Source organism: Vicia villosa, linkage group LG1 (assembly GCF_029867415.1).
Source record: "Vicia villosa cultivar HV-30 ecotype Madison, WI linkage group LG1, Vvil1.0, whole genome shotgun sequence".
NCBI lineage: Eukaryota > Viridiplantae > Streptophyta > Magnoliopsida > Fabales > Fabaceae > Vicia > Vicia villosa.
In genome coordinates this window covers 143,131,947-143,204,035 of record NC_081180.1, presented here as the reverse complement: position 1 = coordinate 143,204,035, position 72,089 = coordinate 143,131,947, and the positions used below count along the sequence as shown (strand labels likewise).

Below are 72,089 nucleotides of genomic sequence, written 5' to 3'. Positions count from 1 at the left end.
ATTCTATATATTTATTTTGTTTTCATTTTTAATTGGTTGATGCTAGTAAGAACAAGATTAAAAGAAGAAAAAAAATTAATTTAATTTACTTTACTTTTGTATCCCTTTATATATAAAATATCAATAATAATAAAAAAATTATAGTGTTATTATGCCAGCATAGTCACATGCATGCACTTGTTTATAACTGCACCATATATTATTTCAAGTTTATTTAAAAATGCAATTTCATGTATATCGTCCTTTAGACATATGATAAAATTGTAAATTGTAATTCATATTTATGCATCAATTTATAAACGTATTTTGACAATTATAAACTTATTTATGATAACTAGTAGGAAACCCGTGCTGTCGCACGGGTCTGGTCGGAATTTCACATTACATGTATTTAATTATAACTTGTAAAATTCCTTTATATATATCAAAAATATATATGTTTAACCAAAATGCAACCAAAATTTAGTCTATGTTAATCCGAAAAACATAATAGTTAACCATGAAAGAGCTAATAATACATTAAATTTTTAGCTCTTTAAGTAAAACAATAAATATATAGATGGTACAAATTTCAAATGTTATCTTGTTAAATGATCGGAATCAGCCAGTAACTAAACCTGCATCATATACCTGCATTGTGAAATGTATAAAATAAGATATCGATTTTGCAAAACTTTGAAAAAATAAGTAAAGTGTGTGACATTACAGATACAAAGATAGGCTGAAAAAAATTACCATCTATAACAAAATGCTTGAAAAACCTTCTTTTATACAACATTTGTAGTGGTCGAACACGGGACATTCCCCTTGTCATGTATTAGACCACTTTTGGTAGTAACTTTTGAAATTGCAACATACAATTGTCCATGACTAAAAACAGGAGAAGACAAAATTGTTAAATATGTCACATGTTTTCAGTTGGATAATATTAATATAGTTATAATTTATAATAATTTATAAAATTTTAATTAAATGTGTTTGGAATATCTAACATAATATAACTTATTTTACGGTGAATATCACGTAGTTTCAATCATATACTAATAATATGTACAAACTTTTAACATTGATTCTATTTATAATAAATCGTACAATTATTTTTATAACTTCGATTTTATAAAACAACAACAACAAAAATAGTTAAAAGATAGACATTAAAATGATTAGTCATTAGCTGGTATCTCATAGATACGTTCACATCTACCCGTCAATTCATATGAGTTAACAAACCCCAGTTGAATCCAAATTAGTTAATTCTAAAAATTTATTAAACCTATTTGAGATATTAGCTCATTTTCTTAAACCTAAAATGTATGACAACTTATGTCAAATGCTTAAAAGCTCTTACATTTAACGTATATTATTAAAATATAAAAAATATAATTTTATAAGTTTAAAAAATATATAATTATAATTAAGAAATTAAACATAGTTAGAGAATAAAATTTATTAAACCTACTTGAGATATTAGTTCATTTATTCCAAACCTGAAATGTATGACAACCCCGTCAAATGCTTAAAAGTTTCTACGTTTAATATATATTATTATAATAATTAAAATTATTACAATTAAAGTTGATATATTTTTTACGTTTTTATAAAGAGGCCAAAACTTATTTTTGATGTGGTGATAAAACTTTATGTTATGTGTACTAATTAAATAAAATGATAATATATAATTGTAGAAATGTATACATTCAATGTATATTATTATAATATAAAAAATAATTTTATAATTAAAAAAAATTTAATTAAGAAATTAAACATAGTTAGAGAATAAAATCTATCAAACCTATTTGAGATATCAACTCATTTTTTTCAAACCTAAAATGTATGACATCTCCCGTCAAATACTTAAAAGCTTCTATGTTTAATATATATCTATTATAATAATTAAAAGTATTACAATTAATGTATTATTTTTTATGTTTTTATAAAGAGGCAAAACTTACTTTTTATGTGATGATAAAACTTTATGTTATGTGTACTAATTAAATAAAATGTTAATATATAATTGTAAAAATGTATACATTTAATGTATACTAGATTGTGACCCGCGCGTTGCGCGGCTTCTAATCATAAAATATTTTTGTATTTAATTTTTTTATTTTAAATTTTAGTTTTTGTGAAATAAAAGTTAAAGAAATTAATTATTAAAAAATTTAATATATTATTTCAAATAAAATATAAAATAATAATCTAAGTACACATTATAAGTTATTTATTTTAAATAGTGTTGATGGTAGAAATTTTTCCAAAAAAAAGTAAATGGTAAAATTTCTTACTACATCGAGAGATAATCATGATCTTTCTTGCAATTATAAATGGTTGATAAAAAAAAGAGACATTTTAAGGAGAGAGAAAAATTTGTCTGCCTTTGATACTCTTGATTTTAGTTGTTATACTCATATTTCATTTAAGCCAATTTTCTTGTCACAACAACTATCTTCATTTCAGTTTAAAAATCTGCAAAACATGTGAATCTTTAACAAACATTCAAAGTTGTACGTGAACATCAACATATGATTAAAATAGAAAATTATAAAAAATAGATCAATTCTAAGTACAGAAACATTTGGCAATTCACTTTCTTCAACTTTTATGGCATTTATTTGCCTGTGATATTCGTTCTTGTCATAAGATCTATCTTCATTTTATTTTACAAATCTGCAAAATATATCCAACTAACAAAATTTTAAAATTAGGATTGAAATAGAAAATTATAAAAAATAAGGAGATAGAAACATTTGACAATTTACTTTCTTCAATTTTTATGGCATTCATTTTTCTGTGATACTCCTGATATTAGTTGTTATACTCATATTTCACTTTAGCTAATTGTTCTTGCCATAAGAACTACCTTCATCTCATTTTACAAATCTGCAAAACATATAAATCATTAACAAAAATTAAAAATTAGGATTGAAATACTAAATTATAAAAAAATAGATCAATCATATGGTTGAAATATAAAATTATAGTAAACAGAAAGTAAAAATTGAAATTAATAAAAAACGATAACATTATCATACACACCTCTCATATTTTCCTAAATGACTTGTGTTTTTTTTGACAATGGAGAAGATGACTTTTTTCATGTCCTTGATTAGAGTATTGCTTTTTGCTGCCATGAATATCTTCCTTTAAATGGGGAGCAATACAATACCATGATTTGATTGAGATATATAAATTGAGAGATAAATGAAGGTTATTATGATTTAGTAACCGAAAATTAATGACTAATTACTATATATTAAAAATAATAATTTTTTTTCATTGAACGCGTTATTTACTTTTTAACGTAAAAATTTAGACCTTAAATAAAAAATGATTTGATTGAATACTAATAATTGGTGATTACTAATTTTAATTTATTGTTATTATAAAACCGACTTTGAAAATGTGAGGAGTTATCGAATTTAATCTATATATGAATATGAATATATGAATTCTCATTCTTAAATTTTTTTGTTTATAGAAAATTTTATTTATAACATAAAACAATTACATTTTATATGAAACATATAGGAATATGGAAATGTATATGGAAATCTAACCAATAAAAAAATTTCGTAGTATTTGTATCCATTAAATAAGTAAAAACCATGTCTTTTTAAAAGTTAAAAATATATATATTTTTAATTTATTTTATTTCTTATTAATTTAATTTATAAAAAATATTATTTAAGAAATATTTATGTAAATTATTATTATATATTATTTATATTATTATTATTAGTGGCTGCTTAATTTAATATTATTAATTATTAATAATTAAAAAAGTGTCAATATAATGTATTTGATAATTATATATATATATATATATATATATATATATAATTTTATTTTCTTTAATTATTATTATGACCTAAATATTATATTATTGAGTTTAATTGATATACACTGTCAGTGTAAAAAATTTTACACCATCATTACATCATGAACATTCAATTGTATTACTTTAAAAAATTTTAAAATAAGAGTCAAACCTTTTATACTTATCAATGGTTGTGATTCACTGACAGTGTAAAAAATCTTTACACTGACAGTGTATTTCAATTAAATTCTATATTATTTATATTATTATCATTAGTGGCTGCTTAATATTATATTATTATTATTATATATTTATTATTATTTATTTATTATTATTATTTATTTATTTTTAATGTGGGGTCAAATTAGTAAATGACATATTATGATTTTTACCAAGATTTGCTATCATGATGACACGTGTCTAGGGTTGCCATCATGACAACCTTGGATTTATATATATTAAGATTATTATAATATAAAAAAAATTATAATTTAAAAAAAAGTAATTTTAATTAAAAAATTAAACATAGTTAAATAATAAAATTTATTAAATCTACTTGAGATATTAGCTCATTTTTTTCCAAACTTAAAATGTATGACAACTCCTGTCAAATGCTTAAAAGTTTTTACGTTTAATATATATTATTATAATAATTAAAATTTACAATTATAAATTTATCATTCTTTTTACGTTTTTATAAAGAGGCAAAATTTATTTTTGATGTGGTGATAGAACTTTATGTTATGTGTATTAATTAAATAAAATAATAATATATAATTTTAGAAATATAAAAGGAATGATAAATTTATATTTTTCATAACAAATTTATGTATATTTCTATCATAATTGTCTCATGTTCTTTTATCATATACAAATATTTATAATATTTTTTTAATATAAATGATACAATTTTATCATAAAAAAACACTAACATTTTTTTATAAATTGAAATTTTAGTATAATTTATTGTATTTTAATATTAGTTTTAATTATAGTTAATATATTACTAAACTTTAAAAAGAAAAACATCATAAAATATTTATTATTAAAGTAGTATAGTTAATGTAATTTATTATATTTTAATAATAGTTTTGATTATAGTTAATATATTAATTAGTCTTAATAAAATATTTAATTTATTAATAAAGTCTAGGTACAAACATCATAAATTGATTGATTTGCATAAAAAAAACATAATGTGTGAAATTATCATAATATGATATAGTTTCCAAATCAATAATAATGATTTAATACAATTTTTTAAAAAGAGGCACAATAAAAAATTATCACATGCATACTAAAAAATTATTGAAATTTTATTTATGTTATTTATTTATTTATATTCTTATCTGTTATATTAACACATTTGAAACATCATTTTTTACTATTTGTTGGGTAAATATTCATTCTAATTAAATGTTCCATATATTTTTCAATTTAAGAAATAAATTGTTTTTAAAATTTAGTATGTAGTTCCAAGAGAAACATTCCATTCTTTTTTTTATTGAGAATGTGTTTGTAGTTTCAAGAGAAACGTTTCATTCTTTTTTTTATTTAATAAATATCTTTCCATTGATCATAATAATTCAAATTTTAAAGTCAAACTTAAAATGCGGTTATTTAATATTGGCGTTTACTAATATTTAGGTTTATAAAATAGATGAATAAAAAAACCATTAAAAAATGTTTACTAATATTTAGGTTTATAAAATAGATGAATAAAAAAACCATTAAAAAAACCATGAATCGATACAATGCATCTATTAATATGGGCTGTTACCCCTGTAATTATTGAATATCAAATTATTCAATAAAAAATAAAATAAATAACTAAATAACAAACTAGAGGTTACCATCTTCATGATTTCCATTATAGGATCATCTTCATCGATTAATTTTTTATCATCATCATCAATTAATTTTTTTTCATACTCTACTATATTTTATCTTTTATCCACTTCTACATTTTTAATTTCAAATACTGAATATTAAACTTCTACATTTTTAATTTTAAATACTGAATATTAATACAAAGATTTTTTTCTCTCGCTGAATATTACTACATTGATTAAAAAATAGTCAATACTTAACTAAAAAATGGTTTGTATAATCCAAAATCCTTTGACCAAAAGATTTGTAATTTTAAATTCAAACAATATAAATATTTCATAATGATAAGTTCCACCATTAAAAGATCAAATAGGAAAACTGTATATTAGTCCTATTATATTACTGATTTAAAATAAAAATAGAGTTAAAACACCACTAAATTATATATTAGTCATGTTAAAATTATTTATCAAGAAGTAATTATTTTATATAGTATATTAAAAACTTTATATATCAAGAAGTAATTATTTTATATAGTATATTAATCTCAATATTCAACCGATGCCAAAAAACTTCAAAGAGGAAGTGAAAACTTGTCGTTTAAACATCCATTATTAAAAAAATTTGTACATACAAACAATTCTATAAAACAAATTCAAACTAAATTCAAACCAAGATCACCACTTTCCTCGTCAATCTCACAACTCAAATCATAAATCAAACATAATTTCAATAACAATTATCACATAACAACAGAATTTAACTTTATCGCTACCACTGTGACAACAAATATCTCAAATGCACCGCTGTTTCTTCTTTTCAGAAATTATCTCGATTTTGTAGTTCTTGATTCCAATTACCGCTGTTTCTATCACAAACAGTACAATTAACTTACTAACCAAAACATTGGAATGTCAGGAAGATATGTTTTCTTAACAGAAGTTGATCCATAAAAAACCAATTTGTAAGAATGATTTGTCGATTTAAAAGAGAAATTATTGTTTGAAACTTTGTAATTCTGCATTATATTATATAAGAACTTCCAGCTGCAAGTTAGGACTTGAATTTTGAAACCAAATAAGTAGGTACAATAGCTTGAATAATATCACGCTTCAAAAAAATAGAAAGAATAATTATTTGTTAATCATAAGGCAGAAAATAATATTTAGGATCCAGACAATTGAACTTGGCAACAAAATACTACCTTCAAATCAACAAAAACCATAAAACCATCTCTATGTGTTCTTTGTTTGAAGAACTTACACTGCTTACACCTAACTGTTATCTTCCACAAATTCTTCGATTTATTGATGTCTTTCACATAATCGATTAGGCCATCCATGACAATGCTTAAAAGGCGTCAAGAACACAAACATATTTCACTTGATTTGGCCAATTAAAATCGAAGTAAAAAAGAGACCGAAGATATATGAAGTAAATAAACAGAGTTGGAGAAGAAGTGAGAACGTGAAAAAGATAAATTGAAGAGTGGAATTTCATTGATTCAGTAGATATATAACCTAAGAAACCGTATAGAAATCTGGAAGGCCAAGAGTAAATGTATTTTTCGGTAGTGGAGGGTTTTGTGTTTTCAAAAATTACCGATCCAAATTATGGAATAACTCTGTATTTAACATTAGCATTTAATAGGAGCTATTAGGGTTTTGTAATTTGTGTAAATAAATAAATAAAAATAAATATAAATATAAAATAACAACAAAAATTAAGAGAGCGACACATCAGCAGCAATAAATGCCAAATCAATATGGTTGAGTTATTTTTGCTAAAAGTCATTTGTATCCATGGAATTAGAAAAGTTTTAGTACTTTTAGCAAAGGGATTTAAATGGTATTTCCAACTACTTTTGCTTTTATATATTAATAATAATAGATGTATGAACGACTAAACACAAAATTATGTTGTGCTCTATATGTGTATGTATGACTCAATAAAAATCTTGTAAAAAGTAAACCAAGTGAATCAACCCAAACCACATTAGTTTGATTTGACTTGGTTCTGTTTTATTTCTAAAAGTCAACCAAACCAAATTGAACCACATATTTTTTTTCTGTTACGATTCAGATAACCTTTAGCATCATAACCTTCCAAACCGCACCGCGAACACCCTTGGATTTCGCCATAACCCCCTTTTGTAGGTGTTTCAAGAAATTTCCATACATTTATGATGGTGTAGGAGTAATGGGAGGAGTTCCACTTTATAAGGTATTCATTAATAGAAATGGCGACGGGACGGGGCGATGAAGATTTTTACCTTCCCCAAACTAAAACCAAAATTCCTAATAAATACTCACTACCCTCCCCGATCCCCGCCAGGGATGAAAAATTGAACCCCAAACTCGTCCTTAATGGGTTTTGGTTGGGTTCCTGTATCTCGACCTCACTCTCATCTCTCTGGTGTAATAAAATTTTTTGAATAGAAATAATATTTTTCCTTAATATTAAATTACTCCAGACAAAAAAGTAAAATAATACCAAAAATTTCCAAACATACTTTTCAAATAATAAAGTAAAAATCAAAATATAAAATTATTGACGATACAACTAATATTCTAAATTATCAAAACAAAATAATAAAGTAGAAACTAATATAAACTGGGCGGTTTGCAGTTTGTCATTGCAGCAACTCCTTCATGATTTCCTTACCGCGAAGTAGGGGTACATTTCTTCTTGTTGTTGCTACTCCATTGTGATCTGACTTTGGTTCAAATGAGATTTGGTTGTGGAATTTCGCGGGAATTGGAAGTCGTTTTCCACAGACCACGTCAATATTTTGTGGTGGAACAAGAGTTGTGTTTGATTGATGATGATTGACTTCAAATGCAGTGGAATTGATATTCGATCTAGAGGTGTGGGAGTGGACCTTCTAAATTAGCACTTCAACACCTAAGTTAGTTACAAAGTCCAAGATGAATGAAGTGAAATTATGAGATCGGAAAAGTGTATCTTGAATCTCATGTGTCCTAGTTATATACGTTGGATAACTTTTATTGGGCTTTGTGTGGTTGGGCTGAACATATTGATCATCCCATATTGAGCCTTTGGTCGATCCAAAACAGGTATGTTGAATATCAGAATCATAAATGATGCCTTTTAATTCTAAAGGTTAGAATATTTATAGTCACGATACATGAGTCAAGTTGTGGATGAAGAATCGAATCCAACCCAACTATTTAAAGACTCGTTCTTCTTTAAAAATAGAAGAAATTGTTTCTTTCTTAATTAGGAAATGACATTAACCACTCCTTTGGGATCGGACACCCATAATCCGTCATGTTACACGCGTGTGATTAATTTTTTTTTACTCTTATAGATCTTTCTCTTTTCAATCCCAATTAAAATTATTGTAGTCTAATATGTATAAAAAAAATACAGGAACAGTATAGTGTAGGGGTGGCAAAATGGGTCGTGCCCCGCCGGGCCGGCCCGCGCACCCGCCAAAAAATGGCGTGTTGGGTTGGGATTTTAGGCCCGCCGCTCGCCAAAGCCCGCCCCGCCAAAACCCGCCGCCCTCCATAGCCCGCCCCGCCAATGCCCGCCACCCGCCAAAGCCCGCGTCTCCTCTAAAATTCCCTCTTCTTTAGTTAATTCTAGTAATTCCAATTCTTGATGGTTTATTTTATATATTTATTTGTAAGTATATGTAATATTTTTTTAGTAAAATTTGTTAAAAAATTGGTTTTATAAAAAATTGTTTTAAAAATTAAGTGAAAAATTTAATTAAAAGGTAAAAAAAAACCTATTAATCTATTAAAAAAATGAAAAAAAAAATATAAATAAAACTAGGCGGGCAAGCCCGCCGCCCACCAACCCGCCATCTTGGCGGGACGGGCATGATTTTTATGCCCATTTCACTTGGCGGGCATGCCCACCCCGCTCGTTTTTTGGCCGGGCGGGCGGCCCGTTTTGCCACCCCTAGTGTAGTGCGAACCAAACTAATCGTCGTTGTTCTGATCTTCTAACATTGTGTTGGTTGTTTGGCACTACCGACCAAATATAAGCTAAACCTCGTTTTATTCGGAAAACAATAATGATGATAATAACACCACTTGCAAAGTACTACTAGTTTATGATGTAACAATGTGGTATGACAAATTTGTAAAGTTTTCTTCTAGTTTCTTACCCAAGACACCACTTCAAATGGAATTTGTGAACCAAATACAATAAAAGTAGCCATCATTCTTACTGTAATCCACCATCTTAGATCTTATTCAATGTTCTTTTGGGGGCTTAATGTATTCTTTCTTTTTATACTAGACATTAGGGGTGGACAAGATAAATGTAACCGATGCTAACCGTCCGACCCCTTGCAAACCGAATGGATTCGGTCGGGTTAACTTCGGGTTTCGGGTCCAGCGGGTGGTCTGTTCGGCTTTTATTGGATAATAGCGGTTCGGTTCGGTTCGGCCAAATCAACCCAACGAAAACCGAATCCGACCGCAAATGATTTATTTCTGTTGTTAATACTGGGCTGGACTGGGTAAAATTTGAAGCCCAGTATACATTAACCTAGCTATATATATCACCCTTAGTAAGATTAGTGAGCAAACCCTAGCCGTTTCCAAATACAATTATTTGTCTCTGTTTTTCTCTCTGATTCAGAAACTCAACAAGGTAGTATTGGTAGTATTTCTCCGTGGTTCCTTTCTTCTCTACCTCATATCTGATGATTAATTTTGAATGTGTTTTTACTATCTTTCTCTCCTATATTATGCGTTTTGTATCTTTTCCACAGCCTAACCAAGATTTCATTTTCAATCTTGAAGATTCAGTATTCAGAAGAACTAAATACTTATTCTGAGATGAAGAATATGAAGTTAATTTCAAAATGAAGAGGTTGTTAGAAAGAAACCCCTATAACCTTTAACCAAGGTGATTATATGACTCTAGTTTTTTATTCTTGAATCTGAAATATTAAAATGATATTCTCTAATATGTGTGATATTAGTTTCATAAGTATTATTTCTGTAGATCTGTGATTTCTTAATGTAGATCTGTGATATTAAAATGATATTAAAATGTTTCATTAATTGATTTTAATTAAAAATAATACTTTTTTAATCTGTTAGTTTGTAAGCAAATAAGCTTTTCAAAAGGTTTCACAATAATTTTGAATTTTAATCTTTTCATAAAAAATAATACAGATGGTATAATACAGATGGTTTCTCTGTTCAGATTTATACTATTTTTTAATTTTCCTTATAATTAAAAGCTGTTACTTGAGTATTGATTTCTTTCTCTTTCTCTTTGAAACTATTCTTCAGATTGAAGAAATTGTCAACAAGATTGCTGCTGGTTTTTTGCTCTCCATCAGAGAAGCAATTTGGGAATGTTGGGAATATCTGGCCTTTGAATGAAATTACAGACTCTGAATTTTTATGGAATTTTTATGATATAACCATGGACAGTGTGAAATTCCTTTGACATGAACAGTGTGAAATACATCCTCAAAATAGAATTATTAAAATGTTAAAAATGAATTAAAAATGTTATAAATAGATTAATATATATGAGCCATTTAGTTATATATTTTTTGATTTATCTAATTTTGATAATTAACCTATTAGTAATAAAATTGAAAAATTAAAAAAATCTCAATTTATTATGGACGAATAAGAAATATATAAATTAACTGTTAATATGTTATAATGGACCATGTAGGGCCCAATTTGAAAGTTCTAAAGAAAAACTATTTAATATCCAATCAAATTAAGTCCGAAATTAACTTGTTGTGTTCTTAAGCGGTAAACTTGTGTTTATTTATTTTTTTTTAATATTCTTGGCAATGGATTTTGGATTATTTTCCATGTTAACACTTGCTATATGATGGCCATATGCAGTTTTAAAAATTTGTAACAACTGATATATTGTGGTGGAAAGGCCTTACTCGAATTTTGGAAGCTAAAGGATATATCAGAGAATGAGATAACAAGGTATACTTGCTTCAACAAAAAAATTAAGTTATCCTTACCTTTTGATATTAAAATAGCATGTTCATAACTTTAATTGTTGAAATTGTTGATGATAACATTATAATGCTGGATATCTTGTGACTTGAGTTTTTTATACGAAGATATATTCCTATCTAGTGGAATAAATGAGTACTAAAGCTAAACATGAAATAATTTCATTAGAAATAATGTCTGGATCCGCCTTTTGGAAAAATATTTAATGTCAATTGTAGGCGTCATAATAATTTAAATCTGTATGCATTACTTTTGAAACATAGGTATGAATTGTAGTTGGATAAGAGCTAATTGATTAAATGCTGAGTACGAGCATGGAGTGATGAAATTTCTACAGTTTGCTGAAAGTAATGCTAAAAAAGATCTTCCTCCTCCTAAAAGTAATGCTGAAGATAGTCACCATACGCTTTTTCTCTGTCCATGTGTTCGTTGTGCAAATCAAGAACCAAAACTTAGTAAGAAAGAAATCATGGATCATCTAATTTGTGAAGGGATTTGTCAAAGTTATACACAATGGATATGGCACGGTGAAGTAATAGGAAAGTCAAATGTGTCCCAAAGAGATAATGTTAGTGTAGAAATGGATGATCGTCTGGAAGACATGATGTGTGATATTGGACAAGATTTGTTTAAGATGGCACATGCGTATGATAGTTTATGCAAGGACAAGGATAAACCTTTGTAACCAGGATGCACAAATTTTACACGTTTGTCAGTCGTGTTAAAATTGTTTAATCTGAAGGCAATTAACGGGTGGACTGACAAAAGTTTTACCGAATTCCTTAAATTATTGACACAAATGCTTCCAGAAGGTACGTACTACCAAGTCGATATTACAAGGCGAAGAAAATATTTTGTCCGATGGGTTTGGAATATGAAAAGATACATGCATGCCCTAATGATTGCATATTATACAGAAAAGAGTAAGTAAACTATAATCATTGTCCGAAGTGCAAGGCATCACGCTACATTTTCAAGTCTAGATTTACTCCAACCAGAGCATATATCTACATTTTCAAGTCAATCTCACTAAATTTGCCATTGAATTCGTCTTACCATGATCATCAGGTAATGGCGCCATAAATACTTACCAGTTCCTCCGCTCTACGACATGTCGAAGCTTCCACTGGCACTACAAGAACCCGCCCTATGTCTACTTCTCTTGCTCCACATCTAAACCTTATGTAGTCACATACCATCCAAGGAACTTATCAACCTCCCTCAGCACAGTGAATTCCCCACAATTCTACATAGACGGAACTTCCATCAGATCAGATACACCTCCAGTAGTTACTAGACGCGAAACACTCCCTGTGTTCCAGCTCTTGGAAGCCAATTTAAGACGAAAGCAACTCATAAGTTGTTAAATGGAATGTTTTGAATGATCCAACTACAAAACTCCTAATCCATCATGGATAAACTCGCTCGAATAGAAGAGAGGCTAAAAAATGTCACACTAAAGAACCACACCACCCAAGAAGCATCTTCATAGAAATTCATGAGACTTGAGAAGGATCGAGAGGAGCTCCAGAAGTCTACAATATGTCGGGAACACAAGCATTCCATGCATTTTCCTGATTTTGAATGGAAAAAGGGCAACCACACACCTCTAAAAGCCTGTATATCAGCAAGAAAGGAAGGGAAGAAAGAAGCCACTTCAGCTCTACCTAAGAAAAATAATCCTCTGAGAGCTTGCATCTTACATGGAAAGATTCCATGATCCCTAGAAAAAACCACAAAACTACATGATTACAACGATAACTGAGACCTCAAATAGCATGTTAAACATGTAGACGGGCGTCTAGACTATTACCATCGGGCAAAGAATTAAACTGCAAACTGTTCAAACTTACTTTGACAACATTCGCTCAAGACTCATACAAATCCTTGCCCGGTGGAAGCATAAATCCATGGTCTGAGTTCTACGAAACTTGTACGATCCATTTTACTTCTAGAAAAATACTACAAGTAAGTATGGTTTCCCTCAACAGAGTGAATCAAGGCAAGAAAGAAACTCTACACACATATATTGATTGACTCACCAAGGTAGCGGTAGTTATTAGAGGAACAAATGAAATTCTCAAGTGGTGGATCTTCGAAAAAGAACTCTAACCTGAAGCACATTCAAAGAAAAATAGGCCGCAAAGAATCCCATAGTCTGAAAGAACTACCAAGTAGAGCTCAACCCAACGTAAAGTATGAGGAGAAATGTTTGTTGATGGAGGAGGTCGAGGACTACGTATCCGCGGATTGAGCCAAATGATAGAAAAATAATATGATAAATCTAGAGAAAAGCACGAGAGAAGACCTCGCTCGAAATTTGACTACTACACCCCCATTAAACACTTCATGCAAAAGGATCCTTATAGAGTGCGCTAACACATAATTTAAGGAAGTTAGGATAAGAAACCAGTATACAGTCAGAGGATCCTTCTAAAATAATAGATCAAAATTCTATTGTTTCCATAAAAGCTATAACCACAATACCAACTATTGCATTCAACTCAAGGACGCAATCAAAGGACTTATCAAGAAAGGACGACTATATGACTATTTCAAAGATGATAAGAGGACTAGGGAAGAAATTCCAAAGAAAAGACAATTTCCTAAAAGACAATTTAGGCTGGAGTCAATGGAAAAGGTAAAGAAAGCTGCAGTAAAGAAAGTGAAAAACACAAAGGCAAGTGTCATTATATTGCCTCTATAATCGGGAGAAGTTTAGTCTCATTATTTTTGTCATGTGTTAATTTGTTAATTACAATAATGGATCTTGCATAGTGTAATTTTATTTTAACAAAAGAGTAAATTTGGCAATACATCTATATTATTTGTTCTTAGATATATAGTTGATTGGTCCAAAAATTAATCCCCAAGCAATACAATATTTCATTCAAAAAAGGGTTAAATATGTTTTTAGTCGCTATAAAATATTAAATTTTGTTTTTTGTCCCTATAAAAAAAAGACATGTTTTGGTCCTTACAAAATTATTATGCACGTAGTTTTAGTCCCTAGTGTTAAATCAATGTATATTTTTGAATGATTATTTTGCAGATATGTTTAGAACGTTTTAAAAAGTTTCTTGGAATAAAAGGAACTCAAAATTTAATTTCTAAATCAAGATTTTCATTACTTTTATCGTTATCTTTTGAAATTTAAAAAATCCATATTTAATTCTTCTCATTTTAAGAAATTCTAAAGTTGGGTATGCGGACCTTATAGCTTATGCCTTAATCTCTGCAAGTGAGGTTCTAGACGAAGAACCTAGAAACTATAAGGAAGTTATGAGGAGTCTAGATAAGACTGAATGGATGAAGGCCATGAATGATGAGATGAAATCTCTTCATGATAATCACACTTGGGAACTGATCAAGAAACCTGTTACTGTAATCCACCATCTTAGATCTTATTCAATGTTCTTTTGGGGGCTTAATGTATTCTTTCTTTTTATACTAGACATCATTCTTACGCATTGAAATTATCTAGTTAATTTTGCGAGATGATACGTGATATTAAAATATAGATGAGGTCACTTCAATTATATAATAAATTATTGATGAAGTCACTATTTATCTAGAGTACTCGCTATCCATATATAGGGAAACAAATAGATTGATTTGAAGGAGACTTTGTCAAATTTAAATTTACATCATTCAGTCTCATTTATAGTAATAAAAATTACTTTTACGATTATTAAAGTTCAATTATGTGTAGTTAATTTTTTAGACTTTGCATAAAAACATTGATTAAATTTACTATAATTTTTTTATTTAATTTAATGAAATGTTGGAAAATAAAATAGAAGAGTGTATTAGAAATTATAATATTAAATAATTTATTAATAATTAACTTTTGTTTATAATAGTGATCAAAAGTTAAAATATTTGTGTTGTTTATAAATTTTTTATTAAATTTAATGAAATGTTGGAAAATAAAACAGAAGAGTATATTAGAAATTATAATATTAAATAATTTATTAATAATTAACTTTTACTTATAATAGTGATCAAAAATTAAAATATTTGTGTTGTTTATAAATGTGACCGGATGATATACCTTGTTAAGATATTAAAGTTTAAATCTAGCATACACTCTCTTATGCTTATTCTTAAATATGAGTATGATAATTTCGAATTTTTTATTGATCCACTACTACAAATAACACATTTCAGAAAAAGTCTTTACATCTGGTATAAAAACATATGATGTAAGAAATATTTGTAAAATGATTTTATATCAGGTATTTATTTGCAATGATATAAAAAATATTTGATTTTGGGATTTTACAGCACACATATTTTCAATGATATAAAAAATAACACGGTGGCAGTTTTGTAATTAAATTAAAAAATTGTTATAATTGATTTCACATCAGGCCAATATATGCAACGATGAGAAAAATCCAATAGGTGAAAACCAAGGAGGCCTTTACATTGGTCATAATTTCCACAGATGTAAAAGGTATACACGTGGCAGTTTTATAAATTTTTTACGCGTGACTTTTACATCGGTTCTAGTGTCCACCGATGTAATAGGGTTTTTACACTTTCACAAAACCCTATTTTCACTTTCACTATTCACTATCACTTTTCACCTATCCAGCCGCCGCTCTGCTGCGATCGTGCGACCACCACGCCAACGTCTACCACGCAGACCTCCTTCTGATGCGAACCACCACGCCACGCCGTAAAGGACTTCCAACTCGCGACTCCTCCAACCCGCGACTCCTCCAACCTGCGATTCCACCACCGCCGCTCCAACCCGCCATTCCTCCGCTGCTGCAACTCGTCGTCACGGTGAGTTTCCTTCTTCTTTTGATTCTCCTTCTTCTTCCTTCCACTTATTTAGGTTTTTTAAGCTTTTTTTTCTTATCCACTTTTTTAGTTTTTTGTTTATAATATAATGGCAACACTAGTAATCATAGGAATCTTATATTTTGTTTGGATATAATAACAATGGTGGTGTTGTGATTCTAGTAAACATGGAAATTTTATACTTTGTTGGACTCTATATTTGATAGTAGTATGAAGTAACAACAATGGTAGTTTTTTTTTGTTTATAATATAATGGCAATACTAGTTTCCATTATTTGGGCGCTATTGATTGGATATAATAACAATGGTGGTGTTGTGATTCTAGTAATCATAGGGATCTTATGGAGTTGAGCCTATGATTAAGAGCAATGAATTGATAAAAGGGAAAATGGGTTTGTCAGTAGTTATATTTTTGGTGCTAAGTGTTTCAATATTTGGGATACAGTTTTTGTTTACAAAGGTTGTTGTGGGAGGTTGGTGGTTGAGTTTGGTTTGGTTGGGTTTTGTTGGTACTTTTAATAGATTAAGCTTGAATAGAAGCACTTAAGTCAAACACTTTGTGAACTATAAATTAATTATATCATAGAAACAACTCTCTGGTTGCCTTACTATGTATGAGTTATGCATAGGTTAGTTTTGTTTATCTTAGTCAAATACCATATTTAGAAGTGTAAGAATAAGTGAAGTTTGATATAAAACTTGTTGTGTTCTTAAGCGGTAAACTTGTGTTTATTTATTTTTTTTTAATATTCTTGGCAATGGATTTTGGATTATTTTCCATGTTAACACTTGCTATATGATGGCCATATGCAGTTTTAAAAATTTGTAACAACTGATATATTGTGGTGGAAAGGCCTTACTCGAATTTTGGAAGCTAAAGGATATATCAGAGAATGAGATAACAAGGTATACTTGCTTCAACAAAAAAATTAAGTTATCCTTACCTTTTGATATTAAAATAGCATGTTCATAACTTTAATTGTTGAAATTGTTGATGATAACATTATAATGCTGGATATCTTGTGACTTGAGTTTTTTATACGAAGATATATTCCTATCTAGTGGAATAAATGAGTACTAAAGCTAAACATGAAATAATTTCATTAGAAATAATGTCTGGATCCGCCTTTTGGAAAAATATTTAATGTCAATTGTAGGCGTCATAATAATTTAAATCTGTATGCATTACTTTTGAAACATAGGTATGAATTGTAGTTGGATAAGAGCTAATTGATTAAATGCTGAGTACGAGCATGGAGTGATGAAATTTCTACAGTTTGCTGAAAGTAATGCTAAAAAAGATCTTCCTCCTCCTAAAAGTAATGCTGAAGATAGTCACCATACGCTTTTTCTCTGTCCATGTGTTCGTTGTGCAAATCAAGAACCAAAACTTAGTAAGAAAGAAATCATGGATCATCTAATTTGTGAAGGGATTTGTCAAAGTTATACACAATGGATATGGCACGGTGAAGTAATAGGAAAGTCAAATGTGTCCCAAAGAGATAATGTTAGTGTAGAAATGGATGATCGTCTGGAAGACATGATGTGTGATATTGGACAAGATTTGTTTAAGATGGCACATGCGTATGATAGTTTATGCAAGGACAAGGATAAACCTTTGTAACCAGGATGCACAAATTTTACACGTTTGTCAGTCGTGTTAAAATTGTTTAATCTGAAGGCAATTAACGGGTGGACTGACAAAAGTTTTACCGAATTCCTTAAATTATTGACACAAATGCTTCCAGAAGGTACGTACTACCAAGTCGATATTACAAGGCGAAGAAAATATTTTGTCCGATGGGTTTGGAATATGAAAAGATACATGCATGCCCTAATGATTGCATATTATACAGAAAAGAGTAAGTAAACTATAATCATTGTCCGAAGTGCAAGGCATCACGCTACATTTTCAAGTCTAGATTTACTCCAACCAGAGCATATATCTACATTTTCAAGTCAATCTCACTAAATTTGCCATTGAATTCGTCTTACCATGATCATCAGGTAATGGCGCCATAAATACTTACCAGTTCCTCCGCTCTACGACATGTCGAAGCTTCCACTGGCACTACAAGAACCCGCCCTATGTCTACTTCTCTTGCTCCACATCTAAACCTTATGTAGTCACATACCATCCAAGGAACTTATCAACCTCCCTCAGCACAGTGAATTCCCCACAATTCTACATAGACGGAACTTCCATCAGATCAGATACACCTCCAGTAGTTACTAGACGCGAAACACTCCCTGTGTTCCAGCTCTTGGAAGCCAATTTAAGACGAAAGCAACTCATAAGTTGTTAAATGGAATGTTTTGAATGATCCAACTACAAAACTCCTAATCCATCATGGATAAACTCGCTCGAATAGAAGAGAGGCTAAAAAATGTCACACTAAAGAACCACACCACCCAAGAAGCATCTTCATAGAAATTCATGAGACTTGAGAAGGATCGAGAGGAGCTCCAGAAGTCTACAATATGTCGGGAACACAAGCATTCCATGCATTTTCCTGATTTTGAATGGAAAAAGGGCAACCACACACCTCTAAAAGCCTGTATATCAGCAAGAAAGGAAGGGAAGAAAGAAGCCACTTCAGCTCTACCTAAGAAAAATAATCCTCTGAGAGCTTGCATCTTACATGGAAAGATTCCATGATCCCTAGAAAAAACCACAAAACTACATGATTACAACGATAACTGAGACCTCAAATAGCATGTTAAACATGTAGACGGGCGTCTAGACTATTACCATCGGGCAAAGAATTAAACTGCAAACTGTTCAAACTTACTTTGACAACATTCGCTCAAGACTCATACAAATCCTTGCCCGGTGGAAGCATAAATCCATGGTCTGAGTTCTACGAAACTTGTACGATCCATTTTACTTCTAGAAAAATACTACAAGTAAGTATGGTTTCCCTCAACAGAGTGAATCAAGGCAAGAAAGAAACTCTACACACATATATTGATTGACTCACCAAGGTAGCGGTAGTTATTAGAGGAACAAATGAAATTCTCAAGTGGTGGATCTTCGAAAAAGAACTCTAACCTGAAGCACATTCAAAGAAAAATAGGCCGCAAAGAATCCCATAGTCTGAAAGAACTACCAAGTAGAGCTCAACCCAACGTAAAGTATGAGGAGAAATGTTTGTTGATGGAGGAGGTCGAGGACTACGTATCCGCGGATTGAGCCAAATGATAGAAAAATAATATGATAAATCTAGAGAAAAGCACGAGAGAAGACCTCGCTCGAAATTTGACTACTACACCCCCATTAAACACTTCATGCAAAAGGATCCTTATAGAGTGCGCTAACACATAATTTAAGGAAGTTAGGATAAGAAACCAGTATACAGTCAGAGGATCCTTCTAAAATAATAGATCAAAATTCTATTGTTTCCATAAAAGCTATAACCACAATACCAACTATTGCATTCAACTCAAGGACGCAATCAAAGGACTTATCAAGAAAGGACGACTATATGACTATTTCAAAGATGATAAGAGGACTAGGGAAGAAATTCCAAAGAAAAGACAATTTCCTAAAAGACAATTTAGGCTGGAGTCAATGGAAAAGGTAAAGAAAGCTGCAGTAAAGAAAGTGAAAAACACAAAGGCAAGTGTCATTATATTGCCTCTATAATCGGGAGAAGTTTAGTCTCATTATTTTTGTCATGTGTTAATTTGTTAATTACAATAATGGATCTTGCATAGTGTAATTTTATTTTAACAAAAGAGTAAATTTGGCAATACATCTATATTATTTGTTCTTAGATATATAGTTGATTGGTCCAAAAATTAATCCCCAAGCAATACAATATTTCATTCAAAAAAGGGTTAAATATGTTTTTAGTCGCTATAAAATATTAAATTTTGTTTTTTGTCCCTATAAAAAAAAGACATGTTTTGGTCCTTACAAAATTATTATGCACGTAGTTTTAGTCCCTAGTGTTAAATCAATGTATATTTTTGAATGATTATTTTGCAGATATGTTTAGAACGTTTTAAAAAGTTTCTTGGAATAAAAGGAACTCAAAATTTAATTTCTAAATCAAGATTTTCATTACTTTTATCGTTATCTTTTGAAATTTAAAAAATCCATATTTAATTCTTCTCATTTTAAGAAATTCTAAAGTTGGGTATGCGGACCTTATAGCTTATGCCTTAATCTCTGCAAGTGAGGTTCTAGACGAAGAACCTAGAAACTATAAGAAATTTATGAGGAGTCTAGATAAGACTGAATGGATGAAGGCCATGAATGATGAGATGAAATCTCTTCATGATAATCACATTTGGGAACTGATCAAGAAACCTGTTGGAACAGGTAGAGATTCCTATTGAGGTTTCTTAATCAGTTCCCAAGTGTGATTATCATGAAGAGATTTCATCTTATCATTCATGGCCTTCAGCCATTCAGTCTTATCTAAACTCTTCATAACTTCCTTATAGTCTCTAGGTTCTTTGACTAGAACCTCACTTGCAAAGATTAAGGCATAAGCTATAAGATCCGCATACCCAAGTCTCTGAGGTGGGTTGATGACTCTTCTCGACTTATCTCTTCACAATAGGTAGTCATCGACAGTTTTCCCAACTTACGCAACATCTTCTACTTCTTCGACTTCATCTAGGATATGCAATTCAGTATCAACTTGCTCCACCTCAATAGGAATTTCTACCTGTTTCAGCTCTTCGTTAGATATTTCTGCACTTCGATCAACATCATCACTTCGACTAAAAATAAATTTTAAAATATTTATAAAGACAAAAACATATTTAAAAGATTATCCCATCACAACTATCATTCCTTGGCTGACAGATGTCATTTCAAGTTTAAACCTTAAGGACAAAAATTTTAATGGGTCTTTAAGTATCGATAAGAAACCCACTGGACCAAAAAAAAAAGATTAGTCTTGTTGTAGAATTATTATTCTTATTAAAGGGGTGTAGTTAGTAGTGTTCTATACTTTAATAAATTTAACTATTTTCAAAAGAGACTCACAGTTTTATGTTTATTCAACCCTAAACTTTTAAGAGACATTGCTTTTATTCTAATTAATATATATATATATATATATATATATATATATATATATATATATATATATATATATATATATATATATATATATATATATATATATATATATATATATATATTTCTTTTTAACACACTATTCATTTATAATTTTCTTTCTTAACATGTGTCTGTGTCCTTATGGTAAGTTGACATATGACCATATACATTTTCATTCATAATTCATAAAAAACACAAAAGAAAAAACCTCCTTCTCCATGATTTTTAATTATTTAAATTGACTCTCTTTATTTTTTGTACTATATTTATATTTTGATTATGATTTATTCATACTATTAAAAACAATAAATGGCATCAAATAGGTATTGCGTCACAATAAATTATACAGTAATAGTTCATAGTAATTCCAATATATTAACAAGCATAATTATACTACCAGTAATGAACTGTGTGAAGCAACAATACTTGAAACAAAACTATATGCGTATCCCAAAATGCAAGACCCCTTGCATAGTTCATGTTGCTTAATGGTTTTACTTAGGCCTAACTTCTATTCCTTCAACAAAGAGACCCATCTTCGAACTATAATCATTTGTCTCTTTAACATTCATCTGGACTTCTTCATCTTCTAGGCCTGGATTGAAAAACTCTCCAATCTCAATCTCCAACCACCCATCATTTCTCACACTAGTTTGTTGCAATCCTACTTCTCTGTTGTGAGACCTATCTTCCACAGTCGGATCCAAATAGACATTTTTAGTACTTCTGCGGCCACCTTCGACATCAACTGATATTTCCACCGGAGAATTCGGATTATGAAATCCTGAGGCATTAATCAAGTTGAACACAAGATAAGCCGCGTATTGAGTATTTGGGGACAAGTCATGCATGTTTATCATCCCACGAATATCAAGCCAACACACAATGTGAAGCTTTGCGACTTTGGGGAACCTGTCCAAAAGTTGCGATTAGAATAGAGGAAGTGGAGATATCAAGCCAACACACAATGTGAAGCTTCACAAATTGGTCATAGTGGTTGTCAAAAAATCCACCACGGGCTATATTTGACAACACTGGAAGTGATACTGAGAAACAGAAACTTGTACAAGCATTGCTTTAACAGAATGTGTTTTATATTTGAGTTTGAACCTGAGGAAGTAGCTACGGATTTTGATATATGATGTGACATAGAACTCCCCATTGGTAGATTCTGGTCAATCATTCTTTACTTACTTGGTTTAGAAGATTTACCAACGGGCAGATGAAAATATGATAGCAAATAAGCAAAATTGAACTGAACCCAAACCGAATCAAAACTGAAAATGAAAAATACTTTAATAAAAAAATCGTTTAACAAGTCGGTTCTTTAATAAACGGTTCGGTTTGGGAAAATTATCTTCTAACAGTTTGGAATTTTAAAATGGTATATCAAACCAATGATATTGGTTCGGTTCGATTCTTAGTAAATTGAAACTGTTGTTTAGTTAGAGACTTAGAGTATATTTTTACAATGGTTTGGTTCGATTCAATTTTCTAACTATATCATGAACAGCGCTAGTAATATTAACACAAATAACACAAAAAAAGTAATGAAAAGAAATACAAAACTCAAGAGCTAAGCTAACCTGGAGTTAGGCATAGAAATCCACTCCCAATAGCGCTTATCATCAACCCAAGCGATGGATAAAGATCTAGCCGCTAGCATGTAACATATTTTCCCACTCTTTCTATCCAATTGAAAGCTCTGCGTTATCAATTCAGTTTAATTACTAACCAGTCAACATGATAAACCCTAACATTCAAGAAATTGGGGAGAAACAATACCTTTAGACCATTGTCAATGATGATAGGGCGATCGGATAGTGCTAAGTAGAGAGCCTTTTTGGAAGGAACGTTGGCAAGTGGAGGAGAATTAGAGATGATAGAGTCCATGAATTGAGAATCGGAAGGAAGAAATTGATTCCAGACAGCGTCGGAATCGGCGGCAGAACGGAAAGTGTTGGAAACGACGGAGAGTCTGCAGGCGTCAATGGGAGTAGTACGAGAGAGTACGGTGGCGATGCATCCTTCAGGCAATTCTTCAAACTGTGTCATTTTTGCTTTTATTTTTTTTTTCCGTGCGAAGAAGAATAGAGTGGATTTAGTTATAGCTGCTGCAAGACGAAAAAAAGCGTGGCACCAATTTATTCATGGAGACAAAGCTCTTAACGCTGAGGTTGAATTAGGTAGGTGTTTTGAATTTTTTTTTTTAAATAACCATGTATTAAAAAAAATTACGCAAATAACCACGTTTCGGAAAAAGTTACGTAAATAATCAAATACCTCGACACCAAAGCGCCATGTGAGATGACGCCACCATTGTACCAGATGAAGGGAGGCGCCAAATAGGATGGCTCCTATGTGCAGGTTTTCTGCAATAAGCCATCTCAGATGGCGCCTTGGTGCTTTTTTTTTTCTTTTTTTTTTCTTAAACAATTGAGAGTGGACACTTGAACAAAGACGACAAAGATTTTCATTAAGATAAAACGATTACATAATAGGAATACAATTGCATAAAATTTAATTATCGTTCGGATTTTGAAAATGACTATTGCGAGATCGCCTAGTTCGTTGTTACACTCTAGGAGCTTCATGTTGTGGTTGGGTTGAGGGCCCCGTGAAATCAATGCGTTCAGCGTCCATGTAATCCGTCAGATCAAAATCTTCTGAAGTCCCGCTCGCAAATAATCGTTGACCCATGTTGTCAAAATTTTGTCGCATCGGTGGGGGAGTGGGATCAATGCGAACTCGATAACATTGCTCATCCAAAAAGTTGGGTAAGTTGGAATTGGATAGGTAATACATACATCGCCTTCCCCAAGGTGATCCAAAAGATTTCGATACGTGGCTAGATGTCGTCGAGGATTCTTCGTGTAATTCATGCTCGTTACGCAAAACCTAAAACAAAGAGTTTTATTAAGTTATTTACAAATATTTATCATCTGTTAATATAAAATAGATAGCGATGTGGACTTACTTTGTTGCGTAGGGGAAGCTGAATATCATGTCGTTTATGGGGTTAAGAGAGTCTAATCTCCACCAACCCCATACTTGCAACAAGAGGGCGCATCCATAGAAAGTACAAGCGTCTTTTCTTGCACACTTACATAATGAAGCGTATAGAAAGGCTAAAACAGCGGAACCCCAACTATACTCTCTTGTTTGGTTAAAATCTCGAAGCAATGGTAAATACAACATATTGACACTATTGCCCGTACTTTCGGGAAATAAGAAGCAACCAAACATCATCATAATATAATTTCTAGCTTTTATTATTTTTTCTTCCTCGGTTGAATTTTCAGGCATTTCGTATGCCTTGCTCCCATGTAATTGCAGCATGTGCTCATTCTCACTTAGATGCATTAGCACTCCTGTCTCCCATTTACAAGTCTGAGACCTTGCTCCACGTATACAACAATGGCTTTGCAGTGGTAGCAAAAGAGGATTATTGGCCTGCGTACGAGGGGGAAATTGTTTGGCACAACGACCAAATGCGGAGAAATAAAAAGGGTCGTCCCAAAAGCAAGCGTATCACAAGTGAAATGGACGAGCTCGATAAGCTAGAAAGAAAGTGTGGTTTATGTCGCCAAGTCGGACACAATAAAAAAAATTGTCCTAATCGTGCTAGTGGTTCTTAGAATTGAATTTTGTATGCACACTTCTTTTAAGATCTAAACATGTCTTCTTTTCATTAAGAACATTTGTTACAACACATATCATTGTTAGAAATTAAATGACATAACGACTTAAAAACAACACATACAACGGATAAAAAAACGCCAACAACACGATAAGTTATCTAAGAAATAACAAGCACCAAAACAATGTCATTAGAATCGTGCATCATCATCATTACATCTTTGTCTCTTTCAACTTCCTCCAACCAAGTGCGAGACGTTCCAGTTGCAAGTGACATGGCAGTTCTTCTTCTCTGGATTCTTCTAATTTCTTCGCCTGTTGGGATGTCGTCATCTAACCAGCGTTTCAACTCTCTCTTTAGACACTCCAAGGAATGGATGTTCCAAAATTTCATTTTAATCGGCGGTTTAATGGCCGAGAAAAATACATACCCATCTCTTGTGAGAATCTCAGAAGCCATGATAATAAAATTTTGGGAGAAAATGAGAAGATTTAGTGAGAAAGTGTGAAGAATGGTGGAGAAAAGGGGTATTATTTATAGAACACACATATACAAGGAGGAGCCATATGAAATGGCTCCTCCTCTTAAAAATTGAAGGAAAGCGCCATTTGACATGGCTTATTGGACTGAGTGTGCCATGTCAGATGGCGCCTAGGTATAAAAAAAGGGATTAAGCCATGTGAGATGGCGCCTTGGTGTCAACGTATTCTGAAACATGGTTATTTGCGTAATTTTTTCCGAAACGTGGTTATTTGCGTAATTTTTTTTAATACATGGTTATTTTAAAAAAAATGTAATATTTTTGCTTCTCAATACATTTCATTTATTTTTTAAATACTACAATTACGAAAGTATTTTTATAGCTCTGAAAAACTAAATTTTAATTTTTTTTCTTTATCTATAATATAAGAAAATTAATGACTTTGAAAAATCTAATTTTAATTTTAATTTTATTTTTTATCTTCCATCTCATTGATTTAGGTGTAAATTGTGTCTAAAATTTAATTTTTTTTTAACTAAATTGTACTTTTTGTTACAATTTAATGGTGGTAACTTTAATTTGTTTTAAATAGCAATGGCTTTTGATTTTTGTAGTTTTTTTAATAAGATAATATATATAAAAAAAGAAACGGATCACAAAAAGAGAGGAGGGACTATACCAAAACCCTCTCAAGAATAAGAGAACCTAAAGAAAGGCAAAACTAGCCTATTCTTTACAAAATCCGCTCTAATACTCGAAGGTATAGAGGAAAAGTGAGTAGTATTGGTCAAAGCTAAGCCTAAGTTAGCAAGGGTATCTGCACAGCTATTCCCTTCTCTATAAATATGAGAAACAACAAAATTCATCTTTGACACAAGGTTGATGCAATGAAGCCAACGGTTTCTAATCAACCAGGGCACACTATAAGGGGGACTGAAAGCTCTGACTACCGCCTTCGAGTTCGTTTCCAACCAAATCAAATTCCAATTCCTCTCATGAGCAAACTCTACGGCAAACATTGCACTCGAGAGTTCGGCAATGAGAGAGTTAGAATCACCTAAAGGAGACGCAATAGCGCCTAAAAAGAACCATGATTATCTCTAGCAATAACCCCACACACAGAGACACCTGAAGACAAGGAGGCACCGTCATAGTTTAGATTTTTCCAATTCTCCGGGGGGGCTGCCATAAAACTTCCCGAATATTCGGGGCACGAGGCGGACGGATGATAATTCTAAACCGTTTAAGAATCTCAAAATCATGCATAGAAAGATGAGAATCTACCACAATGGCATTCCCGGTAATCGAGATCGCCGCCATAATAGAAGAAATAGCAGTATAAAAAGAATAAGGGGTATCTTTAAATCTTACCGAGTTGCGAGCCTTCCAAATCGAGTGGAGAGTGGGAAAAATGGCGACTTTAGTGATTACCTTACTGTGCTCCGATCCATTTGTCCCAAGAATACACCAAATATCCTGCCAGCCCAAAAAAGCACGGTTGATGTTGAGAATGCTCTTAATCCACAACCAGATCTTAGAAGCATAAGGATACACAAAGAAGAGGTGAGAAATCATTTCCTCATCTAACCCGCAGAGATCACATCTGGAAGGGAAAGAAAAACAGCGTTTTTTCAATATGTCGTCCGTCGGGAGCTTATTATGAACCAGCCTTCAAACCAAGAAAGACTTAGCTAGGGGAATAAACTTATTCCAAATACACCTCCACGTATCCAAAGTAATACCTTTATGACGTTTAAAATCGTATGCCGACTTAAGAGATAAATCACCGCTAATAGAATGATGCCAAATTCTGACATCAGGCCGAACATCACAAGGAATGTGACAAGAGCGAATCCGGGACTGAATAGAGGGCGGAATGGTGATGGAGGATAAAGAAAAGTCCCAACTTCCGTCGACAATAATATTGCTAACCAGACTGTTATCAAGAACTAAAGGAGCATCATCTTCTAGGCATAAAGGAGGCCCACACCAACTGTCATGCCAAAGATTAATCGAACTACCACTTCCGAGGCACCAAGAAGAATTTTCCAGTACGTTTCCCATTTCATGCTTGGTGCTGGACCATAGGGAGGAATAAATGTGATGATTGATGAAATTGTTTTTGCGAAAAAACCCGACTCCGAATAAGAACTGCCCAGCTATCCGAAGAATTGAAGATTGCCCAAGCCCTTTTCAAGTTGAAAGCATCGTTGAGGTTATGAAGCGATCTAATACCTATCCCGCCTTCGGCTTTGGGTTTGCAAAAGTTCCTCCAAGCCACTGTCACAGTTTTATCTTTGGATATATCCCCACTCCAAATGAACCTCCGAACCGCCTTTTCAATATCATACAAAAGAGACGCTGGCCAGCAATAAACAGCCATGCTATGGTTCAGCATACCATATATGGTGGATTTTACTAATTCGACTCTGCCGGCATAAGATAAAAGCGAGCCCTTACAAGCAGCCAGCTTGCTGATAATTCTGTCAGCAATAGGCTGTAAATAAACCCTCTTCGGTTTCCCTCTAAACAGCGGCACCCCCAGGTAAAAGAAAGGGAGAGAGCCCTTTTGGAAACCAGAGTAGTTGGCAAGAATATTCAAACGAGACAGCGACATTGAACCACCGTAAATGAACGATTTGTCACGATTAACCACCTGACCTGTCAAATCCGCATAATTATTAAAAACCGAAATGAGAGCTTGAATATTTGAGAGTTTCCCTTTGCAAAACATAAGCACATCATCCGCGTAGAGAATGTGTGAAGGAACCAAAACATTTTTAGGGCCGGAGATGAGCTCTAAACTGTTGGCAGCCACCAATTGAGAAATCCTTCTACTAAGGACCTCCTCAGCCAAACAGAACAACAGCGGCGAGAGAGGGTCGCCTTGGCGGACACCATGGGAGCATTGGAATAAACCATGAAGAACTCCATTCACATTAACTGACAGAAAAGCCGAGTGAAGAATAGAGGAGATCCACGAACAGAACTTCATGTTGAAACCAAAAGAGCTTAGGACTTTAAGAAGGAAATCCCAGTTAATCGTATCGAAAGCTTTCTTGATATCCACTTTTAAAGCAATATTACCACACCAACTCTTAGAATCCAAGAGATTAACCGCTTCCGAAGCCAAGCCTATGCAATCCTGAATGTTTCTACCATGAATGAAACCCCTTTGCTCTTGCGATACTAAAAACGGCATCACCGAAGCCATCCTATCCGCAATGATTTTCGAAATAATCTTGAACTTGAAGTTCGAAATGGCTATAGGTCGAAATTGCTCCAAGGAATCAGCACCCTTTATTTTAGGAACGAGAACAATTGAGTTGGAATAAAACCTAGCAGAATCCAGCCATTAATAAAAAGTCCAAAACGGCATTCGAAACATCCACTTTAATAAGATCCCAGAAAGTTTGAAAGAAAACAGCCCCGAAACCGTCTGGACTAGGAGCACTATTCTTGTTCAAGGCAAAGACCGCAGCAGTAATCTCCTCCATAGAAGGAAGCTTTGTGAGAATGTCGTTCATATTATCGTCAACCATCAAAGGAATTGAATCCTCCACCAAGCTGAAATCCTGCACCACAACAAAATTAGTAGAAAACAAATGCTGGAAATAGTTAACCGTGCAATAAGCAATCTCTTGGGGGTCGGTAATCACGGTATCCATATGCTTCAACAACGAAAGCGGTTTCAGCTTGTGTTTGATTTTGGTGACACGATGAAAGTAAGAAGTGTTGCGATCACCCTCCAAGTGCCAATTTACTCTAGCTTTTTCTTTCCAGAACATGCTGAGCCGATATTTCCTGCTGCCGAAGCTGGGCATTACCACCTTCAGATTGAATTTGACATTGAATGTTTCCCAAAGCCTCTTATGCATATTTAACATTGTTAGACACATCACCAAAGATGTTGCGGTTCCATTCTCTAAAAGCTCGTTTCAGCATCTGCAGCCTTTTGGTCAGAACAAACATATGGCACCTGACCACCTCTTTAGCCCAAGTCGATTCAACAAGCCTTCTGCAATCGCTATGGAGGGACCAAGTTTTTAGAAATTTGAAATGGGACACCACCTTAACAACATTGGTATGGAATTCGAAAAGCAGCGGAAAATGATCCGAAGAACTTTTATAAAGAGTGGAGACCGAGAACTTGCTACAAACATCAAACCATAGCATATTACCAATACATCTATCAAGCCTTCTCTCCACAGACATGAGAGAATCCCTCTGTTCGACCACGTGAAAGCTGCGCCATTAGTGGGGAAATGAATAAGGTTATTAGTATCGGACCAGTTTTTGAAATCTAACATTGGTCTTCTAGCCGGACTGAGCCTGTCCCGATGCTCGTGGGCGCCAATAATCGCATTAAAATCCCCAATAAAAGCCCACGGGAAAGCATGCGAATTGAGAAGATTCTGAAGGTCTGCCCAAAGAGTACGTCTTTGAATGAGATTGTTGGAGGCATACACTCCGGTGCAGGCCAAAACATGATTATCCATGATAAAGGAGAAAGCCACAAACTGATCCGTAGAGGAAATTATAACAGGGGAAAGATCCATAGTTCAAAGGCACCATAGAGAGGGCTGAGGCTATGTGTTGGTAGCAAAAAGCTTAAAGCCTAAATGGTGAAACCAGTTATTCGGCAGATTTACGAAATCCATTTTTGGCTCCGCAATGAGGATGAAATCAGGATGATGCAAATTGATGAGTCTTTTCAAGGCTAATCTTGATGGGGCATTAGCCACACCCCTAATGTTCCAAAATAAACACTTCATGAGGAAGAGTTTCTAAGTCCTGCTTGAGACCGAGTAGAATATTGCTGCTTCTTCTTTATAGACTGCTTCTTATTAAGTTTTGAGACTGCAGAGTTGAAAATGCCATCTTCATGTACTGATTTCTCCTCTAACTCTGCCAAACTATCCCACGCATTGTTAAGGAACACCGCATCCGCAGCAGGTGCAGTAGCGACCATTGCAACTTTTTCTTGAACCCTTTCGATAGCAACAATTGATGATTCAACAAATGAAGATAATTGAGAGTCAAAACCTTGTGTTGGTTGGTAGATAAAATTTAACGGATTATTAATAATCTGTTCAGGAACCATGGTATGATTAATCTGTTCAGGAACCATGGTAGGATCCGGTACATTAACCACTTCTAGAACATGATCACCATCCCAGTAGTTGGAGGTGTGGTTAGCATCAGCATTTCCAGGCTCCGAATGAATAGCATCAATGTTACCAGAAGCTGAAGGTTCAACCACCAATTTGGAAGGAGGCTTTGGCACATAGGTTGCCTTAGCTTTGGGAATCTGTTGTTCATTGGTCTTCAAAAGAAGATTGCAGCTTTGCACATCATGCCCAGATTTCTTACAGTGCGAACAAAACTCAGGAAGGTTCTAATATTCAATATCAAAGAAAAACGCAAAACCTTTTCGTTCCACTAGAACATTATAGTTGATAGGCTGTGTGAGGTCCATATCTATTAGAACCCACACAAATTGGCCGAAAGTTCTTTCAACCCTAGCCTTAGATGAAACAACGTCTATACAGATTGGGGAACCAACGCAGCTGGCAATAGCGAAGAGTATACGAGGCCTCCAGTATTCCTGCGGCAAGCCAAAGAATCTTACCCAAACCTGAGCAGATGTGTTTTTTTGCGAAGCGGGGTTAAAATCCTTAGTCCAAGCAAAGAGTTTCAGAGAACCTGGACTTAAGTTGATCGAACCGGAAGTTCTGACTCTTCTCATATCTTCGGCATTGTCAAAAGTGAATTCGTAAAACCCTTTTCCCAAGGATTGAACACCCCAGTTTCTAATATCAGACCAAACCAGTGAGAGTTTTTTTCCGAAGAGAAACAACAGTGAGAGGCGTGGAGCCTTTGGGCCAGAGGACCCGACCGTGCAGGTTGTTCTTGCATTCATTAAGCCCTGCTAAGTAGTTAAAGTAGGACAACAATTTACCATTGATAGATATAAAACGTCCTTTTGTAAATGATACCTACTATGTCAAAGTACACAATTGTGACCAAATATGTATTTTTTTAAATAACAAATTTCAAAAAGTAACAAAGCTAAACCGCCCTTTTGTCAAATGCTAAAGCGTTCTTTTGTCCACCAGATTTCAAATATTACATATATTTTGTCCTACCTTTACTATCAAAAGTGTGAAGAGAGCTATAAATGTTTTTGTCCACAAGCTAAAATAGTTTAACACAAACCCTTTCTATAATATTGCAAACCGTGCCACTTTTCAGCAAAATGGAATTGTCACTTCCTGAACCACATCCTGAGCCCCTTTTTATATGGAGTAATGTTTTTGGTTTTACTACCAACTCTATTTGTTTTTGATTAACTGAGTGAGAAATGCTAGCAACACTCTCTTTTGAACACTCTCTCAAACACTTTCTCTTTTATTGGTTGAAACATGTGTGGGTCCTACTATTTTATGTGGGACCTATTTTCATAGTGAGGGGCCCATACATGTATCAACCAATAAGAAAGTGAGTGCTTGAGAGAGTGTTCAAAAGAGAGTGTTGCTAGCACTCCTCTTAACTGAGTTTATGGTTTTAGTTGTTGTGGTATTGGTTTTTGTTTTTGTTTTTTAAGTAACCTAAAATGTTGAAAATAAATGGATTGAGTTTAACATGTTGATGAGTTTGTTATGCTATTCTCATTTTTGCAGCCAAATCTTATTTGTTCATGCTTATGTCATTTTTATTTGATCATACAAGTTTTTTTTTCTTCTCGAATTTCATATTGAAGAGAATGTGGCAAGAGAGATTATGGGTTATCAATTATGATGAAGATGAAATAAAAAGAGATTTGAGAGGAGAGAGATAGTTAGCAAAAGCAATTTTAATTTATTTTATATTTTGTTGTTAAAATAGTTTATGCAATTAGATAAATAACTATTTTGTATTTTTATTTAGTTGCATTATATAAATAATTATTATAAACGGTAACAAGTTTATTGAATCAAATTTTTATTAGTATACGAGAAAAAATGTACTACTAATTTAAATATTTTTATAAATAATGTCAAAATACGGGAAATTTACTATTGATCTAAATATTTTTGTAAACAATATCTAAACAAAAATAAGATTTGTATACGGAAAAAAGTCTATTATTGATTTAAATATTTTTATATACGAAAATTTATTATTGATCCATATATTTTTGTAAACGATACCTAAACATAAATAATATTTGTATACGGGAAAAAAATCTATTATTGATCTAAATATTTTTATATACAAAAATGGTATTTATGATACAAAAAATTTTGATTCAAAAATTGTATACGGGAAAAAATCTATCATTGATTTAAATATTTTATATACGAAAATTTACTATTAATCCATATATTTTTGTAAACGAAACCTAAATATAAAAATATTTGTATACGAAAAAAAAATCTATTATTGATCTAAATATTTTTATATACGAAAAAAATGGTATTTATGATCCAAAAAATTTTGATTTAAAAATTGTATACGAGAACAAAATCTATCATTGATTTAAATATTTTTATATACAAAAATTTACTATTGATCAAAATATTTTTGTAAATGATATCATTTGTATAAGGAGAAAAATCTATTATTGATATAAATATTTTTTATTTTTTATTTTTTAGATTATGTAAACAAATGTGCGTACCAGACCAGAACCCGTGTGTATGCACGGGTTTGTTACTAGTTTTGTATGAAAGAAAACTTTCGGAACGCACAGGTTTGACGTATCTCTTCTTTGTCGTGCAACTTTATATTTATATGCGTTAATAGTAATTTACCACTACAATATAGACGGATTTTGATTTATCCCATTTAAAAAAAATGGATTATTCATGTAGTTTTGGGTAACCCTAAGCGTGTAAAAACCAAGAGGATAAATAAAAAACAATATTTTATGGGGGTAATTTTTTCACCTGGGATAAAAGACTTAAAATTTTAACATTTCAAGAGGATGGTCAAACTTTTTCTTCTAGGGGTAAATTAAAATTCGCCTATATTAAAGAGAATAAATGACTATTAACCCTATTTATATTTAGGGAGAAATAAATCACATTATTTGAGGTCAATCAAAATGACACGCCCCCCTTTAATTTAAAAATATGCATTTACCTTATGTGAGTTTATATTTACAAATGAAATGTTTAATGACAGATAAAAATCATAGATAAATGTCATTTATATCTATGAATTTTAGATGCCACTAAAAATTAAAGGAGTGTCAATGTCATTTTAATAGACCTCAAATGAGGTTAGTGTATATTTTAAAATTAGAAGGGATATCAGTGTCAGTTTAGTAGACTTCATGGGTGGTGACTGTAACTTCCCCTTTGCGGAAATAATAATGAAGATGATTGGCATGTGTTCTTTGGTTGTGATACGACTATTCAGTGTTGGAGGGCACCAGGTTTTTCAAATCTTCTAGAACCCCGTTTACATACTTTTAGTGATGTAAAGTCTATAATTATTGACATATGTAGATCGGAGGATAGGACAGTTGCTGATAGATTTGCAGTTATGATGGATGTGATTTGGAAGAATAGAAACAATTTTATTTGGCATAATGAGAAAGAGGAAGCAACCAAACTGGGTATGATTGCGTTTCATAATTGGCATAATTGGCTTACAGCACAAAGAAATCAGGGGGGAGAGAATACTCATCATAATATCACAAGTTAAAATCCGCCAACAGAAGAAAGGTTAAAGTGCAATGTGAACACGGGGTTTAATAATCATTTGGGGACTACTAATAGGGGATGGTGTGTTCGTAACAGAAGGGGTAATTTCATTATTGCAGGTGTAGCTTGGGATATTGGTAACCTTTCCATCCTTGAAGCAGAAGCTTCCACCCTTAAAGAAGCTATTGAAGGAGCTATAGCCTTGCACCTTGACAATATTCTTTTTGAAAGTGATTCTCAATAGGTGGTTCAAGCCATCCACTCCAATCACAAGGGTGGATCTGAGTTTAGTTTGATTATTATGTCTATTAAAAGTTTATCTCATGTTTTTTCCAACTTCGAGGTGAAGTTTATTAGACGTCAAGCGAATTTGGTTGCCCATTCCCTTACGAAGGCGGCCAATTCTTGGTCTAGACATAGTGTTATCCATATGATTCTTCCTTGTATTGAACATCATGTGTTGAATGAATCTCATTGAGTTTGCTTTTATCAACAAAAAAATTACGAAAATACTCATCCCCTATAAGGTCTTCCCCATATCTTTGAAAATCCAAAAATGTATTTTATGTGTTTGATTGAAGATAGATCTTCGGATACACCTAAAATTACACTAACTTTCATGATTCAGCCACACACCCTATTTTTGTCAAATTCTGGTCCAGAGATGCATCCTCGTATATTATTTGGGGTGTATCTGGAGATGCATCTTCGTAACATCCCATGTATTCATTTACAGTGTTTTTATTCCTTGAGCTGGTTTATTTAACAATTTAGTGATGTTTTTAGAGATGCATATCCAAATATGTCAAGCGGGAAATCAGATAAAACACCACCTTATATGTTCTTCTCCTTCATGATAAAAGTGAGATTACCTTCAAAATCCTTAAAAGTATTCTTTCATTCTCAATCAATTTTTCAACACCAAAACATCATTCTTGTATTTTATCACATCAAATAGAGAAAAAAAACCTAAAATTTAAGGTAAAGTTCATTCATTTCATTCCTCATTCATAGCATTAATGAGTTTTTTGAGCTGAAGATATGAACGTTGAATTTGGATATGCATCTCCAGACTTAGTTCATTTATTTTGGATATGAATCTCCGGATGTGCCTGAAACTTTGAATTTTAAATTTGTTTTTCTGTTATTTTTGGTATTAGATATGGTGCACCCAGATATATTTCTCAAAGCTACTATGAATATGGATGTTAAATCGGATGAAGTGAATAATGATGTTAAACCAGATGAAGTGAATGGTGGTGTTAAACCGGGTCCTGGACCGGTTGTTGTTGAGGTAGATGTCCATGAATAATTTACAAATAAACAAGTGTTTATTATTCATGAACATATGTTACAAGGGATCTGCTTGAAGGCTGGGAAATTTGGATTTGGCATTATAATTGGAAGGTCTAACAATGGTTATTATAGAAGACATACATTTTTAACAATGAGATGTGAAAGAAGTAGCACGTACCAACCACTGAGTAGGAAGTTGAAATTTGATGACACTAGATCGAGAAAATGTGAGTGTCTGTTTGCATTGTACGGATGTCGCAAGGCGATTGATACATGGAAATTTAATGTGGTTTCTGATATACATAATCATGTCTTGAGTGACAAGCTAGTTTGTTATTCCATTGTATGTCGCCTTATTCCAGAGGAGAAGGAACTTGTTTTGAACAAGACATTAAACATGACGGTGCCGAAAAACATACTTGTAACTATGAAACGGAAAAAACCTTAAAATGTTTCAAATATCAAACAAGTATACAATGTGCGTGCCCAAAACAATAAGACAGTAAAAGGTTCAAGATCATAAATGCAACAAATGTTGAAGCTTTTGGAGGATGACATATATGTTTCTAGGTACAAAGTTTGTGAGAATAAAGTCACAACTTAAGATATATTTTGGACTCATCCTAATTTCTTCAAGTTGTTCAAAACAATTTTCGTTGTCTTCATAATTGATTCAACATATAAAACAAAAAGTATATACTTTCACTCCTGGAAATTGTTGGTGTTATTTCTATAGAGATGACATTTTTAGTCGGTTTTGCATTTGTGGGTTTGAAAAAAATGTTATAAGGGTGTAGGAAATGAGTGAAACTATGTTGAAGGACCAAGAAAACATGCCAAATATAACTGTCACTGATAGCGACATGACACTAATGAATTCGGTTGCAACGATATTTCCTACATTGTATGCATTACTTCGTAAGTATCATATAACAAAAAATGTGAGAAGTCGACTAAAACCTATGGTAGGCATCAAACAAATCAAAGGTGAAGATGGAAAAAAATAGTCAAACCTTGTGTGGTGTTGGAAAAGATAATGGATGCATGGACTTAAATAATAAATTCTTCCATGAAAGAGTTATATTTCGAATTTGTAATGCATTTTAGGAGAGTGTGTGTGAGATATTTATATTTCCTGAAACATGTTAAGAGTACTATTTGGGACCAGGTGAAGGAGAAGATTGTTTGTGCCTGAACCAATCAGGTTAGAAACCTTGGCAATACAACAACTAACTGAATTGAATCTGCATATGCGACACTATATAATTAGTTGGGAAATAGCAAAGGTGGTTTTTTTCAAGATTGGGACATCGTGAACCAAATGCTCTGAAACCAACATAATAAGATACAAACATCTGTAAGAGCATTACTGTGTTAGAACACTGATTCGAAGATAACATCCTTTATTCATAGTTGGTTGGTAACATATCTCAAACAATATTAGATTTTATATTTCACGAAGCAAGGCAAGCACATAAAACAGGTTAAGATGGTCAAAGTGTTGTTGTTTACTTAGGAAGATGTATGGTCTTCCAAGTGCTTGTTTAATTTCAAAGAAGATGAAGTTTGATAAACCAATATGTATGGATGAATTTTACACTCACTAGAAAAGGATTCGGTTTGATGATGATATTGTGTTGAAGGTTTATAATCAAGTATAGCTATTATGAGCCAATGGAAGTAATCCAAGAGAGATTTTCAAAAACTGGTGAGTGGTCGGTAAATTAACAAGTGTACTAATCTGCCAATGTAGTAATATTGGGAAATCCCAGAATATCGATCTCAAGGACTACGTGATAATATACGGTTCGAGCCTTAATTCAGTTAAACAAAAGTAATTGAAAGGTTTAGAGTTTGTTTTTGTTGTGAAAGAGTAAAATAAGAGAAAATTTTATAAAATAGAAAATAATACGAGAAAAACATGCTAGGAATTAGAGTGTGATATCTAGTTCATTTGATTGCCTTAATTAACATTGTAACAACTTATTTCATCTCTATAGATTGCTGGTTCTTAAGGGTATTTATTCCTAATGTTATGTTTTTGCTTATTGGCTGCATTTTGGTAAAAATAATAAGTTCAACAAGATGTTGACAAGATGTCGTGACATGTTGCTACGACATTGCACCCTGTGTTGTTTCTATTTATGGAAGAACTGTTTCTATTATACCATAAGATTTGCTTTGTGGATCAAGTAGCACATTGAAGATTGGATTCTCTTAAGATTTGTTTCAAAGCTGATATAATATCTGATTTGCTTGATTGGATGTCAAAACTTTTTGCATTGCATTTGAAGATTTGATTAGATATGATTTAATCTAATTTGATTTGCAGAAGGATCACTCCAAAAAAGGTTGGGATGATAACTATCCTTTGCTGGCAAGGAATCCCCCTTAACCCTATCTTTCTCAGTAGCTGTTATCTAACCATCTTTTGGAACATGTGAAGAACCCTCTCCTTGTTTTTGGATTTTAGGGGGGCAGGCATCACCCTAGGTATGATCCTCGCCAGACATTTTTGTCCATTGTTATTAGGATGCTTGGCCGACACTTAGGGTTATTCGTCGATTGGAGTTTGGCCTTCTTCCTGACCACGACGCTCCTTCCTCTCAGCTAGTGGAGTTGTAGACAATTTTTCTACAAAAAAGTAACGAGAAAAATACAACACAATGTAAAGAATAATGGACCTCGAAGCAAGGATTTTCTCAACCATAAACTCACTCAAGTATTCATCTATCCTACTTAGAACCAGTTTAGGGCCCTTCCCCTCGTAACATGGTTCCAAAAAAACATCTTCCTCATGTTCGGTATTGGAAAGTCTGATTTTCTGCCGATAAACAATGATATTCTCCTCATTAGAATATAGAGACGGTAAGTCTTGAATGTTGAAATGCTTAGAAATTTCTTTAGCCATCGCTTCTTAATAAGAACACGAAGAGCAATAAAGTCACTATCATAACTACCAGGGTTCTCACGGATCTAGAGGCCTAATTTACTATGTTAGTGCGCAACCACTCCTTAAACGTTATAAAATCTAATAAGAATAGAGGGAGCGAATAAAGAACAGAGTCATACCTGCAATCACAATCAAGAACTTGTGAAATGAATGTGTTTTGCACTTATTAGAGCTCTTAACTATATGGATGCAAGTTTGGAAGGAAATGGTGCATAAAAGATTAAGAGAGGAAAGTCAAAATCTGTTTATAGGGAGGAAAAGTCCAGTCGTAGGGGTAAACGACCGTCACACTAGGCATTTCAACAGTTACAAGAAAAGGGAAAGGTTCCCCATGTCAAAGACACGCATAAGGAGTAACACTAAAATTGGCTTCCCGAGGAAAATCATCATCGACTGCATTCAATGCAACACATGTTTTCTCTCAAATGAAGTTTGCTTTCCCTCAATTGACGTTTGATTCCCCTCAGTTGACAAGGGTTTGATCTCCCTCAGTTGGCGTATGAATCACATCATTGACACCTTGAGACATATGTCAGACTTGCCTCATACATAAGGGACTCACCCCATATACGAGTGACTAACCTTTTATTTGAGGGTTTCATCAAGACAAGGAGAGGAGAAACAAGACTAAATCACTTCGTCCTTTCTAAGCCTCGTGCTTATGGGACTGTGTAATGGTATATATGTAAAGGGACCGTAAGAGGCGTCGTGGGAGGGGATGGGTGTAATGTATCGTCCAACACGACTTCCTGATCGCCCATTTATTAGTTCGAGCGTCCATCATTTGGATGAGACACCCATTCCCCAGATATGTTGTTTGTTTCTTAGATAACTCGCACAAAACGTGAGAATATGGAAAGTGATATGTCTCTGTTTCACAATGGTGAAAAAAAAGATTAAGAGGAAAACTAACCATGCTCCTATAGATAATAGGAAATCAATTGCCCAATTCATACACTCTCTTGGAAGCGACCATTACTTTCTAAAAACCAGAGACCCAGGCACAAGAGCTACTATAACTATCTCAATTCTAAGGTTGAGAAGATCCAATATCATTTTTACGCAAACACCACATAGAGGGCTTCTCACTTTCCCCCTTCTCACTTATCCGCGTGAGATAGCTCTAAATTAACCTAAGACAATATTTAAAATTTTAAAAGTATATTCTAACTAAATATAATTATAGGACATAAAAATTACATAAATTATTTATGGAACCAATACTAAATAAAGAATTAAATTGAAGGAGTAAAACTATAATTAAGCCATAAATAAAAGAGGGTATAACCATTAAGAAACTTTACTAAAATAAATTAAGTATTTTATGCTGATTTGAGATTTATTTTATTTTATTTACTCAAAGTTAAGGTTTGAGTTTGAGGATACATAATTCGGTGATATTGAACCAAAATAAAATCCTCAGTCTTTCTCTCTGTGTAACATACTCTTTTCAGCGATTGCCGCCATTTCTTGTAAGTTAGTGTTCTTATTCTTATTCTCTTGTGTCTCAGTTTTAAGAGTTATGTTAAAAAAAAAAAGGGATTTAAATTTTATTTGCTAAAACTGTTCACCGTTTATGTCTGAGTATGAAAAATTAGGGTTAAGATCTAACGTTATTTCGATTACAAAAATCATGAAAATGAAATTGAGTTCGAAGTAGATAGAATATGCTCTTTGTTGATTATTTTTGTAAATCAATAAATATTTTCAAAATTAAAGTTGAAATTGCTTATCTTTAGGGTTTTTGATTTCAGGATAGAAAATGGAGTTTGTTTACAAAATAGTTGACATAGCTAAGAGAGCTTCAGACAACAATACAGTGATAAATGTTGGTTTGTTTTCGTCTTTTGCATTACTGGGACTGAGATCTTGGAATCAGCAAAATACTGTTGAAGCTTTAGAGGCCGAGAAGGAATCTCTAACCAAATCCAATAAATCCATTAGAAAGACTCTCTGGGATTGGAAGCAGCAGCTTTATGCTGAAGCCGCAACTGATTCGGCCCCGGTTCCTTTGGAAAGACTCCAAGCAATCTATGGAGAAGCTCTGCCTCCTCAACAATCTGCATTTGGTAATTCATTTTTATCTGTTCTCTTCAATATAGTGGTGTTTGTTTAGATTAGCTTTTTTTATGTTATCTACTTGCATAAGCTCGTGAGACTGTTTGGGAGGGCTTGCGAAAACGGCTAGATATGTACCTAAGTTCTTTTCAGCTTATTTCCATAACTTCTGTAGGATAAATTACAACTTTTAGTTTATCTGAAAATATTCTGCCTTTATTTTATCTTTTGTTATACAAATAACTTATAGATAAGCACTTATAAGATAATCAGTTATGCTACAAGCACTTAATATAGCTGTTTATCCAAACAAGACTAGTTTCCTGTGAGTTCCTTTGCTTTTGGTGGGCTGTCCATCTTGTTATTTGGAAGGCAATTCTATGCCTCTATTTCAATCCTATGTGGTTGGAATGGATGCGTATGATTTATATTTGATCAATTATATGAGAGGGAACCTAGTTTCACTGTCCCCGTCATGGTAATTATTCAGGAAAATATAGTCTTAGTGCCAAAGTCCAATTTGGAAAAACAGAACACTTATAACAGCTGATAAGATATTACTGCTGAAAAACCGGGAGATAATTTTTGACTTGCTGCGGTAGTTTTTTTTTTTTCTTTCTTTAATTCTGGCTTTCAATTTGGTTTTCTTAAAATATATCTAAGATTTTGCCAGAAAAGAAAACCAAAAAAATACTGCCTTAGCCTAAAATCAGGTTAGGACGCCTTTATGTAATTTTTCATTTTTGTTGTATTTTTGCCATAGGATATCTAAGCTGCTCTGAAGGTCATGTCATGTCGATAGGGTCTTGCTATTGTTAGTGAACTTATTATCTACAGAACTCCTATGCATCTGAAATTTTCCAGTTGAGATAGATATAGTGACAGGGTAAATAGGTAATAGAGGGAGAAAGTGGGATTTGAGGTAAAACAGTAGTTAACCAAGCTGTTAAATGTTAACTTTTTGAAAGAGAATGACAATATAATTGGCAAAATATCTATCCGATCTATAAAGATAAAAAAATGAGGAAAAAACTAAACAGACAGCAGTTAAATACCATACAGACAGCAGTTAAATACCATATCTTCCAATCCTGTAAGCTCTGAAGTGATCAATATTACAACCCCACATTCTTAGACACATTTAGTTTAACTGATGGTGCGAATTTCTTTCACATTTTTGTTTTTGTGCTTAAAATATTATAACATGTCTATCACGTAAAGTATTAGTTAAGGTTTGATGCTGGTTAGTCAAGTTAGAGATGTATTATACTTATCAGGTGATTGAAAAATCCTCATTTTCTACCATATTGGATTGTATGCGCCATCATGTTTCTCTTACCTTCAATTACTGCTTCTGTGGTTTTTCCAGGAGATACTGCGAGTAAAGATGCAAATTTACCTGCTCCAACCAAAATGATGATCTGAGATCTGCAATGTTGTCACTTATCATGATTTTAGAAGCTTTTAGCGTCGGATGGCTGTCAATAAAACATTTTCTTAGAGAGCAGAAGCATGTAACCTTTGTCATAATTTGTTTTATTGGCAAATAAATGTAGAACTTGGAGTTGGAGAAATGACAAAAACACAATTTTAATTTGTGTTATGTCATATCTTTCTAACAATTTTGAAGAGCAGATAAAGACATAAAATTTGTTAGCTGAGAAGACACTGTCTTCAAATATTAGCCCATTAATTAAACTTGCCTTGGTGCAAATACGCAGTACACGACGAGCACAAAGTTGTTAGGTCATGTCATTTTTTATTTATATATGAATTGGCGTAATGGTGAATTTCGAATAAGATTACTTGATGTGGAAGAAATTTATGAGAAACAAAAGAAATGGTTTGTACTAACATTGTTGCGATGTTTCGTTACTATCTGTCCTTCTATTCAGCTTACGTGCGACTTTTAGAAGGTAATTTTGGAGAATAGCCAAACATGTGATGATGCATTAATACTTTTAGGATATCGATTGGATTAAAATTAGACGAAGCAAAACAAAATTTGTTTTTTACATTAAAACATATAACTTAAAATCATATGGCATGTTTTTCGACTAACAATCATCAATATTTTGAATGTATCAGAAGAATGCATAATATTGAGTGCATGTAATCTAAATCCGTAGAGAGCTCTAATGGTAAAATAATGGGACATTTGGTGCATTTTTTTTCTTCATTTTTTTCTTCTTTTGAATCAAATGTGGTTGATCAAAATTATGTAACAAAAGTATATTATTCAATATTCACTGTAACTATTAATTTTTCTCGCCAGTGTTGCCATGTGCAAACATTTATAGCCAACCTTTAGATCATCTGGCGAAGTATCTATGTCTTGTTCAACATACGAAACGATGGAGTTTGTTAGGACCACTGTTGAAAGTTTAACTCTATGTACTATGTCTTGTTCAACATACGAAACGATGGAGTTTGTTAGGACCACTGTTGAAAGTTTAACTCTATGTACTATGTCTTGTTCAACATACGAAACGATGGAGTTTGTTAGGACCACTGTTGAAAGTTTAACTCTATGTACGCATATGTTTTCTTTTTCTCTATGCTAATGTTATTTTCCCAAAAGTATACGATTTCAGAAGTGTTGCATTGTAGATGGAAGAAAGGATGACAGATACTATGCACCATGGTTGTAGAAGCTGGAGGAAAAAATGGTATTGTTGCTGCTGACAGGACCACATACAAGTACCTTGAGGTTTTTGGAATTATATAGTGCCCTCTATGTTCCCAATTTCTTTTATTATGTCTTCTGTCGGTTATCAAGCTTGTAATATGTGTTTATGCTTGTGTTACTTCTCATACATATACATACATTGCAATGTAAGTTGCTGAATTTTCAATTTGATAAAAAAGAGTGAAATGCACTAGTTCTGTAATTCTTTAGGTAAGATCCTGCATCTGTTTATGCATGTAAACTAACAAGTTTTGCCAATCATACTCTTGTTTCATTGGCAAGATAATGCAACAATGTTTAAATTGACAGAGTATACATTGGATCATGCACAGATGGAAAGACTGAAGATTTTATGGCTGCAGCAAAAGTTTTCTTAGCTGGTGTATGTCAGCTATGATTTTCTTTCTCTTTCATTTTCTTTTTCACATGAAGACTGCATATATTTTACAATAGGAACTGGTCCACATTTGCTTGTTTATAATAGTGTGTTAAAATATGGTAAACATTATTGCTGGTATTTTCAAACTTCTTTTAACATAATGAAACTGGTTCAACTGTAGGGACTATTCATGTGAAGATACAAGGGTTTTGTTAGTAATAGGCTTATTAGGTAGTTGGGAGTATTGTTAGTAATAGGCTTATTAGGTAGTTTATTTATTATTATTAAATGTTGTGTGTGCAGTAACTGTTATGTAACTGTTATGTAACTGCTAGGTAACTGCTTTGTAACTGCTTTAGGTAGTTAGAATTATAAATATAGGGTGAAAGGGAAAAGGAAGGGATCGGGTATTTGGTATATTGGTTGGTTTGGGAGAGACTAGGCTCTCTAAATCCTAGAGGTTGGTTTATTTGTCAATTGTTGATTATAAACAATTTGTACTTTGGTACCGGTTCCTATCAACTGGTATCAGAGCAGTTTTGATCCTAAGCAAGAAAATCCCAATAAGGAAAAATGGACATGCCACAATTTGACGGCGGCGAAGATGCCTATTGGTGGTTGATTTGTATTGAGAAACACTTTGATGTTGTGGGAACACCGGAAAGTGAGAAGTTGCCAGAGGCAGTGAAAGCCTTGAGAAACCGTGCTCTAAAATGGTGGCAATGGTGGAGTCGACGCCATCTACAAGCGAATTGGAAAACGTTTTCGGTTGCGCTGCTTTGGCATTTTAAGCCAGAGTATAGAGACCTTCTTCCTATATCATATGAAGAAGCGGAACCTGAATTAGAATCGGAGTTGTCGGCGCCTCACACATTAAACCTTCAAAAAGAAGAAACATACCTAGGAAATTCTGCCCTCATTCAGACAGTGGAAGAAAGAAAGAAGGAAAAGGTAGAAATTCCTAAAGTAGAAGATGTTGAAAATTCGCTCATGAATGTCATTATCGAAAAGCAACTAGTGACAAAAACAAATTTTTGCAAATTTTTTGGTATCAACAGACATTTTGATGAACATGGCGAGACTATGGTGTGTGAATCAATGACAAGACTATCTAGAACAACTATCGGAGAAAGCAAGGCTTCACTCAAGTTGGACAACCTAGCGCCGTCACCGCCGCCAAAGCCACCAGGTCCAGACGAGTCCTTGGTGAAGGGTGGATTATTCTCTGGTTTGATAAAACCGGCGCTGCTGATGCCTACTGCTGTCATGCTATGTTTTTGGATCAAACAGACCACTCAAAACAGAGTGTATGATCCAGGCATAAGTTATTATGTTTCACGCCTTGCTCTATCACTCTGCTTCAAGTAATGGGACCCTGGTGATAGTTTAGGGGGGGAGTATTGTTAGTAATAGGCTTATTAGGTAGTTTATTTATTATTATTAAATGTTGTGTGTGCAGTAACTGCTAGGTAACTGCTAGGTAACTGCTTTGTAACTGCTTTGTAACTGCTTTAGGTAGTTAGAATTATAAATATAGGGTGAAAGGGAAAAGGAAGGGATCGGGTATTTGGTATATTGGTTGGTTTGGCAGAGACTAGGCTCTCTAAATCCTAGAGGTTGGTTTATTTGTCAATTGTTGATTATAAACAATTTGTACTTTGGTACCGGAGGTTTCTGTTGAAATTCATGTCCAATAACACCTTAATAATGTCACGTAGAAGCAATCTTATGGCAGTTCTTCTCATATGAACTTCCTGTATAAATCTCAAGCATTACAGATTGGACAAACATCAATATGTGTTTCCATTCAATTACTTTCGTATCTTCAGTTTATTATTAGAGTTTATGTGTCGTATCAATGTTGTGTCTGTGTCAGTATGAGTTCTTTAGAACAACAAAATGCTAGTCCAAAAATTCAACCAGCTTACCGAGATTCTCATTCTACAAAATGCTACTCATCATATACATATATGCAGTGATAACTTAGACTGAGAATCTCAGTGACTCAGTCTACAACTATAAGAAAACTGAGAGAGGTAAATACATGAATATAAATACATAATTATATTTTGTATGATATAATGTGTATAGGAATTATGTGGAATTCCAATGATTTCATATAGGAATGACACAAAAGAACTAAAAAAGGAAATAATAAAGAAAATCACACTTTAGTCCTTTCCCATGATCCACCATGCATGCATGCAATGCTACCTCAGGCTGTCTTGTCAAAGAAGGCTGGAACTGTCGTCGGAAGAAGTTTGTCGGCGACTATTCTTGTTGGCCTTGGCCTTGGCTTTAGGGTCACCACCACATACTATGGAGCACTCAACACCACAGATATTACTAAAGCAAGAAAACAACCCGTTCCCTCCATCTGTATGCCTCCGCGAATGGCGGCTAGATTTAGTTTTCGTCGTGTTTGTTGTTGGTAAGCTTGACATCTCACCATTGTCTATCACCGGAGGCAACTCCGTCCGCCACCTCTCTAATTTTGACCCCAACCCTTCAACACTCTCATCCAAACTCCACCCTCCCACTGTTGAATTATCCTCATCGATCACTGGCTTCTTTGCCATTGCAGCTGCAACCTCTGACGGAGATGGTCCCAGCTCAGACTCTGTCATCATAACCGGCCTCATGTTAGCCAAGTTGGACCTCATCGGTGTCGCATATTCCATTCCACCGTTCAACTTTCCAAACGGATGCATCGGGGTTCCCCTGTGCGAACCGCCAAATCCCATTGCAGGGTTGAACTTCGAAACTGCCGGTGAATTCCTAAAATGTGGCGCCACCGCTGGAGAGTTTCGAAACTGAGGCATTGGGGAATTTCTGAACTGTGGCATAGGGGAATTCCTAACTTGCTGCATGGGAGTATTCTTATACTCCGGCATAGGCGAATTCCTAACGTGCTGCATAGGCGAATTCTTATACTCCGGCATAGGCGAATTCCTAACTTGCTGCATAGGCGTATTCCTATACTCCGGCATAGGCGAATTCCTAAACTGTGGCATTGGAGAATTCTTAAACTCCGGCATTGGCGAGTTTTTAAATTGTGGCTTAGGAGAGTCCTCATATTCCGGCATTGGCGAGTTTTTAAATTGTGGCTTAGGAGAGTCCTCATATTCCGGCATTGTCGGAGATCTCATATACTTAGGCTTTGGAGAGTTCTCATATTCTGGCATAGTCGGAGATCTCATATACTTAGGCTTTGGAGAATTCTTATACTCCGGCTTCGGAGATTTATGAAACTGCGGTTTAGGAGAGTTCTTATACTCTGGCATTGGAGAGTTCTTAAACTGCGGCTTCGGAGAGTTCTTATATTCTGGCATAGTCGGGGATTTCATAAACTTTGGCTTCGGAGAGTTTTTAAACTCCACCATCGGAGATTTCGGATAATGACGATTTGGCGTGGCCTTAACTTGATAGGCAAAGTTCTGTTTCTCATTGATATCAGTGTCTCTTGTAGCAGCTTCAGAAATAGTGTTAACAAACGAAACATCCTTCTCGTTATCATCAATATCATTATCAATATCATCATGATGATAATGATCGTGATGATTATCATTATCATTTTCATCATAGTTGCCGTGTTCGTCATGGCTAAACCGTGGTGGTGGCGGCGGTTCCACGTGTGTATCAGAAGGAGCAGAACTTGCTTTTCCATTTTTTACTATCCACGGAACAACCCCATCGCTGAGAACACTGCTAATGATAGAACTTTCCTCATCATGAGACGGCTTTTTCTTCTTACTTTTCTTCTTCTTCTTGTTTTTATTCACCTTATTTTCGCTAACTTCCGAACCAGAAATCGCAGAACTAGCTCTTTCCTTATTAATAATAGCACGTTGGTGACGCAAAACCGCTTCACATGCAATAACAGAACTCGTATCACTTTTGGTTCGTCGTAGTTCAGGTTTACCTCCACCTCCACCGCCACCTTTGTCACCTCCGAAAACATGAGGACTAAGATGATTATGGCTATCATAAGCATCTTTCTCTCCCATCAAATGCCGATACCCAACCGCAGAAGCATTCAAAGTATACAACGGCATACTCCTCATGGAGCTATCCAAAACCGTTACACCGATATTAAGAATCCCCTGAGGCCTCCCGGAAGGCCGACGAACCTGAAGCGCGACAAACCGCATACCAAGCGGAGCACGGTCGTTATGAAAAGGCCTAGCCGGCGGAGGAATAAGGTTTCCTACGAGAACACGAACGGTCCCGACGTGAATATCTTTAAACCAATGCAATGCATAGATCTCAATCATGATCGCTGACGTGTCGCTGTATAGAAACTCATCGTCGACGCGGAAGACAAATTTGTCGTTCCATGTTGGATTGGTGTGGCCTTGTGTGTCCACACGTGTGGAAAGTTTTCTGTCGGGATGAACCCATGCAACCGCGTAGGTTCGCATGTTTCTTCCCACGGAAGCCAAATCTTGTCCTGAGATGACATTTAGTTCCAGTAATTGAAACGGTGCCAATATTTGCGACATTGTTAACGATTATGATGAGAACGAGAACGAGAATGAGAATGATGAAAAGGAGAATGAGGATGATGTTGGTTATTTGAGTTTATAGGATCTGACGTATTTTTTGTAGAGTCTTTCGGAAGTTTTGGAGCGTTTGAGGGTTTTGATCCAGGAGAAGGTGAAAAGGGAGGATAAATGGAGGGGGGTGCGATGGGAGGGAGGAGGGGTGCCACTCGGAGTCGTCCGGGAGGTGGACGACGTAGGAGGGCGTGGCATGAAGAGGGGGGAGGGACTAAAGAAGAAGAAAGAAAATGACGAAAACATGGAAATAAGGTGTTTGCTGTCATTTTTTCGGTTCCGTCACTCTGTTACTCAAACGACACCCAATCATTTCATAATTTGGTTCCGCTTTTTTCGTTACCTCTTGTCATTTTCTAATTATTTTTCCTTTTCTTTCTCTGTTGTTGGGATTTTGACAAACATTGTCGTTTCGTTCAACAATACTTTTAAGAAACAAAATTTCTGTTACGGATATAAATTTGAGAAATTATTTTTAATGAAACAATCATAAACCTATATTTTTTTAAATAATTAATAAAAATAGAAACAAAATTTTGATTTTTTTTAATTTTAATTTTTTTAATTGTATTTATGGAGTGATTGTGTTTATAAAGGAGAAAAAAAATTGTATTTATTGTTTAATTAATTAAAATTTTGTGATTGATTGAGTGTAAAAGAATTTCTTATATTTGTGTCTACCTAAGGTGGGAATAGGTTGGGCCGAGTTAGGCTTTGTCAAGCCTGAGTTTGAGCTGCTAAAAAATTCAAAGCCTAAGTCTGGGCTGTAGTTTATCACAGGCTTATTTTTTTGCCTGAGTCGGACATTTTTGAAGACCTGATTGACCTATTAGCCTACTCAAAAGCCTATTTATTGTAAATAAGTCATTCCACTAGGGATGGCAATTTGACTCATCCCCAGTGGGTACCCACAAAAATATCCATATCAGGTAGGGTAAAACCCGCAAAAATGGGTACGGACACGGGTAATTACCCATTTAAATATATGGGTATGGGTGCGGGCACATGTACCTTACTATCCACCACACCTCATACCCGCATTACATATTTCTATAATGTCATTTATATTATTATATAAAAAAATGCATGTTTCTACATTTTTTTAAAATATATCGCTATTAAATCATTACACATTTTTAATAAAAGTGTTTATTTGTTTCTCAACTCAACAATAATAAGCATAATTTTTTTAATATTTTTAAAAGGACTTAAATTATATGATATTTTGTAATTAAATGGTTTAATTTTACTATAAATGCGGGTAAACGAGTAATGGTATGGGCATTGAGGTACCCACAAGGTACGAGTATAAATATTGATACTCACGCGGGTTTGGGCTCGGGTACGAGAATTTTTTTTAACTACGGGTATGGAGACAGGTACTATAGTACCCTGCCCAAAGCCCATGCCATCCCTACATTCCACTCAACTTTATATAGACAACAAATTACATGATCATTGAGATTTTTTTTTTTTGATAATCAATGATGTATATTTATATATAAAGAACTGTACCAGGAAGATACAGAATGAATACAGCACAAATGTAGTTATGCATTTTCCAGCCACCCCCCAACTAACTAGCCTACCATTACATAAAGTCTAATGGACAATGATTCCATTCATAGAAATTATAAAGCACTTTCTTCTTATTTCCTATAGCTAGCCACCACCAGGAGAATATTTTCACATTGTGGACTATTTCCTCGCTGTCACGAATCACATTCTCAAAGATTACGGCATTGAGATTTAATGTTTGTTTGAATTGGTTTATTTGAGTAAATTTTATGATACTATTTGTTTGAGAGAACTTATGGAAACAACTTATGACATTGTTCATAAGATTTTTGTTCATCTTGTTTTCATAATTTTTTCAAGATCACTAAGATTTATTTTTATATTCTAATTCAAAGTACAAAATGTAATATAATAATAATAAAATTATTCATTTTTATTTAAATAGACTGACTTCATAGGTTTAAAAGGTTTTTTTATATGGCTTGTGGCCTAACATTTTTAGTTAAATATGCTTATAAAAAAGCTTAAGCCCTTTCTATTTACATAAAAAGCCTGACCTAGCCTAGGCCTATGTAGGTTGAGCCGTAGACTTCTATTAATCGGCCTGATCTATTTTCACCTCTATGTCTACCTAAGAATTTTTCTATAAATCAAACATAAATTATGCAAGGTTGTGTTAGAGACGATACCTTCCTTTTTTAGAATAGTTATGTTTCCACTATGAAAATGAAAAGAAAAAGAAAACTATTATTCCTATAACATTTTGAGTATATGAATAACATTTTCAGTTTATTACTTTATTCATCAGTAATAAATTAAATTTTGAGAAGATATCGAATGTAGAACCCTGTGAATAAGCGTGGGATACATTGGAGAGTAGTCATGCTGGATGAAGGTTTGTCTTAAAACTTTAAGGAGGCATACCAGGATTGAGACACAAACAAATTAAATAAAGACAAGTGGTTAAAAGACTAACTCATCACAGAAAAAGTTAATAAGAACCTTAACTTCAAGATTTGATAATGTTCCTATTGTCATTAGAAGCTAATAATTCAATGTTTTAAGTCTGTGTTCGACATAGTTGAATTAAGCTGAGTAGACTTAATTGTATTCGACATCAACGCAATTTCCAATGGATATGCTGGTATTCAAAGGTGAGAACTACGAGAGGTTGGTTGCGCAAATGAAAGTCATCTTCAAATTTCAAGTTGTGATTGAAATCGTGAATGATGGAGTACTGATATTGAAAGTAAATGCAGATGATGTTTTGAAAGAGGCGCACAAGGATCAAAAGAAGAAAGATGGAAAAATTCTATTATTGATTCATCAATGCGTGGATCCTAATGTGTTCGAGAAGATCATTAAAGATAAATCATCTAAAGGAGCGTAGGACAAGTTGAAGAACTTGTACGACGAAGATGACAAATTGAAAAGGGTGAAGCTGCAGATGCTGAGAAAATAGTTTGAGATAACATATACTATTCAAGATTAGTGTTACTCATGAACCAGATGAAGGCGTATGGTGAATCAATCGACGATTTGCAAAAGATTGAGAAAGTGTTAAGATCTCTAACTGTAAATTTTGATTACATTCTAGTATCTATTGAAGAGTCTAAGAACCTAGATGAGATGAAGTTGGAAGAACTTGAAGCTCCATTAGAGGCTCATGAGATGAGACTGAAGTAAAGGAACTCAGAAAGGGAGAAGGTGATTGAACAAATACTACAAGAAACATTCATCAAGAAGTCTAAAAAAGAAAAGGCGAAGCAAAGAAAGAAATTTGTCAATGATGAGAAGTCAAGCAAGAACTCAAAGAATCGTGATGATTCAACCAAGAAAGGCATGTGCAATAATTATTCGAGGAATAAAGTTGACATGAAAGAGGTGCAGTGCTACAATTGTCAAGGATTTAGCCATTACGCTCGAGACTATTAAAGAAAGAGGGAAGCAAGAGCAAAAGATAATGATGAAGTGCAATATGCACATGCTGGACATTGTGACTCTGATTATGAGCTACTCATCGTCAATACTTAGTCGAACAATGAGCAAGCCAATATGTGGTATCTGGATTTATGATGCAATAACCACATTATTGGTATTAAAAACTGGTTCACCAAGTTGGATGAATCAATTAAGAAACTAATCAAGTTTGCATATGGAAGGCATGTTACATCAGGTGGAAAAGGAAACATATTTGTGGTCAGAAAGGATGATCGAAAATCCAATATCACAAATGTGTTTATATGTATCTTCGATGACAAGTAACTTGATAAGCATAATCAATTACTTACAAAAAGGTACAACATGAAGCTAGAAAAAAATCAGATTAAAGTGTGTGATGGTGATGGAAGGATCATTCTAAAATCACCATTGGAAGACAACAAGACCTACCACGGAAGAAGACAAGAACTGGCCATGGCATCACATGTATGGTCGTCTAAATTTTAGAAGTTTAAGTATGCTCAACCTGAAGAATATGGTGTATGGCCTACCTCAGGTGTAGGAACCAAGGTCAAATGTGTGAGAAATGTTGTAAAGCAAAGTAGGCTAGGAAAGCATTCAAGCATGACTTGCCCATGAGGTCGAAGGAAAAACTGGAGCTAGTTCACTTTGATGTGTGTGGCCCTTTTGAAGTTAGGTCGAATGGATGTGACTGCTATTTCCTAACTTTCAAAGGTGAATTTACTAGATATATGTGGATTTATTTGAATGAAAGGAAGAGTGAGGTATTCACACAATTCAAGAAGTTTAAATTGCATGTTGTCATACCCCAAAATTTGCCCTCCTTTTTTTCCATTTGGCTTATGTTAAAATCATATGCATACATGGTCATCAATTTATTTGAATATGTCATGCATTTAACATACCAATCGTCGCAATGTTTATAGCACAACCATCAGGTCAAGGTTCAATGATTTTGGTTTTTATCAGTTTAAAGTGAATTTTCAAGACGGAATACTACTTGGTGATTATTCGGGTTTATTTATCATATTTACTTATGGTGCGAATCATATCTTCATTTGAGATTCATGGTTATCAGAAGGATTGGAATGATTATTGCTCAGTTCAGACGATTACTTGAATTCAAAGGAAAAAGTCAAAGATGGAAAATTCTAAGGAATACTTCATTCATGAAAAGTCATAATACAACACTTATTTCTTGAGATACAAGTAAATGTAATGGGTTACAAGGAAAAAGGATAAAAAAAAAAATACAATTTTTTGATATAGTTGACCTTTTGGTCAAATGGTTGACTTTTTAGTCAATTGTTGACTTTTGGCCAACTTTTGACCACTAACTCGATTTTTACTCTTGAATATTCTTAGACCTATTCTATAATTTTTAGATCAAGACATCTATCGTTTATCATAAAAAATCAATAAATTAAATGTTTATGCTACATGAAAAAATTCCAACAAAATGCCCTTCCATCAAGCCTCTTTTCCATGCATCTATCTTCATTTTCTGATATCAGTTCGAGCTCAATCTTCCACCGTAGTGTTCACCTTGCTACAAGAAAAAATATGCATCAAATAAACGGAATATATTACAGATCAAAGCCATCCAAAAGTTGCTCGGTGCAACATCACCTACTCTAGGGGCTACCAAGCCAGGAAGGAAGTCCATTATAGTATTAGTTCAAATCATAAACAAGTCTAATGCTTACAACTTTTCATCCTAATTACTACCCTGTACAACCTCTACGTAAGAACCTCCTAAATATGATAAATCTCATCTCACTTCCAATCACCACAGCGATGTCTAACAGCCTTGGTCCCAGTTACTGTATCAACGACCTTTCTCCTAATTGAAGATCACACTTAAAATAAACAAGTCACAACCTAGTGACGAGGGAAGATTACACTTCTAGTAAAATATACTTAGTCTTGCTTCACAGCTTCAACTAAGAACAAAACTTGATCTTGCTTAAAAGCTTTAATCAAGAACAACACTCAACTCTAAACATAGAAAACTTAAAGAGTGAGAATAAAAACTCAACTCAATACCAAAAGGCTTTTGAGTGATAATAGATAGATTGACAAATGGACAAGCAATACATAGTCTACCACGAGTATCAAAAGATACAAGGGTGACAAAGCACCTACACGGGAGACTCTCAAACATGCAACTTTTTGCTTCCCCTAATTTACAAAATCCTACAAGAGTCATATTACATTAGGTAAGGTCTTTTCTTTAAATACACCTCTCCAGTCCACGGGCTTCAAAATCTGTATCCAGATATTTTTTGATTCATAAGTTGATTGATGTACCAATTATGTAGATAAATCTCCTTAAATCTTGGAACACAAATATCAAGTTTCCTAAATTGTCTTAGCATCCAATTTTGGCCACTTGTACAGCTGGAGATACAAAAGATTGTTCCAAATTAAATCATCATGACCTGGGAAATAAACTAAGATATATCCAAAAGAAATATCACAGAATCAAATCAAATCAAATCAGTCAAGATTTAACAAACAGCCTGTGTTAATGTTCTGGTATAACATGTCACAACATTTGTCAGGACATCTTTTCTGAGTAACATGTTAGAACATCTTCCATAACATTTGTAGTAAACCATGTATTTAGCAAAATTGTGTCAATCCTAATACCATGGTACTAAAAATCTCTCTCTTTGGTTAATTTTGGCTAAAATAAACCATGAAACAGACTTACAGGAAGATGAATAAAACCACAGAGAAAAATGCATAAAGTATCAAACATAAAGAAATTACCTAAAAATAAGCTACATGTTGAACATGTAAGATTTGTACACGAGTAAGAAGATGAGTGATACTCCCCCTTAATCTATTTTACACGAGGAAGAAGATGCAAGACTCTCCCCCTAAAATATATAACCAATTATCATCACAGAGAGACAAATCTCCCTCTCAAGAGGAAGAAAAACTTTTACTGAAAGCATAAGAGAACTAGTCTGAACATAACATTGAACCATCCTAGTTCAACATATTAGAAGAACATGCAGCAGAAGCAACGTACATAACTCATCACAAGACACAATTATACCATGAATCAGACCTCATGACTTAAGACATACACAATCAGGATGTTATTACATCCTACACGATAATGTGCAGACACAACAAAGAACAGACTTAGCAGCAGACTCAAGACTTAAGCAGCACCAAAGAAAAGAAACACTCAAAAGAAATAGACTCAAGACTCAAATAGACAGACTCCCCCTAAATTGTTGGAATTCACAATTTAAAGATAAAACTTACACTGGACTCAGAGCACTTTTTCTCCCCCTTTTTAACCAAAAATTGACAACCAAGGAGCAAACAGAATAAACTATATGTCCAAAATAGAAGGGAACACTAAACTAAGGACATTTACCTATAGGAACAAACTAAGGGTTTTTAGAAAAAGAAACAACTAAAAAATATTACCTTTTTTTACCTTTTTTTTATAACAGATAACATTAGATAGCTATCCAACACTGCCTTCTGAGTCTATATCATTGACCCAAACCTTATCAGTATCTGAGTCTGAATCAAGTAATTGATCATGTTTTTTTAGAGACTTCATCTTAGATATTGATGTTTTCCCTGTTCTGGATGATCCAGTAGATGTTCCAACATTCATTATAGTGTTGGACACTCCGTTCTTTGAACCAGAACACATTTCCTTCTTGATTTTTAGCAAACAAACCTTCTTTGCATCAGTAAATAAGAAAACATACTCATGTTGAAACGCAACTATTGAGGATGTTGAGGTAGGAAGACTTTTTAAATACAAGGGAGGTTACTTAGATTGTAACGACACCTTGTTTGTAACCAACCTGAGTCAAGGATAAAGATCAATTGTAGTAACAATACACCACTCATCATGAGAGAGTGAGAGAGATAGGGATTCTTGTCCAACTTTCTCTTTTTCCAAGCCTTTGACTGTTGGAAAATGTTACAACATTTGAAATAACATTCTTTATGCCAAAAATATTATTCCTTTGAGATTGCACATAACACTAGATGAGAGAATATGGTTGACACATCCGTCCAAATAATCATGACTATACTTTCTTAGTGGAACAATTCCAGAATTACCCCTCATTTTATAAATATAACTTGCACCTCAAGTTATGATGAATAATTCTTCTCAAGGCTTCTTCTCCATACCAAGTATAGAAATGCCAATACTTGCATGTAGTAAGACCTCTATTATAATGATAATAGAACCAATGACTTTGTTCTGTAAGTAAAAGAAGATCCTTGAACCTTGATAGCAGTATAATGGTACACTACTATGTCACGACATCAAGTTTGACATAATACTCTCTAAGTAATTAACCCAAATTGAAATTACATCTTCTTTCAGGATAACCTAATCTTCAAGACATACTAGGATTCAATTAATTCTAATCCAAGAGATCACAATATCCTCCAATAATAAAATCTTCTTCAGACTTGGTAAATAGATTTCATACTCACAGACTTATAACTATTACATGTTTAATTTCTAAAACAACTGATGATCACAGACCAAAATAAACTCCAAACAATGAACTCCCTTTTTAAGATGCTGAGAGCTTCCTTATTTAGTGCCTTCTAGCCTTTTAGAATCTTCCACAATTTTGAGTAACAACCTGCTGAAATGATGTTCCAACATCTGGTTGAACATCAGTTTCTTTCAATGAATACATCACTGAATCTGGTCCTGGTAACATCACCAAAAGAACCTCTCTCAATAGAGTAACTCATAATCATACCTTGTTGTCAAAGATAAGAACCTTTAAAGACTTTACAGATAATTGATTTACTTTCTTATAGACCATGAAAGAAAATCATATAGATGTTTCTATCCACCAGGACACTTATCTTGCATTGAACTGATTTGATCCAAGAATAAATCCTAGACCTTCTGCAATACACTAATGTTGCAACTTCAGACGTGACATCTTGACTTCATCTTCCTTGATCATAAGTAAGAGAATAAACAACTAAATACTTGTGGTAAAAACAAATAGCAATTTCTCTTAAATCCTCTCAAGAGCTCCATATACCCCATCAGATATAAAGCATCCTTTTCTTTATGACAATACCTTCAAACTTCACATAGATGACTTATATTTAATACCAAAGTAATTAGTCCTTTGGTAGAAAGACAAACTATCATAAGCTTTACAGAATTCACCATGAATTCTTCAATTCTTCAATGCCCTTCAAATTTTCTTTTGAAGACACCAACACACGAATAGTTGATAGAATGAAACTAAACATATCACCAAAAACACTTTTACTGCAGTTGAGTGTCTGGAACAGTTAGTGCCAAAATATCAAACATCTTAGTTGAATTTCTAAGAGAGGTATGAGAATAAGGCAAAAAAACCACCTTATATGAGTCATTAACCACTTCTTGGTTAACCAATGCTGAACTTGACCTTCGAGGAAGTCAAACAAAAAGACCTGTTAAAATCATACTTTCACATAAGACACGTCTTCAATCAAGCATCCACCTTTAGCATGAGTATACTGATGTCTAACACAATGTTGAAACATTAAGATTGACATCCTTGACCTTGCTTTCTTCTTGATGAAAACAACCTTTTGTCACTTTGAATTTTCCCTTTGTTAATAAGCAATGAAAACTTATCCTCCTTAAACTTCAAATCATCTTCCCTCCTAAAGAAACTCCCCCAACAGATCTGGATAGTCCTAACAGACTTGATCAAAATATCAAGCTTTAGGATTAAGAGTCACCTTGGAAAACATAGACACTTCTTCATTCTCTTAAGACATAAGATCAGAAGCTAATCACCTCCTACTTCTTCATGGTTGACAACTCCTTTTATTCTAGAAGCTTAGATCATAGAATAAAACTTTCAGCTCATAATGAGATAAATCTTCATAACATAAATCTTCATATAAAGTCCATCTTCCAGTCAAACCAAAATTACCTTGGAAACAATAATCAGGAAACCTTTCCTAATTAGGCCAAGACAAAGAAAACCTAAACAGTTGTCCCTGAAATAAGCAGGGCATTTTGCTCCACATCGATCCAAGGTTTCCACACTCATATGAATTCTTTGACATTGATAGATCTTTACTCCAGTTCCAACTTTTTCTTTCAACATCACATACTTCAGTACATATGTTTTTGACATTTATTAATCTTCAAATTTTAAAAGTGTTGCAGTTTTTCTTTCTTTCATTTTTGTTACTATAACAAATATTTCTTTATAAATATAACAAAACAATCATCCATTAAATCCTCTATATACTTGTGTATTACATAACCATAGTTTGTTCTTTACCAAATTTACAAGAGATAAACTTAATTCATAACCATAGTTTTTTAGTGGCAGCAATGCATTATTTTTTTTTTGAAAAAATTGTCTTATTTCGGAAGTTCATTTCTGAAAACAGTATTTCGGAAGTTCATTTCCGAAATACTGCGCGTTTTGCAGATTAAGCAAAACAGCCCCCCTCTCCCATTCATTTACCCTAATCTTCTTCCAAAATCATCCTCTTTCAAAATTTCTGCAACAAGCAAGTGTGAAGTCAAATAGATTGCCCAAGTCTTCTTCCAATCTCAACCTAAATAATCTCGAACACTAATTGGTAAGTTTAGCATTTTATTTCAATTTTTAGATCCATTTGAATAAACTCTATTAGGGTGTTTAGAAATTGAAAAATATACATTAAGATAGGTTGGTACTGATATTAGGTTGTTTAGTAGGCATAAAAGTAGTTTTGAAGTTTGATTTTGGGGTCTGCCATTGGAGGTTGCAGAGAAGTTCTGCGCAGGGGTGTTTCGGAAGTTCATTTCCGAAAACACCTCCATCCCAGTTTTCGGAAATGAACTTCCGAACTGTATCAGAAGTGCAATTTTTTTTTGTTTTTTCTTTCGTCTCGCATATTAATCGATTTCAATTGTTTACAGGAACATGTCAGGCAACCAACCAGCACGCATCAGACAGGATAGAGAGTCCCAGACTGCGTCGGCTAGACGCGAGCGGGCGGCGGCGCAGCTGGCGTCGACCCAGGGACGGGGGCAGGGCCGGGGACCCCGTGTGCGAGTTCCCGTGGACGTGGGAGAGGGTACCTCTTCATCTGGATCTAGGAGTCGGCTGGCTCGGGTATCTTCTTCCCGCCAGCGAGAGGAGGAGGAGGAGGAGCAGGAGGAGGAGGTGGCAGTGGCATACCACGAGCCGAAGGGGGTACCGGATGTTGACCCTCCATCCGGGGAGGAGGATGAGCAGGAGGACAACTACCCGAGAGGGCCCTTTGACAGTTCCGTGCTGATATCCTACCGCGATCACGTCGCTTGGCGTATCTGGGAGGGAGAGGTATTTTTTTAATTTAACCGTTTATAATTTAGACGTTTATTCGATATTTTCTTAACGGTCTATTTAACATATGCTTTTATTTGTTTTTTTTGTAACAGGAGAGAGATCCTTTGAAAATGGTGAACCACGCCCGGAAGATTTTCAGTCTGTTTAAACCAGCAGCTGAGTGGTTTAACGACGTGGTGCGAGGTTCAGGGCTTAGCGGGCTCTGCATGACGGGGTACACCACCATCAGCCACGACATGCATGGGGCTTTTGTAGAGCGCTGGCACAAGGAGATGTCTTCTTTCCACTTGCCGGCTGGGGAGATGACGATCACCTTGCATGACGTGCAGTGTCTTCTCCACCTGCCGATCAGGGGTCCGCTGTGTAGCAACCTGCCCTAAAAATTAAATTTAGAGTCGCCACCTATTCTGAAGGGCGAATACGAAACCCTACGCAGTTAAGAGATCGGGGTAAGTTATTATAATCAGGTCGAGGGAAGGTGTTAGGCACCCTCAACCCTTTCCTATTGGCTTTGAATCTAAGGGTCAAGTTTTATGGCTAAAAGTTAAGGTTAATAGCTAATGAATTGAATAGGGAAAAAATTGATATTTTAGGGAGGGGGACTCGCCTTGGTTATCCAAGTACCTACGTATCTCCTTAGGGAGAATCAGAGTCAACGTAGTTCGGGCACAGGGTTGTATGCCTTTGAATTGATATGAATGTGTTGACGGTATTTTGAATTACCGTTTCGCAGTTTTGAAAAGGTATTTTTGAATTACCTTTGTAGTTTCGCAGTATTGAACAGATGGAAATCTGTGGTTTGTGGTTTGATGTGTTTTAAGTGTTTGGACGTACAACCCTGATTTAATATGTCACCGTTAGTTGCGATGAACAATAGGTTTGATCATTATAGTTAACGGATTAAATGGGCATTGCTGGTTACTTAGATCGATAGATTGATCGTCGCGGGCAGCAAATTGAATGTGTTTTAGATTTTGTATATTTTTATCTCTCGTCTAGTGCGACTAATAGGTTTAGTCGGGTCGAGGAGAGAATTAAAATAAAAGGGTTAATGTTTTATTGTTTTTATCTCTCGTCTAATGCGACTAATAGATTTAGTCGGGTCGAGGAGAGAATTAATCGAAGATTAATGTTTGCCAAATAGGCAATGGGATTGGGCAAGCCCTAACGCATATAACCTTCTAGGGTTTTTATGATTTTTTAACAATTAAGATGATTAAAATCAATTAACTCGAATAATCGAGATAATCAAAATAATCGGGAAAATATTATAATCCTAAATCCTAATCCTAATTTGATATTCTGTTCCTAATTTAAATAATTAATTAAATTATATACAAACAATTATTATTTAAAATATGTAAACAAAAAAATAAATAAAAAAAAAAGTTTAATAAAACCTGGGCATAATCCTGTGTGATGTCTCTTTGGGTGTCCATGGTGAGCCTCCATCTTCGTATGCGTTAGATCTGGATTTGGCATGATCCTGTGGTAGAGATCAAAGGTGCATGGTAGCCTTGTTATGGTCATGGGCGCAGGATCTCATGAAGATAATTGTTTTCAAAAAACAAATAAATGGGTGAGTCCCCCAGGGTTCGAACCCACGTTAACACGCATGACATCTTGCATACTCCTCTCTCCACTAAGCCACTGGTCATTCGCTGATACAAACATCCACATGAAATATAATATATTAAACAAAGTGGATTTAGTAATTTAAATAAGAACCTGCGCGCCCCCACAAGTCTTCTTCTTCTTCGTGAAATTCTAGAAACGCACAGAGCCTTTAGCAACCGTTTTTTCATAGCCATTGATCTGCAGATTCCAAACTCACAATACCAACACAATAAACCGTAAATATGAACCCAGATTGAATATATGGAATGTCCCGAACACATTAAACCTCTTAATTCAACCTAAAACTACTTATGCCCAATTTCCCCAAAATCAAAGATACAAACCCTAGCTATGGTGTTCTTCAAAACCTGCACCTAAATTCAAATTAAAGTATCCAGACGGTTCGAGGACATCAATACAAACACGAATATATAATTGGTTCGCAGGTAGGAGGTGTGTATGTATATAACCAAATTCAAGAAAATGTTGCTTGTTCGTGAGCGTATATCTATGTCTCTGCACAGTATGGATCGATGGTGGTTACTGGGCTAGCTTCCAGAATCGTTCCAGGAATCGATTGAGATGCTTAAAATGCTTCAAATCCGCTTCAAATTTTCTGAACGAATTTGGTTTTTCCGGTTTGGAGGATTCGGCTGTGGCCTCAGAGCTGCAGAAATTCGTCCGAAAAATCCCCCTTCTGTACGTGAGATGTGTTCTTTTTTATATTAACAAATTAGGTCTAACAAAAAAGGAAAATATATTTACATTAAAATCATTAATACAAATTTTATTTACATTGATTTTGGTATCCAAAATTAATATTTTTTATTTTAGATTTTTTGAGCTATAAAATGCATAAAATCAACATTTAAATGAAAAAATAATATTTTAAAAATACTCCTAAAACGGAAAACGAAAATAATACTTTAAATAATAAAAAAAACTTATTTTTGTGATTTTTAATAATAAGTGGAAATAAAAAATTAAAACTAAAGTTAGAAAGCAAAAAGAAAAAGTTAGAAGTAGGATTTGAACTCGGGACCTCGCACTCTTGTACACTCAAATCCTTACCGACTGGGCTATGTCAATTATTTGAAATAAAATGACATATGAAAATATGTGAGGGCAAATTTTGGGGTATCACAGCTGCCCCTGTTCAATCTTCTTAAACCTGAAGAGTCGAATAGGCACGTCTGCCTATCGTGATCTAAAGGTAGAAGATGATTGAACACTGAAATGCCCTGAAATTTGCCTTTGTTGGGAAGAAATCCCGTGGGAGATGGGCTTACAGATGCCACCCAAGGTAAATACCCCTCCTTTTTTTAGAATGTGACGCAGACGCTTTCGGAAGGAATCATTGTGTTTCGATTGTAGCACGGCCTAAAAAGGCAACCTGAAATTTATGCAATGTTATGATGCATGCAATGTATGATGCAATGAGCCTCTCAAAATAAATGAGAATGATGTATGTATATGCACTATGTGTGAATGAGGTATGTTAGTTGAATGATGCATGATTGTTAGTTATGTTAGTTGAAGTATGTTAGTAATTCTGAAAAGAAAGATAACACCTTTGATTGTTGTTGATGATGTTTTGAAAGATATCACTGCCGAGGGACTAACATGATAAGAAACCCAATTGAGAAACCCTTTTGTAGATCCTTGTTGTAAAATCCTTTGTAAAACCCTGTTTGCTTGGAAAAGCTCCTAGAAAGGATGGAATACGTCTTAAAGAAGACTGCCTGGAGAGGCTCCTGCACCAATAGGATTACTTGTCAAGCTCGCCTGCACCATTTGGATTTTTGCCCTGGTTCGGACAAATTTCACCTGCACCATTTGGATCATTTGCCCTGGTTCGGACAAATTTCACCTGCACCATTTGGATCATTTGCCCTGGTTCGGACAAATTTCACCTACACCATTTGGATCATTTGCCCTGGTTCGGACAAATTTCACCGGGAAACATCAATCAGGTGATTGGAAAGAATATCTCAGTAAGGCTACTGGCATCGGTAAGGTTACCGGAAAACATCAATCAGGTGATTGGAAAGAACATCTCAGTAAGGTTACTGGCATCAGTAAGGTTACCGGAAAACATCAATCAGGTGATTGGAAAGAACACCTCAGTAAGGTTACTGGCATCGCTAAGGTTACCGGAAAACATCGATCAGGTGATTGGAAAGAACATCTCAGTAAGGTTACTGGCATCGGTAAGGTTACCGGAAAACATCAATCAGGTGATTGGAAGTACACCAACAGTACGGTTACTGTCATCGGTAGGGTTACCGGGAAGCAGGTGGATAGTATAGCTTTAACACCAGAGTTTTGAATTGGATGTTTTGATGTATTGGACAATGCTTATGCATATGATGATTGATGTAATGAGTGGAACGAAATAATGTCTTCTATAAGACTACCTGAAAAGGTTTCTGGAATGGATATGAAAATTTGTCTTGAAGAAGACTACATGAGGAAGTTCTTAGAATGGATAGAAATTTGTCTTAAAGAAGACTACCTGGAAAGGTTGAAAATGTTTTACAAAGACTACCTAAAGAGGTTCTTGGAGAGGACAGTGAATGTCTTAGAAAAGATCACCCAGAAGGGTTCGTATAATGTCTTAAAGAAGACCACCTGAAGAGGTTCCTGAAAAGGATGACAAATTGTTTTAAAGAAGGCTACCTAAAAAGGTACTTAGAAAAGGAATGTCCTGAAGAAGACTACCTAAAAAGGTTCTTAGAAATAACGATGATTGTCTTAGAGAAGACTACTTAGAAAAGTTCTTAGAAAAGGACTGTCTTAAAGAAGACCACCCTAAAAGGTTCTTAGAGATGACGATGACTGTCTTAGAGAAGGCTACCTGAAAAGGTTCGTAGAATGTCTTGAAAAAGACTACCTAAAAAAGTCCCTAGAAAGGATCGTAGGATTTTTCTTAAAGAAGACTACATAAAAAAGTTACGGTGTAATGTATCAACCCATGTATGTAATGCATGATTTGTATGTATTTGTATGATGCTCCAATGGTAGGTTATTAATAACCAAAGCGTATATAGTTCGCTGGAGTTGCAGGTTTGTTTGATAAGATGGGGTGTGATGCTAACGCGATTCCCCGATACCTATTTTTGAAGATCGTAGTTAGGAGAAAGATCTGTAAAGTGTGGGAACACCCTTTTTTGTTGTGTGCCTTGCCCCAGTTTGCCCCTTTGAATTACTCCACGCCTTTAACCTTTTGAATTGTTTACTTTATGGATTTGATATCCAGTGCCCCAATGTTTAGTGGAAAAAGGTGTCTATGATCTCCAAGCCATGAAGGAAGTGCCCCGAGCAATAACCTTGTCATGCTTTGACGTTTAGATTAAAGGGTATGTCCCTGATTTCCAGGATATGGAGGGTTATCCATGGTGTTCTATCCTTTTGAATTTGAATTCTTCCCATGTTTGACATGCCCCTGTTTGTCATTGCTTCGAGGTGTTCCCTGAGTCGATTGATCCTTAGGAAGAGTGCCCCTAGTGAATAGGATGTTTGATTGCATGCCCCTGTGATCTTTGAAATTTTGCCCCTGTTTAGGAGAACCCTCTAGATGTGGTTCCCCCTACTCCAGGGTCTTTATTAGAAATGATCACCTTTGATTAAACGAATTTGAAGATCTCCTCGATGCTAAGTGTATACTCGCAGATGACGTTGTACCATTTGAGAAGTAACTCCAATGCAATGCGTATGCAAGTTTTGAAATCGAAGTCCGTTATGAATTAGGACTGGATGTTTTTAGAAATGAACGCTTGAAGAAACGTAGTGGTTAGAAATAGTTTTAACAAACCTAGGAGTCAGTATAACAAATCCTGCTCAATATGCTTTCGTAGTTACCCTTGCCTCAATTAGGACTTTTAAATGCTGTAACTTGGCCTGGTTCATGTTTTAAGAAACAATGGATATAAGGCTCAAAATTTATTTAACCCACCCCTTTCTCCTTGATGTTCTCCAGATCCTAAAAATTCGCCTAATCCAATGGATGTGCTTTGTATGTAAGAGAATCGTTTTGGTTTCGATGTTGAGTAAAAGCCTCAGCAGAGATCCAAGCACCAATGAAAAGTTTTGTAAAGGTCCAAACAAAGCTTTGATGGTTTAGCAGTCACAAGATTATCCTTTGTATTTCGCCTTTGTTTTCATCCCTTATTTTTGCATGAACCAATTCCTTTGAATTTGATCCATCGGGATGCCCTAAATTTTGCCTAAGCCTTTTTTGTTTTCTTTCATGGAATTTTCTATTTTGACTTAGCGGGCTTTTTTTTCTTTTGAAGGCTCCTTTTGAGATTGATCCTTGGATATCGAATGTTGTGACTGTCATGACTTTGATTTGCAAGCTTCGTCTTTGGTACGTCCTCGATCTTGAATGATATATTGAGGAAGAAGGTGTTGTGAATGTTACCTCCATTGCTTCCTCATTCTTGGATGGACGCGAGGAATAAGATACGCTTGAACCTTTGCTTGAACCTTTGCTTGAATCCTTGCTTGGATTGATTGATTCTCTTGACAACCAAAATACACCATTGAATTAATTGAAATCTACCCTGCCCCCGGTTAAAATCAAGGTTTTTTTGAAAAGTATAAACAAGCTCCAACTCCTGGCTCGAGGGGGTGACGAGGGATTAACATCCTTATATCTCCACTGTTTGGGAATTGAAGCAATGCCTGTACATCCTCGGCTCGGTCTTACCTTGAAAGCATATGTTTAGCTGGACTCAGTTATTTGTATTCGTAATTCTCCCTCCAGTTTGTTAATAACCATAAATTTGAAATTGAAAATAGCATAGAAGTGTGTGAATGGAAAGTTATGGTAGTGAGCGGATAAAGTGAATGAATTGATTCCAAAACCTGCATGGTCATCCCATTGGAATTGCTAATCCGAAGATACAACTTTTATCCTAAGTGACACTTAGCGCTCGTAGGGGTCAAAATTCTGAGCATGGTAAACACCTATTGATCCTAGGGACAACCTCCTTTGTAAATCCGTTGACCATGTTTTACTCCTTAGTTAATGAACTTGTAGAAGTGAGGGTAGTCTCGAATTCTCCTTGGACATGTCAAACCTGTTGGGAATAAATCGTTAGCGGTGGGTTTTCGTCGTATCGGAACTTCATGAGTTTCCTTTGACTGAACCTCTTTTGCTTTTCCTAAGGATAGTATCACACCGTTCATAGCCTCAAGAGTTTGTAGATGGATAGAGAGAACCTATGACCCTTTTGCCCCTTGGTGTGTAGTTAACATACGTCGCCTTCCCTCCATCGTAGTTATGCATCTTTGTTTAGGATTTTGCCCCAGTTGGGTAAACCCTTGCCCCCAGGTTATCGTAGAGCGTCCTTGTAGGTTTGATAAGTTCTAAGATGAACCCCTTTATGACTAGATACATCTTGAGTGTATCTATGAGGAACTCTTTGTTGAACTAATCCTTGCTCGACGATAGCCTTTGTTGTCTTTATAATCCTGTTACGACAAGGCATGGACATGCGGCTGGCATGGTGAAAGACACCCTTTTTTTCTTTGTAAGGTCGGGCTCACTCCCAATAATTGATCCTCCTTTCTCCATAGTTTATGATCCTTTGGATTTTTCTTTGCGAGTCTCAGGAAACCGGCTAGCATGGTAAGTGTAGATGCGGGCGAAGGTAGAATGTAAATGTATGAATGAATGCATGAAAATGCAAATGCATGCGTATGGGAGAGACTCCTCGTAGGCAATGCAGACGTGTGACATATACTCCTAGGGATAGCCTTAGAGGCGACATTAGACCCCTGTGGAATCTTTGAAGGATAAATGTTATGACATGCTAAGGGAAATCCCTTAGATTCGAGAGTATGCAGAAGGTAGCGGCTGGTGACCGTTCAAGACAGTTACCAAGTCTCATGGCCATCGAGAGGCCAATCGACGTGTACCAATGAAGTTGTCCTTTGTGGGAAGGTTCTCTATGCGGAACACAACCTATCTAAGGACGATATTGGATGAAGGGAAATCCCTACAGGCTAGGGATGAAAGACGTAGATACGGGAATCCAAACCCTACAAGTTAGAGGGTGCGCGGAAACAAACATGGAGTGACCGTTCAGGACAGTCACTAGATCTCATAGCCATCGAGAGGCCAATCGAACGCATGCTAATGAAGTTGTCCTTTGTATGAGGGATGTGATTTTAAAAATAGAATCCCTACCGGCTAGGGGATACGTAGTTGTAAGCACTTGGGTGACCGTTCAAGATAGTCACCGAATCGTATGGCCATCGAGAAGCCAATTGACGTACGCTAACAAAGAGTAATATAATCCCTACAGGCTAGGGAACGCATAGATGTAAGCCCATGGTGACTATTCAAAGTAGTCACTGGATCGCATGGCCATCGAGAGGCCAATCGACGTGCGTAAACGAAGATGTCCTTCGTGGGAAGGACAGGTAGTTGTAAAATACAAAGATATAAAAGGAAACTTCCCACAGGTTAGGGAGTGCGTAGATGCGGGCGCGGAGTGACCGTTCATGACAGTCACTAGGTCTCATGGCCATCGAGAGGTCATTCAACGTGCATAAATGTATATGCCCTTCGTGGGAAGGACATGGTCTTGGAATTAGAGTTCCTGTAGGCCAGGGAACACATAGGAATACCTACAAAAATTAAAATGCAAGGCATTCACAGTATATAAATTGCACATATAATAAGCACGTAAGCACATAAGCCTTAGGTTCATAGGTTCGACGTAGCAGCTTAGGGTGCCTACCCTTCCCATTGGTATGTTCTTGAAGGTCTCATGGGGTCGTTCGTAGCTGCCGAGACTTGTTGTCTCTTTGGATTTTAGAACAACTCATTTATCCATGAGGTTCAAGTTTTAGGGGTAGGTTCCCAGAGAGATCAGCTAAATACCAAGTCCAGCCCTCAACAAGGTCAAGCCTCGTATCAGACCTTTCCGGATATTCAACCCACTCTGAGTGGAATTATAATAAGACTCGTAGGCGATGTAATTCCCCTCTGGTCTTAAATATAATTCCCACGCTTAGGTTTAACAGCAATTTATATATCCCAAAAGAAATGCGATAAAAATACCAAATATTCAATTAACAGAAATATTTAATCGAATTGATATAAATGACTGAAATTGTAAATGAATAAATAAATAAATAAATAAATAAATAAATATTTAAATATTTAAATATAAAACCCTAAATCCATAGAAATTATAAATAAATATATAAATAAATATTTAAATATTTAAATATAAAAGAAAAGAAATAAAACCTAAATCCTACTCCAAAACCCTAATTTTGGCAAATTAGCCAAACCCTAAAAAAGTTCGCCAAAAACCTAAAAAGTCTGCCACAAACCTAAACCCTGTCAAAACCCATAGGAGCTTAATAATTCACCATTTCTAGTTGTCCCCAGCAGAGTCGCCAGCTGTAGCAACCTGCCCTAAAAATTAAATTTAGAGTCGCCACCTATTCTGAAGGGCGAATAGGAAACCCTACGCAGTTAAGAGATCGGGGTAAGTTATTATAATCAGGTCGAGGGAAGGTGTTAGGTACCCTCAACCCTTTCCTATTGGCTTTGAATCTAAGGGTCAAATTTTATGGCTAAAAGTTAAGGTTAATAGCTAAGGAATTGAATAGGGGAAAAATTGAGATTTTAGGGAGGGGGACTCGCCTTGGTTATCCAAGTGCCTACGTATCTCCTTAGGGAGAATCAGAGTCAACGTAGTTCGGGCACAGGGTTGTACGCCTTTGAATTGATATGAATGTGTTGACGGTATTTTGAATTACCGTTTCGCAGTTTTGAAAAGGTATTTTTAAATTACCTTTGTAGTTTCGCAGTATTGAACAGATGGAAATCTGTGGTTTGTGGTTTGATGTGTTTTAAGTGTTTGGACGTACAACCCTGATTTAATATGTCACCGTTAGTTGCGATGATCAATAGGTTTGATCATTATAGTTAACGGATTAAATGGGCATTGCTGGTTACTTAGATCGATAGATTGATCGTCGCGGGCAGCAAATTGAATGTGTTTTAGATTTTGTATATTTTTATCTCTCGTCTAGTGCGACTAATAGGTTTAGTCGGGTCGAGGAGAGAATTAAAATAAAAGGGTTAATGTTTTATTGTTTTTATCTCTCGTCTAATGCGACTAATAGATTTAGTCGGGTCGAGGAGAGAATTAATCGAAGATTAATGTTTGCCAAATAGGCAATGGGATTGGGCAAGCCCTAACGCATATAACCTTCTAGGGTTTTTATGATTTTTTTAACAATTAAGATGATTAAAATCAATTAACTCGAATAATCGAGATAATCAAAATAATCGGGAAAATATTATAATCCTAAATCCTAATCCTAATTTGATATTCTGTTCCTAATTTAAATAATTAATTAAATTATATACAAACAATTATTATTTAAAATATGTAAACAAAAAAATAAATAAAAAAAAAAGTTTAATAAAACCTGGACATAATCCTGTGTGATGTCTCTTTGGGTGTCCATGGTGAGCCTCCATCTTCGTATGCGTTAGATCTGGATTTGGCATGATCCTGTGGTAGAGATCAAAGGTGCATGGTAGCCTTGTTATGGTCATGGGCGCAGGATCTCATGAAGATAATTGTTTTCAAAAAACAAATAAATGGGTGAGTCCCCCAGGGTTCGAACCCACGTTAACACGCATGACATCTTGCATACTCCTCTCTCCACTAAGCCATTGGTCATTAGCTGATACAAACATCCACATGAAATATAATATATTAAACAAAGTGGATTTAGTAATTTAAATAAGAACCTGCGCGCCCCCATAAGTCTTCTTCTTCTTCGTGAAATTCTGGAAACGCACAGAGCCTTTAGCAACCGTTTTTTCATAGCCATTGATCTGCAGATTCCAAACTCACAATACCAACACAATAAACCGTAAATATGAACCCAGATTGAATATATGGAATGTCCCGAACACATTAAACCTCTTAATTCAACCTAAAACTACTTATGCCCAATTTCCCCAAAATCAAAGATACAAACCCTAGCTATGGTGTTCTTCAAAACCTGCACCTAAATTCAAATTAAAGTATCCAGACGGTTCGAGGACATCAATACAAACACGAATATATAATTGGTTCGCAGGTAGGAGGTGTGTATGTATATAACCAAATTCAAGAAAATGTTGCTTGTTCGTGAGCGTATATCTATGTCTCTGCACAGTATGGATCGATGGTGGTTACTGGGCTAGCTTCCAGAATCGTTCCAGGAATCGATTGAGATGCTTAAAATGCTTCAAATCCGCTTCAAATTTTCTGAACGAATTTGGTTTTTCCGGTTTGGAGGATTCGGCTGTGGCCTCAGAGCTGCAGAAATTCGTCCGAAAAATCCCCCTTCTGTACGTGAGATGTGTTCTTTTTTATATTAACAAATTAGGTCTAACAAAAAAGGAAAATATATTTACATTAAAATCATTAATACAAATTTTATTTACATTGATTTTGGTATCCAAAATTAATATTTTTTATTTTAGATTTTTTGAGCTATAAAATGCATAAAATCAACATTTAAATGAAAAAAAAATATTTTAAAAATACTCCTAAAACGGAAAACGAAAATAATACTTTAAATAATAAAAAAAAACTTATTTTTGTGATTTTTAATAATAAGTGGAAATAAAAAATTAAAACTAAAGTTAGAAAGCAAAAAGAAAAAGTTAGAAGTAGAATTTGAACTCGGGACCTCGCACTCTTGTACACTCAAATCCTTACCGACTGGGCTATGTCAATTATTTGAAATAAAATGACATATGAAAATATGTGAGGGCAAATTTTGGGGTATCACACGCTGTTGGCCCACACCCGGATCCAGAGGGTCGAAGCCAGTCAGTGGATGGCGCTCTATTTGGGCATGGAGCTCGAAGCTGCTGACTATGAGTGCATCACGACATCTGGGCCTCATATCCGGTTCACCACACTTAGCGCTTATTTCGAGCACCACTTGGACGCGGCAGCCGAGGCTGAGGAGGCGGGTGACGATCTATTCACACAGTATCACCGCGGCTGCGCTCTCCGGTGCTGGTACATGCATGTGGTAGGCGCTGCATGCTTTGTGGACAAGAGTGCAAGGTACGTCGACGTGACCTACCTCCGCTACTTCATGGACCTGGATACCGTTCACCAGTGGAACTGGGGGGCAGCTACTCTGGCATACCTCTACCAGAAGCTGAATGAGGCCTCCAACTGGAGGACGAGGCAGTTGGTTGGATCCTGCACACTGCTCACGGTACGTTTCATTTTAATTGTTTCGTATTTATTTATGTTTCGTATTTGTGTTTCGTATTTACTTATGTTTCGTATTTACTTATGTTTCGTATTTATTTATGTTCCAGAGCTGGATCATCTCCTACTTCTCCCGCATCCACGACTTCCACATCGATCCTGTGTACGTTGACGCCATGCCCAGGGCCGCCAGATACGTTCTCCAGAGAGGGAACAATGCGGTGGGACCATACCGTGGGTACCTGGACCGCACGATGCACGACGACATCACCTGGAGGCCGTTCAGCGACTACACTCAGATTGTCCCCTTTGACGGCATATCTCTATATTCTGGCTGGTTGGCATGCGGGATCGGCATCATGGTCCGGTATCTCCCTGAGCGGTGCATGCGTCAGTTCGGATTCGTGCAGCAGATACCCAGGTCACCCTTTGAGGCTGCTCCCGACACAGTGACCCGAGTGCAGCTCACTGCCATATGGGAGGACTGGCAGCATCATGTGGTACCGCAGGAGTACCGTCGCACTCGGGTCACACAGGACTGGCACAGTGTGGAGGGATACGTCACATGGTTCTACCGGGTGTCACATCCTCTGCTGAGACCCGGCGTTCCCGGCGCTCCTAGGCCAGCACACAAGGAGATCCTGGAGAACCAGCAGGCCGAGGATGACCACGCCATTGATCTCATGCCGATCTGCCAGCGGATAGAGATGCTTGGGCGGGACGCGTTGGATCGAGGTGTCGTTCATCAGGGCAGTCCAGAGGCAGTCACCGTGATGGAGATGATCGTCACTGATGCGGGCCGTGCGGCGGCATACAGGTGGCAGAGGAGGGCCCAGGGTGAGAGGGTTAGGCACACCCAGTAGTGGTCGGGTTTATTTATTTTTTGTTTTCGGATTGTATCTTTAGCACACTATTTTTATTTGGATTTGGATCGGCTTGTATATACTACTTTTATTATCATATTAGTTTTTTCTGTTTATATGTCATTTATTTTATTTCCCGGTTTCCTTTAATTAAAAACACGAGACTGTGAAAAACATAAAAAAAAAACCAGTTTCTGCATAATTCGGAAGTTCATTTCTGAAACCCCCCAAAATCTGAACAAAGGTGTTT

The 72,089-nt window shown here is 34.8% G+C and overlaps 3 protein-coding genes and 1 long non-coding RNA gene across 8 annotated transcripts; 2 read left to right on the top strand and 2 right to left on the bottom strand.

Annotated features, from left to right (window-relative positions):
* Window positions 1–10,147: 10,147 nt before the first annotated feature.
* LOC131618592 (uncharacterized) lies at window positions 10,148–11,131 on the top strand. The gene is made up of 3 exons (XR_009288903.1): window positions 10,148–10,279; window positions 10,432–10,537; window positions 10,930–11,131. It is a non-coding gene; the product is annotated as an uncharacterized LOC131618592 (long non-coding RNA).
* Window positions 11,132–21,707: 10,576 nt separating this feature from the next.
* Window positions 21,708–23,658, bottom strand: LOC131618581 (putative F-box protein PP2-B12). Of its 2 annotated transcripts, XR_009288901.1 has the most exons (4): window positions 23,306–23,658; window positions 23,107–23,225; window positions 21,929–22,432; window positions 21,708–21,764 (listed from the first exon to the last, which is right to left on the bottom strand). XR_009288901.1 is itself a non-coding variant. In XM_058889775.1 (3 exons), the coding sequence occupies exons 1-3, from the start codon at window positions 23,573–23,575 to the stop codon at window positions 22,015–22,017; spliced, it is 807 nt and encodes a 268-aa protein (XP_058745758.1). In that variant the 5' UTR covers window positions 23,576–23,658; the 3' UTR covers window positions 21,817–22,014. The 2 variants fall into 2 exon arrangements, 1 of the variants encoding a protein (XP_058745758.1); XM_058889775.1 differs by lacking the exon at window positions 21,708–21,764 and having other exon boundaries at window positions 21,817–22,432.
* A 16,262-nt stretch (window positions 23,659–39,920) lies between these two features.
* On the top strand, window positions 39,921–45,324 carry LOC131644368 (uncharacterized). 4 transcript variants are annotated; one of them, XM_058914851.1, is made up of 3 exons: window positions 39,921–40,055; window positions 40,338–40,652; window positions 42,011–45,324. In XM_058914851.1, the coding sequence occupies exon 3, from the start codon at window positions 44,283–44,285 to the stop codon at window positions 45,075–45,077; it is 795 nt and encodes a 264-aa protein (XP_058770834.1). In that variant the 5' UTR covers window positions 39,921–40,055; window positions 40,338–40,652; window positions 42,011–44,282; the 3' UTR covers window positions 45,078–45,324. The 4 variants fall into 4 exon arrangements, with proteins under 4 accessions (XP_058770834.1, XP_058770836.1, XP_058770835.1 ...); XM_058914853.1 differs by having other exon boundaries at window positions 42,011–42,431; XM_058914852.1 differs by having other exon boundaries at window positions 39,946–40,059.
* Window positions 45,325–45,623: 299 nt separating this feature from the next.
* LOC131618570 (uncharacterized) lies at window positions 45,624–48,502 on the bottom strand. The gene has a single exon (XM_058889766.1). It carries the CDS (start codon window positions 48,209–48,211, stop codon window positions 45,938–45,940), a length of 2,274 nt encoding a protein of 757 aa, XP_058745749.1. The 5' UTR covers window positions 48,212–48,502; the 3' UTR covers window positions 45,624–45,937.
* Between the last annotated feature and the right edge of the window lie 23,587 nt (window positions 48,503–72,089).

What these genes read in the sequence shown, in the direction of transcription:
- LOC131618570 (XM_058889766.1), bottom strand. Translation starts at nt 48,211, where the DNA reads ATGTCGCAAATATTGGCACCGTTTCAATTACTGGAACTAAATGTCATC.
- LOC131644368 (XM_058914851.1), top strand. Translation starts at nt 44,283, where the DNA reads ATGGACATGCCACAATTTGACGGCGGCGAAGATGCCTATTGGTGGTTG.
- LOC131618581 (XM_058889775.1), bottom strand. Translation starts at nt 23,575, where the DNA reads ATGACACAGTTTGAAGAATTGCCTGAAGGATGCATCGCCACCGTACTC. An exon ending in TCATTGACAATGGTCTAAAG is followed by an intron (nt 23,226 to 23,305) that starts GTATTGTTTCTC and finishes TTGATAACGCAG; the next exon opens with AGCTTTCAATTGGATAGAAA. An exon ending in ATTTCTATGCCTAACTCCAG is followed by an intron (nt 22,433 to 23,106) that starts GTTAGCTTAGCT and finishes ACTTTTGGACAG; the next exon opens with GTTCCCCAAAGTCGCAAAGC.